The sequence below is a fragment of the Marmota monax genome, unplaced genomic scaffold, assembly GCF_021218885.2.
Source record: "Marmota monax isolate L192 unplaced genomic scaffold, Marmota_monax_Labrador192_F-V1.1 WCK01_AAM20220418_F8-fsc00029, whole genome shotgun sequence".
Lineage (NCBI taxonomy): Eukaryota > Metazoa > Chordata > Mammalia > Rodentia > Sciuridae > Marmota > Marmota monax.
In genome coordinates, this window is record NW_026693024.1 from 2,916,566 (window position 1) to 2,988,654 (window position 72,089).

Below are 72,089 nucleotides of genomic sequence, written 5' to 3' on the forward strand. Positions count from 1 at the left end.
CAGAGGCCAGTACAACATGCTCAGCTGACCATCTTAATGACGTGGTTTGTCCTGTAGGGTCTGGGATGCATGCAAAGGTCACCTGACAAGCAAAATGGTGGTTATAACCAGGTGACTACAGTCAAGTGAAGCTAGAGCCCTATAACACATATGCATGTATATGCACATAAAATGCAAAAATGTAGAGCAGAGGTGAGGTATAGGGAGGAGGCCTCAACCTGGATGGTGTCAGTGGAATGGCAAAGAAGGAGTGAGCCAGAGAGATTGTAAGAGCAGCTTTGTTGAACTGTACTAGCATAGAAGAAATCACACATGTTTAATGTATACTATTTGCTGAGTTTTTATTATTTATACACCTGAGAAATCAATGTTACAGTCAAGATAGTGAATTTACCCACAAGCCCCCAAATTTCTTCATTTCCCTTTATAATCCCTCCACCCTTCTCTCCAGCCTGATCCTCAAGCAGTTACTGACATTTCTGTCCTTGTAGATTGGTTTGCAATTTTTTAAATTTTATGTAATTAAATCATACAATATTACTTTTGGGGGAGGGGGGCATTCTGGCTTCTTTAACTCAGCATGTGCTATCATTTGAATGTCTCTTCCAAAACTCATATTGATTTTTGTTTTTTCATCAGAATTGAACCCAGGGGTATTTTATCACTAAGCCACATCCCAGCCCTTTTTATTTTTCATTTTGAGACAGGATCTCACTAAATTGCTTAGGGCCTCACTAACTGGCTGAGGCTGCCTTGAATTTATGATCCTCCTGCCTCAGCCTTCAGAGCCACTGGGATTCCAGGCCTGCACCAACAACCCTGCTGTCATATTGAAATTTAACTGCCATTGTAACTGTGTTAAGAGGTGGGGCCTTTAAGAGGCCATGGCTGTGCTCTCATGAATAGATTGATGCTATCAGTGTGAGAGGAGGCTCCTGATAAAAGGGTAAATTCAGGATCCTTCCTGTCTGCTGTGTTCACTTGCCCTTGGTTATATTATGATGCAGCATGAAGGCCCTCACCAGAAGCCAGCACCATGCTCTTGGACCTCCCACTCCCAGAACTGTGAGCCAAGTAGACTGGTATTGTTTAGCAATTACCCAATGTGTGTTGCCATGATATAGCGACAGAAAATGGACTAAGATATTCTAGTTTGAGACTCATCCTTGTTACTAAATGTATCAATAATCAACTTTTTTGTTGAGTACTATTCCACTGTATGGGTATTGTTTATTCCTTTGCTTGCTGATTGACATTCACTCACATATTGAGCGATTCTGTTCATTTTTTTTTTGCTCTTGCAAGTAAAACTGTTATGAACTATTGTCCACAAATCTTTGTAGAGGTATATGCTTTATTTCCTGGTAAATAGCTAAAAGTTAAATGGCTGGGTCATATGTCAGGTGTATTATTTATTTATTGGTACTGAGTATTGAACCCAACTGAGGGTGCTTAACCACTGAGTCTCATCTCCAGCCCTTTTTTTATATTTTAGTTAGAGACAGGGTCCTGCTAAGCGCCTCACTAAGTTGCTGAGGCTGGCTTTGAACTCATGATCCTCCTGTCTCAGTCTCCCAAGCTTTTGATTACAGGCATGAGCTACTGTGCCCAACAGTCAGGTGTATTTTTAACACTTTAGGAAATTGTTTTCCAAAGTAGTTAGTTTACATTTCCAACAGATGTGTGTCAATCTTTTTCATTTTAATCATTGGTTTTAATGACTAACCATGTCGATTATTTTTTAGTTTATTTGTCATTTCCTTGTTGTAGGGCCTGTTTACATCTTTTTGACCACTTTACAAATTTTGGTTGTTTGTCTTCTTACTATGTAATATATTTTGTACACTAGAAAAAAATGTCCATTGTCAAATATATGTCTTACAAGTATTTTGCCCTGGCCTATGGCTTGCTTTTGAAAAGCAAAGTGTTTTTGTTTTGTTTTGATTTGTTTTAATAAAATCCAATGTATTGTGTTTTTATTTGAAATATGATCCTTTTGTTTTTTATGCCATATTAAAAATATCTCTGACAAATTAATGTTCCTTACGTTTTTTTCTTGTATTTTATTTTAAAAATCAGGCAATGTTTTTAGCTCCAATATTTGGATCTATGCTTTCTTTTCTAGTTAATTTTTTAAAATATTTATTTTTAGTTGTAGTTGAGCACAATATCTTTATTTTATTTATTTATTTTTATGTGGTTCTGATGATTGAATCCAGGGCCTCACACATGCTAGGTGAGTGCTCTACCTCTGAGCCACAACCCCAGCCCTGTAGTTAATTTTTAATATTAAAATTGCACAAAAGGAATAAACATTGAGATTCACATTTTTTTGCATATTTGGGTTCAATTGGCCCATGGCTACTTGTTGAAGAGATTGTACTTTTCCCATAGACTTGCCTTGGCACATTTGTTTTAAAGTAATTCATTGTCATGAATGGGTCTATATCTGGACTCTCTATTCTGTTCCACATGTCTGTATGATATAGACACATTCATTAGATATCTAAATATATCCTTAATTTCAGTAACACATGTTCTTGATTACTGGAGCTTTAAAATGTCTTAAAATAAGGTAGTTTAAAGATTTCAATTTTTAACTTATTTTCTAAGTTGCTTAAATAAAAATTATCCTAGGTCCTTTGCATTTCCATGTAAATTTTAGAATGAGCTTTTAGGTTTCTATAAAGAAGACTGCTGAGATTTTGGTTGGAATTGCATTCATCAATAGATGCATAATTAACATTTTAACAATATTGAATCTTCTGATCCTTGGGTACTTTCTCACCTTTTATTTTGGTTTGTTTCCTTTCTCTGAGCTCTGATTGTAATTTTCAGTGTACAGGTCTTTCACATATTTCAACAAATTTGATCTCTAAGTATTTCATATAAATTTTAGTGCAAGTGATTTAAACATTTTTTTTCAGTTTCTGATTGTTCATTGTACATATATAGATATATAACTGGTGTTTTTGCATACTATAGCCTTTATTGAAATTTTGCTAAATGTTAGTTTCAATAGCTTCTTGCATATTTCTTAGAATTTTCTACATGGATGGTCATGTTGTCCATGAATAAAGGAAATTTTATTTAGTGCTGCACAAATTGGATGCCTTTAATTCTTTTTCTTGCTTCATTGCATTGGTTAAAACTTCCAGTACAATACTGAATAAAAGTTATGAGAACAGAAATTCTTGCTTTGGTCTTAGTTATAGAGTGAAACTATTCAACCTTTCAACATTAAGTATGTGGGGTTTTTATTTTCTTTTGCTTTGTTTTTTGTAGATGTCCTTTATTAGGTTGAGAAAATCCTCTTCCTTTTCTAATTTGCTGAAGGTTGTGCATTATTACAAATAGATGTTTAATATTTTTATGTTTTTCTGTATCTATTGAGATCATCATATTGAATTGACCATGAACATAGTATTTTCAGGTTAGAATTAAATTGATCATTTTTAAAATTGTGCCCATCATGATGGCACATGCCTATGACCCCAGCTCCTCAGGAGGTTTAAGCAAGAGGATCAAAAGTTGGAGGCCAGCCTGAACAACTTAACAAAACTTATCTTAATGTAAAATAAAAACTGCTCAGTGGTAAGTGCTTTCCTAACATTCCTGAGGTCGTAGTTTCAATCCTCAATGTCACAAAAATTAAATAAATAAATTGTGCTTTCATGGATTTTTGAATGTTGAATTAACCTTATATTCCTGATATAAACCCCTTTTGATCATGAGGTATTATCTTTTTGTATATTGCAGGATTTGATTTGCTAAACTTTAATAAATAATTTTTGCATCAATGTCATGAGTTATCTTGGTGTCTAGTTTTCTTTTACTGTCTTTGACTGGTCCTGGTATCAGGACAATAAAATCTCATGTGATTATGAGAAGTGTTTTGTTCCTTTCAAGTTTCCTAGAGAGTTTGTAGAGATTTAGTATTATTTAATTTTTAAATTTTTATAGAACTTTTAAAGACATCTGTACCTAGAGTTTCCTTGGTGGGAAGGTGTTTAATTATAGATTGGATTATTTTAATTGATAGGTAACTCAATCTTGGTGAGACTTGGTAGTGTTTATATTCCAACAAATGTACTCATTTCATTAAAGTTGTAGAATATTAGTAGAAACCTTTTCATTGTATATTCTCATTGTCTGTGGAATCTGTTGTATGTCCTTTGTCTCATTTCTGATATTTATAATTTATATCTTCTTTCTCTTTTTCTTGATAAGTCTGGCTAGAAGTTTGCCACTTTTTTTTTATATTCTTAGAAAACCAGCTTTTTGTTGTACCAATTTTCTCTTTTTTGCTCTGTTTTCTATTTTATTCATTCCAGCTTTCTTCTGCTCACTTTGATTTTATTCTACTTTTCTAATTCCTTAGGATAGAAGCTTAGGTCATTGATTTGATGTCACTCTTATTTTCTCTTATAGATGTTATTGATTTCCCTCCAATCTCTAGCTGCAGATCACACATTTTAATGTCATTTTTTTCATTTTCAAAATGAAACTTGGTTTCAAAATGCTTTTTAAGTTCTGTTTTTATTTCCTCTCTGATTCAAGGATTACTTTAGAGTACATTCTTTTAGTTTCTAATTATATGGAGATTTTTTCAGATATATTCCTATTATTGATTTCCAATTTTACTATTGTGGAAAGAGAAACAATTTTGTATGATTTATTATCATTTAAATGTACTGAGGCTTGCTTTATGGCTCCAAATATGGTCTATCACGGTCAATGTTCCAAGTGGTTTGAGAAGAATGTGCATTATGCTGTGGTTGGATACAATATTTTGTAACTATCAATTAGATCAATTTGGTTGATAATATTGTGTAAGTTTCTGTATCTTTACTCATTTTCTGTCTGCTTGTTCTATCACTTATCAGGAGCGATGTACTAAAGCTCTCTAACTATAATTGTGGGTTTGTGTATTTATTCTTTTAGTTCTGCTGGTTGATGTTCAGTGCACTTCGATCTCTGTTATGTGCATAAACCAGAATAGAAGTTTTGCGGGGAGGATCTATAATTCTGTACAGATCTTTGACTGATGAAGGTGGGAGTGCTGGTGAGGAAGGAGGCTGCATCAAAATAAATCACATCTGAAGAATATACTTGTCTGGTATCTGCGCTTTCAGGTATTTATGTAAGTCATGGGACAACAAGGATCTCCCAAGTCAAGACCAGCCTTACGACAATGTTTTGTTTTGTTCTCACAGTTAGTGCTTAGGGATCATTATTTTATTTTATTATTCTATTTTTTTTATTAGCTACACATGACATTACAATGATCTTGGCAATTCATTATTTTTGCTTTTTCTCCTGAACTTGGGGACCTCAGGATCCTTCTCTCACTTGAATTTTGTACTGAGAACCTTCATTCTTACAAAAATATAAATGATTGATGTTCACTAAGATATAAACGGTAGCTAAAGATCATTATTCCTGTAGTAAGCATTTCTATTTTAAAGAGTAATTAAGTTTTTAAGATGATGGGGTATAGATTAGCCATGGAATTTCAGGCATTAGAGGATAAGCAAAATCTCTGGGTGTGGAGGACCTGGAATCCTCAGGAACAGCTGTCAGGGTTTCTTTTTGGCTTAGATGAGCCTGGTTTCAGGTACAATGATCATATACAATCATCCCTCAAGTTTGAATTTCAGCTAGTTAAGTATCTTGCAGCATTTTTACCACTAGAAAAAAGAACCATGCTTTGTTGCTTTGTGTTGAAAACTCAGAGCATACCAGACAACCCCTCACCCCACTGCTCTGCTGTCCAGGCAAATCCAGTTCGGACCAAATCACTCACAGCACATGAACTGGAATCCTGAAATTTCACATTCTACATTTTCCCAGGGTAACTGCATTCTATACCATAGGCCTCACGGGTGGCATTTTAAAAAATTAATATGAATTTTGTCTCAGTGTTTTAAACTCAAACCAAATTTGAGACTGCAATAATGAAACATCCAGCCTCTTATCTTACAATTAAGTCTGATAAATCTATCACTTTTCCTCTGCTGCCTGGTAATTCAGGAATGTAAAGGGACTTCAATTTGTGTGGGAGGGAACAGAATAGGGATAGATTTACTGAAATTACAGAAACAATGATAAGAGGAGATATGAAATCAACAAGGAAATTGTTGCTAGGCAACGTGCTTGGTTGTCAAAGAGATAGAGCAGTATTCACTAATAACCCATGAGCAATCTTTGACAATAGGCCATAAATCCCTGAGCTAGAAAATGTCTATGTCACAACTGGATTAGGGCCAATACTTCTCCAGTGAACCGAAGAATCCAGCTCTCCCAGTCCATTCCATAAATATGAACCATGCTTCCTGCAAACAGAAGGTTCCTGAGTTCTGCACATTTGAAGAATGTAGTCTCTTTGCTAGCTGGGACATTGAGTGGCTTCTGTTTTTTATAGTTGTATGTAATATTTGAACTGTGGTCAAATGATGAACCCAAAATGTGCCAGATGATCTTATTTTATCAGTCCAGCAAAGCTCTGATAAACCAGTGAGTCTCATTCATTAAAAGGACCATGACTCTTGTGAAAACTGCAGAGTTTGAGGGACTTTACAAAATGTTAAATCCACTTTATTTTCACAGATAGGGAACGTGGCTTCCATGATTGATACATTCACAATCTTCTTCCCTTGCTCTTTGAGTTTACATTCCAAATACAGCCCAGCTTTCATGTATGGAATCTTCTGCAGCTGAACTCAATCTATCTTTTTCCTCTGTTAAAAGACTTCTTGAGGGCTGGGGTTGTAGCTCAGTGATAGTGTGCTTTCCTAGAACATGTGAGGCACTGGGTTTGATCCTCAGCACCACACTTAAAAAATAATAAATAAATAAGATAAAGGTATTGTGTCCTATTAACTAACTATTAAAAAACAAAAAAGACTCCTTTCCTGCAAAGCCTCTGCTATCCACACCCTTGTTTCCTAGAAGCTAGCACAGTTTCCAATATTCAGAAATATTAATGCATGGATCTGAACAATGATATTCATATAGTACTTCTTAGTGAGCCAGAGAATGCCCTGAACACATTAGGAAGTGCTCCTCGCCCTCCCTATTTCTGCAGGATGCTGGGTGCAATATGAGGGGTAAGAAAACACTCTGGGGTCAGGCTCTGCAGTTTGAGCCCTAGCTCTTTGTGACCGTTGATAACTTGCTTAACATCTGAGTTTCATCATCTGGAAAATGAAGACACTGATCATATACAATCATCAGATGACTGAGAGCATGAAACAAACTCCTAGAGAGCTTAGAAAGCTCCCTGGCACCTAAGCACTATACTGTATGAGATAGCATCCTCCTTTTAGAGTTTGATCTATATCAATACCATTCTTGATCACCGCAGAGCAGAAACTCTCCAGGGTTACAGATTAGAACTTGAAAGAATTGTGCTCAGAACTGAAGACAAAGTGAACGAACGGGAAGGGGCCAGGATGGAGGAAGTGGTGGTGGGAAGACAAGCACCCTTCCTATTGGGGAGGAGGTGTTGGCTTTTCTTATAAATCAACCCACTTGATTGCTGGGCTGGTGATTCTTCGCAATATAAATTAAGTAGCCATTTAGCATTTCTTCACCGGTATTTTTCCATTTCAGTGTTGATTTTTGTTTACTTCATTTCTTTCAAAAAATAGTAGAGATGCCCTCCCAAGAGTTTGATTCATCACTGTAACAAACTGTGGTTGAACTGTTCAGGAAGACAATGGTTTCCTGCTGAATGAGAGGCAGGATTGCTCATATCTACAGCAAATATTTCTTAACATCCAAGAGAAAAAGAGCAAGAAAAAGAAAACATGTGAGAATTCTCTGTGACCTTATATACACATGAAAGCCAAACCCATCACTTCAATCTCAAAGGACGTTGCTTTCCACACAAGGAGAGTTGGTCATTCAAAATGGACTGATTGTGGAAACCCTGCATGTATGTACACACAAACTATAACATTAAGAAAATTCAGATAGTACCTAGACAAAACTCCTTTGTGGTCTCTAGAAGAGATGTTTTGGCCTTTGGGGTGCTGGAAGAATTCCGCTTCTGGGTCTGGGTGCAGAATTCATGAGTTTATTAATCTTGTGAACCATAGTGGATAAAGGTTTTGAAGGTAGCATATAAAACATGAGTTGATTTATAGTAAATATCATTTATCAAAATATAGATGGTGTTTTTAAAGACTTTCCATCCAACACTTTCTAAGTGTTTCCAAATGACTTTCATCAAGTCAGATAAAGGCAATCCCTAGCTAGGAAAAGGAATGGTTGCAATGATGAATAAAAATTGTTGAAGGTACAGTAATGCTTAGAACAGAGTCCCAGGGTTAAATGACCTCCCAGGCAAAATGAGTCCCTTCTCCATTGTGCTGCAGAATGACATGTATGTCCCTGCTGCTACTTTGGGCTTCTTTTATCTTATCATTATCATTGCTTATGATATTTGCTTATTCAAAATAGCCACTTCCTGAGGAATTGCTTGGTCTTATTTCAATCTTCAGCATCTAGGGTGAGGAGAGACACATATTAGATTTTCATTTTTAAACTGCTGAATGGATGTGAGAATAGAGGACTCTCCATTTGGATCCTGGTCAGGGATATTCCTGGACCTCATAGAATCACAGGACCACAGGGACAAAGGTGGCTGAGAGGTCATCCAATCAACCTACCGCTGATGGCTGGGCACCATAATCATCTCTCCTGGTGCATGTCTAGGCTTTTGTTATATATTTTGCAAGTGTTTTCTACTGGTAAGTAAAAAAAAAAATGAATGGAATCAAATCTGTAAATTTCTACCTTATGTCTACATTTCTACTTCCTGCATCTTTTGTCATGTTTAAGGAGTTCTTTCTCACTTAAGGATTTTAAGTATTTCTTTCAGCATTTTATTCCAGTACTTTTATAACTTGGTCTTTTAAATGTATTAATTTGGCTTTTAAAATTAGGCTTTTAATCAACCTAAGATTTGTTCAGAGTATGAAGTAGAGACCTATTTCTTCCCAGAAGTCAGCCAACTGACCCAGTATTTCCTTACTTCATCCTTCCCCTGGATTTGAGGTGCCACATTAATCACCCAATGAACTCCCATGTTTTTGCAGATTTATTACCCAACTCTCCATTTTACTTTATTAATTTGTTTCTGAGACAAATTCATGCTGTTTTTAAATAATCTAGGACTAATTCTCTCATTTTTTTTCCTATTTTCAAAAATATTTTTTTCCTAGTTCTACTCATCTACACTTCCAGAAAAGCCTTAGAATCAAAACTCCAGTTGACAAAAGCCATAAAATCCCCTGTCAAAGTGGGATTTTGATTAGGATAACATTAGAATCATGGATTAATTGAGGGAATTGGTGTCTACACACTTAATCTGTCTTCTAATAGTGGTCCATGATCGTGATATTCTTTCATGTTTTTTTCACTAAATTTTGGTAATTTTCTTCCTACTCTTGTGCCTCTACTAATTTCTAGGTATCTTAAATTTTTGTTATTATATTAAAGGGGATTAATATAATTTTAATTAGCTATTATTAACAATAAAAAACTTATTGATTTTTTAATATTTACCTTGATCTTGTTGATTATTCTTCTTTATTGGTTATGATGGTTGGTTAGTTTTTTCTCTAGTTATGCAAATTTTTTGAGGTTGATACCAGGGATTGAACTCAGGGGCACTGGACCATGTAGCCACATCCCCAGCACTGTTTTGTATTTTATTTAGAGATAGGGTCTCACTGGGTTGCTTAGCACCTTCCTTTTGCTGAGGCTGGCTTTGAACTTGTGATCCTCCTGCCTCAGCCTCCTGAGCCTCTGGAATTCAGACGTACATTACAATTGCACCCAGCCTTGTTTATTATTTATAATATTCATACTTGAGTTATCTTTCTTGACTCACTTCTTGTGATATCTAAAAAAATGTATTAGAGCATTAGTGAAAGCAGGAAAGTTTGTCTTGGTTTTAATTTTGAGGGAGATTCTGACACTACTTCACCACTAAGTAGGATGAGTCTAGCAGAAACTCCTTGGCAAATTCGGGTGCAAATGGTTTCCAAATGTCTTTTCATTATTTATCAAAATGATTATACATTTTTCTTCCTGGAATTACTTTCACTTTTTTCCTTCTATGTTTCTTCTTAATTCATATTAGTTCTTATTATATTGTTTTTCTTATTACTGGACTATTGCTGTCATTATCATAATGGCAACATTTTCTAATGTGAATTGTTCTTGGTTTCATAGCATTGATGCAATTTAATTATGTCCATTAAAAATGAAAGGATAATTAAATTATAATATGTACTTAAATGTTATGTTCTAAACCACAAGACTGGGATCCCAATTAGAATGTTATACTCCATGTTGGTATAAAAATATGTCAAAATATATTGTACTGTCATGTATATTTAAAAAAAAAACAAATAGAATTTTTTTATTTTATTTTTTTGGTACTGGAGATTGAAATCAGGGGTACTCAACCACTGAGTCACATCCCCAGCCCTATTTTGTATTTTATTTACAGACAGCGTCTCACTGTGTTTCTTAACACCTTGCCATTACTGAGGCTGGTTTTGAACTTGCAATCTTCTTGCCTCAGCCTTCTGAGCCGCTGGGTTTCAGAGCCATCCGTGGATTGTGGACATCAAGCCTAGTGAATAGGAATATCTGATGTCTGGGAATGACCCAGTGGACATTTCCTCTGGTTAATTGCCCTGACACATTGTGAATCCTGACCCTGCTCTTCCATGTCCTACACAGCACCTGAGATGGATGTGACCTGTCAAGATCTCACAAAGACAGACTCTGCCCTTGAAACCTTACCCCTGCCTTTGATGTACCCCCTTAAATAAACCACTGGAGGCATCTTTCCTATGTCAAGTTCCAGCACCCATGTGGACTAAACCTCTCTGGGGCTCTGCTTTTAAACATATATTTCTGAATCTTTGTCTTGTGTTCTTCACTAATTATTCTAGACTTTAATTTCTCAGGTGGCTTACATCCTCCTCAGCAGGAAGAAGAACCCACCAGTGAGATGCTGGCCGTTCCTCCCTATAGCTGAGATTACAGGTGTGTACCACCACGCTCAGCCTAGAATTTATATTTTTAAAGAAAATATCTGCATTTCCCTGAAAATGGGGACAAACATCTTAGTGATTGCCTAAATATTTCAACTAATGTATTATATCTTGCTCAGAAAACTAAACCTTGCTATGCATCTTCATTCTTTAAAAACTTCTTTTAAAATTACTGTGCAATGATAAAATATTTACAGTTTCATATACAGGGAAATATTTATCTGCTGGAGTGATATCTCAACAGAATTTGTTGTATCACTCTGTACAAAATGAAGGAAGGGTTGGTGCAGGATGTCTTTGAAAACCACTTTCAGTAATATCCGATTGCTCTTGCGACAGCATAGCTTTTTATTTTTATTTACAAATATATTTTTAATGGTTTGTCCTGTGCCCTAGATGTTATATTCTTAAGTTGCCCTTGAGCTGAGTCATCTTGGGCTGATTCATTCACTCCACACCATTTTCTCCATTGATTTAGCTGCTGTCACAGCTGACTAGGATTTTAGATCAGAAAGTTTTCCTGGTATCTGCTGGGAGCCATTAGCCAAGTAGGTATGACAATTTCCTTGCCTATAATATTAGAGTCTGTAAACAAGTCAAAAATAACACCTGGCATTTTGCCAGGGGAATGTTAGAGTTCGTAAACAAGTCTGGATGGTGCCTGGCAAAATGCCAGAGGGAGTGGTTTGAGAAGTAACAAAAGCGAGCCATTAAGTGTAGAGATTCCTTATTGGTTGACTGATGTATCTAGTTTATGCTAATTAGATAAGCTCTGTGGAATTTTGTATAAATACTGCTCCTGTCCTGCAATAAAGGGCTCCCACTCCTGCTGTATCAACGTACACAAGTTATTCGTCACCCCCCGGTTATTTTGCTGCAGCCAGACAGACTGCGGCACTTGCCAGCGTACCCCATGTTGCTTAGTGGAAGGACTCGTGGAAATAGGGCATTTTGCAGTGACATTGCAGTTAGGTGACCTTGCTCAAGGACCAGGGCGGATCCGGGATTAGGGTGTTCCCGGTTTAGGATAATCGGGAACATTAAGATTATTCCTGCTGGGAATAGGGCGTATCCTGCTGCCTGAGTTCCCCTTGAGTTCTCACGGGATTGAGACAGTATTTTTTTGGGAGACAGAAGCCCAGTGGAGGTGGATTTGGGCAGAGAACGTGGATTTCCCCAGAATGTGATTGTAGACGGCTGGTGTGAGTTCGGGAATAAAGAGTTGCTGTTTGAATCTACAAGCTGTGTGTGGCTTGTGATTGTGTGCCCAGCCAGACTGCGGCAGGTATCCAGTTCTGTAGTTTTAAAAGTATGTAATTAGAGCCTTGAGAGTTTAGTTGTAGAAATGTTTCTATACTTTATAATCTGTAGATGTTATTGGGGCATCAGTCTCTCCAAAGTTGAAACAAAACAGCTCCTTCCTTAGTCTGAATTTTTATATTTTATTTTCTTTGACTTGATTGCTTTTTTTTATTATTATTATATTAAGTATAGAGTTGAGGACTAAACCCCAGGCCCGGATGTACAATTTTTGGTACATCTGATCTCAGTTCTTGGCAGTGACATTGGAGATGGGGGCTTCTGAATTAGCACCATACATTTTTATAATTTAGCAGGTTCTACTAAAATGCTATTTACCTGCTATTTTTAATCAAGTCCAGATCTGCCTTGGTGAGAGAAAGTTTATTGGAATTTGTAAAAATATGGTTTTTCATTTTAATTGACTGAGATGCACAACCATGAAAGTACAATATGAATATTGACAAGTCAAAAGCTCCTACAATAGCTTAGATTATGTTTTTCCTCCTTCCAAACAAGATTCTATGGTGAAATGCAGGGGCTCTGACTCATAATGTGAGGTTCCTATTTCCATCCAAGTACTAACCAGCTCTGACTCTGTTTAGCTTCTAGGATCAGATGAGATCCAAGTCTGGTTATTTTTGCACTTGAGAACTTTGAGATACAAATCCCTATTCTTATAGCTATGAGATCATCTTTAGAATAATGACTGCCACATTCACATCATAAGATTGGTGTTAATATTCAGTGAAAATGTCAGGTACCACACACCAGGGCTGGCCCCAAGTTATTCCTCATTAAATATGAGGAACTTTCCCTGCCCTAAAGACAGGATAGTAATCTGACAAAAGAAATAGACCAATGTAGAAATTGAATTAAACGTTTCTCTTAATTTTGATGATTTTAGAAGCACCTTTGAAAAAGAAATAGATAAATAAAAATGAATGAATAAATAAAAGCAGCCTCAACTTTGTGATGTTCAACCAAATTTCCCTTCTTTCCTCTTTCTGGTATTAGCTGCAACTTTTTTGGGGGACACATAAGGTAGTGTTCCTGGTATATAAAAACTCTGAACGTATTCGGAAACCAGTTCTCACCAGCTGTGACTTCACAAAGCTGCATGGTTGCTTTCACTACATTTTGATTTTTAATTAATTAATTTTCTTTATGTTCTAGTGTTAGCTTAGGAATAACAGGGTAAGGTGGGAAAGGCTCTGGAATTGGTAACCTGCTCAGGAAGTTTCTCTTAGACCTTGTTAAACGTTACCTCTCCTTGGGGCAGTGGCCTGCACAACTGTCCCCAGGCTTGTGGCTTTGCTTTTAATTGTGTTTTGCAAAACTGAAGTTCTTAACTGTAAGTTAATCCAATTTAGTATTAAAACTGTCCAAACACATAGGACTAAATTTAACAAAAAATACATGTGTGTTGTGCGTGTGTTTTGGGTATGTTGTATGTGGGTGTCCTGTTAAGAAGTCCTTCTCTCCACAAGTTCATTCTTAAATTACTTTCTAAAAACTTTATGATTTTGCTTTCACAATTAAGTCTACAGTCCATCTGTTGTTAATTTTTGTAGAGGTTGTAAGGGAAAACTTTTTTTTTTTGCATACATGTTCCCAAATGTCCCAGAACAACTTCTGAAAAACTTCCTTCACTCACCCCAACTCTGGAGTGCTGCATCTGTTGTAAATATGATGCCCACATGACTTATTATTCAAACTGATTTAATTTTGAGAGTTAAAAAGACCATTGCTAATACAGATGTCCCTTGGTATCTGCAGGGGCTTGGTTCCAAAGCTATCCCTTACCACCATTCTCCATCCTCTCATGCCTTTTTGGATACCAAAAGCTGAGGTTGCTCACGTCCCTGACATGAAATGGTGTAGAGTTTGCATAACATAACACTATCCTCCTGTGTACTTTACATCATCTATAAATTACCTATACCCGATACAATGCAAATGCAAATATAAGTAGTTGTTATACTGTATTGTTTAGGGAATGGTGACAAGGACTGAAACCCTGTACATGTTCACTACAGATATCATTTAAAAATATTTTCCATCTGTGGGTTGGTTGAATCTGCAGTTGCAGAACCCAAGGATCCAGAGAGGCAACTCAATTGCATTAGAGTAAGGGGCATATGTAGGTAGTTCTTGGCAAACTGGAGTGATGGTCCTCTTCAGAAAGCTGGGTGCATATTGTTTGGGACTATTCCTAGGCTCCCTGTTCTACTCCGTTTCTGACTGTCCCTGCATGGAAACTCCTCTTTGTTATTTTGGCAGTGTTAGAATAAATCTTGATGCAATTACGTTCTCTTACCTGATTCTTCTTCCAGATTTTCTTGGACATCCCTGGACTTTTATACAAAGTTATTTAACTATTGGAACCACAAGAAGACCACAAAATGAATTTGAAACCACAAAATAAAATTGTTGCATTTTTGATTGGGATTGTATTAAGTCTATAGATAAATTGAAATATTTAAAATATTGAATCACCACCATGGTTTAGCTCTCCAGATAAATTAAAATATTTAAAATATTGAATCACCACCATGGTTTAGCTCTCCATTTATTCAGATCTTCTTTATATTCCCTCAGAAGTGCTTATAATTTTCTGTATAGAGTCCTGAGCATCTTTCTGTTATATTTATTCCTAAGCATTTTTTGATGTTATTATAAATGGTATTTAAATGGTTTTAACTTTTGATGTTACATAGAAATGCAAATTAGCTCTATAAAGTGACCTCGTGACCAGCTACCTTTCTTAACTCTTAAATTCTAATAATTTAGATTTCCTATAAATATATTCCAAAATATCAAGGTTTGTTCATCCCTTCAAATCATCATATATTTTATTTATTGTTCTTGAGTTAGCTAGGATCTTATTACATCATAAAGTAGTGACAGTATTCACTCTTGTCTTGTTCTCACATTGCAGACTAATTTATCCTTTAATTTCTTTCTATTGTTGTTTCACTTTGAAGACGTGTCATTGGGTGCATGCAAATTTAGATTTGCTACCTTTGCTTAGTGAATAGGATCCTTTTACTGTTATAAAAGGTCTTTTATATCTCTAGGAAGGGAAAACTACTTTGCTTAATATTAACATAGCTACACTTTTATGGTTAGTGTTTCTATGATTAAGTAGATCTTCTTTTCCTTTCAAACTTTCTCTAATCTTACGTGTTAAGATATATTTCCTGTAAACAGAGTACAATACTTTTTTAATCTAGCCTGACCATCTTTGTCACTTAACAGAAACACTTAAGTCCTTACTGAAAACATTTACCTAATGTAAGTTATTACTTAAATATTTAATTTCCTATAACATCTTGCTATTTGCCAAGCCTATCCTGTGTGCTTTCCTCTTCTTTTGAATTGATTGTATATTCTTTATTATTCTTTGTTTTCTCTTTGATTTAGTTTAGAGGTCATAAGCCCTTTCATTACTTTTCCATTCTTTCCACCTGAGACATCACAGCGTGCATCTTTGACTTACCAAAATCTAGTTGTACTTTATTTTCTTCTCAGTGTGAAGACTCTAGAACCTTTGCAGAGGTGAGTGTTCTGGGGATGGAACCCAGAGCCCTGTCCATGCTAAGCACACAGTTTATGACAGAGCTATAACCCCAGCCCAAGGCCCTCAGAATGTTTAACTTCATTTCCTTCCCCTACTTTTAAAATTTTATCACTTTATTTTATTTTGTGACTTTTTTTTTTTTTTATTTTGTGACTTTTTTGAGTTTGGAGTTTTCCTCTGTTGCGCAGGCTGGCCTCAGTCTCCCAAGAGGGTTCGAACCATCCCTGTGCCTGGCTTATCATCTTATTTGAATCTGTATATTTGAAACTATTTAGACAGTGTTACTAACTTTATCTGGTCAATATCCACCAAAATTACCACGCTTACAAAGGTTTCTTGATCTTTACTTCCTTCTTATAACTCTGACATTCCTTGTAGTTAAAGAATATTTTTTAGAATATTTTTATTAGTCTGGTGATACTGTTCATTCTCTCTCTCTCTCTCTCTCTCTCTCTCTGAAAATATCTCAAAAGATATTTTTCCCAGATAGGGAATAATTCTAGGTTGGCAGGGTGTTTTTTTTGTTGTTTGTTTGTTTGTTTGTTTGTTTTGTTGTTTTTTTTCTAGCAGTTCCAAGGAATCATTTTATGTTCTTCTGGCTTTCATCTGATTTTTTTTTCATGATCTTTTTATCTTTGCAGATTCACTAGGATGTGTCTAGAGATTTTCTTTTTCTCTCATTTTAGTTTTTCTGCTTGGGGTTTGAGTAGGGTTTCTAGACTCTGTGGATGGCTGTCTTTTGCCAGATTTAGGAAAAAAATTCTGAGTGTTAGTTCTTTACATATTACTCTTCTCCATACTGCCTCTTTTTGTCTCTTATCCTCCCTTTTGTGTTTTTCCAAACTCTTGACTTTGGGGGTTTTATGCATTATATCTGTCTCTCTAGAAGATGGCTAAGATAGGTGATTATTAAATTATTTTAATGGAACCATTTTGGACCTGAAAATTCACCATTTTCCTCTCTAGCTATCTAAGTTCCTATTAAATTTGATCTACTCAGTTTTTTTTAAATGTTCTATTATTCTGCTCTAAAATTTATTCAAATAGGCATTGTCTCTTTTAAAATTGCAATCATCTGCTGAAAGGTTTAACCTTGTCTTTTTATCATTTTGATTCTAGAAAACAGTTGTTTTATAATTTGTGTGGGAGATTTGGAGCCTTTCTGCTGTTGCTTCTACTATCTATTTTTTGTGTGCGCTGGTTTTAGTTTAGGTTGCCCTGAGTCCTCCACCTGGGTATCTTTGCTTATGTGCAATTACATTTAAAGTGAATCAAAAATAATTTCAGGTTTAAGGGTCGTTTCACCCTCGCCCCCGCCCAGGATGACTTGTTTGCTTCTGCCATTGCCCAGGGTAGGAGCAGACCAAGAAGGATGTAATGCAGTTCTAGGACTGGAACCTTCTGGGCTGCATTTGAGCTGTTTCATACTCTTCGAGCACAGCTTTGAAGCTGCTCCAAAGCAGAGGAGGTAGATGGGTCTCCCACTCCTGACAGACCCAGTGCTCTTTGTCTACCTAGCCTTGAACATGATTAATATCCATGATTCAATTCCCACTGATTTCTTTCAGACTGCAAATGTCACTAGGGTGCAAGTGGACTTGCTTTCCAGTTTTGCCCCCCTCCCCTAGATTTCCAATTTCACTTGGATCATGGTCCAGTAACTCTTCACCATCCTGTTGGCTCTCCCTTGGCCTTGGGCTGATCCTTATTTTGTTTGGTGGCTTTTTAGTTGTCTCCAGGGGCCTGCATTAACCAGTTCACCACATTAAGAATTAGATTTTTGTTACATAAAATATGAATTGGATTTTAGTCTCTGCTCTGGAACTTAAAAATTATTTCAACCTTGAACAATTTACTTATAGTCTATGGATCTGTTCCCTCATATGTCAACAGAGGGATTTGAGCAGGGTTACATGGGCCTCTGGAATTCAGTTTCTACATGATTAACACTATTTAGGGGGAAATTGCAGAGTGGATTTTAGCATGGGGAATGTGTTAGTCAGCTTTTGTCACTGTAATAGATATTGAAGATCACAACTTATAAAGAGAAAAGGTTATTTTGGCTCAATTTTAGAAGTTCTGGTTCATGATCAGATAGAGCCATTTCTTTTCTGCCATTAGAGGAGCAGATGCTGGACAGCAGTGGCAAGGTGTGGCATAACAGAACCATTCACCTATAGCTGGGAGCAAAAGAGAGAGAAAAAAAAAAAACAGAGACAGGCTCCCACTCTCCCCTTTGAGGGCACTTCTCCAATAATCCCTCTAGGTCCCATCTCTTGAAGTTTCAATCACCTCCCAAGAACACTATCCTGGGCACCAAGCCCAGACATGAACCTTTGGGACATTCCAGATCTAAATTATAGCAAGGATGCAAAGAGAGAAGAGTCATAAAAGACAGTAACCATTGCTATTTTCCCCCTAGTGCTAAGAAAACATGGAATATGGTAGCACTGATAAGTATTTTAGGGGGAAGAAAAAAGAGAAGAGGAAAGGAAAGAAAACTTACTGGCAAGTGATTTGCTAACATTTTTTTAAAAATCTGTGAAGCCCCCCACTAGCATCAATGTTGTCAGGCCAAGAACTCCCTGTGTAGCCTTACTTGTCTGATCGAAGGAGAAACAAGAAGAGGAATGGGATCTGGTGGGCTTGTAGGACCTGAGGGAACTATTAACTCACGATGTCCACAAGCCTTGTTCAGCAAGAAAATGTAGCAATTCAGGCCTCATTCTAAGCAGTACACTTGATAAAGGGTCATGTTAACCCCAAAGTTCACATCCCATCTCCCTAGTTTGCTTAAAGTTTCTCTCACTAGGTTTTCTTTTGGTAGTCTCTCATCATCTTTGAACATAAGACACCCACTTCTTGACTAGATGTGAATCCACATGAACTAAAATCATCCATAGGGAGAACAAAAACGGGGTGCATGTTATGACCAAGTGGCCCTTTAATTGAAGAGCTTAAACACTAGATGGCTGTAACAGAACACTCATTCTATGGAATAAAAGGACAGAAACATGAGGGAAGGCCAGTTAGTCTTCATAACCTGTGTCCTTAATTGAGGTGTCCAATAGGAATAGAAACCTATGTTTCTGTTCCTCCTTTCTGCAGTCAGGGGAGCTGTCTGGCATAGATTCTAAAATTCTAAAAATAAATGACATGTTTTCATGTCACGACACATAAAAAAATATCTAATCGGTTATTGTGGGTCTATGTTTTTAAATAATGCTGTATTACTTCACTTATAATAAAAATGATTTCTTTTTTTTGCCTTATTCTAATGGCAGATTGAGAAATGATTGACTTTGAAAAAGTCATGTTTTCCCATGGAGAGTATGACAATTACATAGATTACAACTTTGTTAAGAATCTATCTACCCATCTGATGTATTTCCTTTTTTTTTCTTAAACTTGCTGCATTTTAAAGTAATTAATGGATTTTTCTCAATGTAAAAAAAAAAAAAAAAAAAAACAGATACCCAGGCCAACATGTCATGGATATAAAAACGTCAACAGGGCTGAAGTTAACAAACTAAAGATTTGTTTCTGAATAGCTTTATTGGTAAGGTTAAATGAAATTTGTCACCATCAAAATCTCAGGGAATAAAGCTCTAAAGTTAACCTTATATTTCCAAAGTGTCTTTCTTCTAAGGGGAAGAAAATCTGCCAAGGAACATAATGCTAAGTGTGGGGTTGTGCCGAATAAAGAAAAGGAATGGGTGGTCGGCTGTGAAATCTTCCTCCGGCATCAACATGCAGAAGGTGGCAACTCCTGCTGTGGCCGCCGCAGCCTCCGTACCCTCCTCATTCACTTCCACAAAGGACTTGTGGACAATTTTTGATATAAAAAGATCTCTGGCTCCTGACATGCCAGAGAGATCAGCTTTGCTACTACTAAAGAGATCCTGCACACCCAGGCGGGTGAGGTCAGAGTTGAGAATGTAGCTCTCTTCCAGTTTGAACCTGGGCAACTTGACATTGACCTCAATGATATCCAGATTCTCAGGTTTGGTCCACTCCTGCAGTTTTTCCAAAGTCAATTGTTTCTCAATCTGGAATTAGAGTAAGGAGAAAAGAAAGAAGAGGTAAAGTTGATTTTATGGAAGTAATAAATTATTATTTAAATAAATGGGTTCATAATAATGATTGCTAATAGGTTTCCTTCACATTTTGTGCCAAAAAAGATTCCATTTAGAGAATTTAATTTTTGTCTGGCATTGGTGAAACAGAACAGAGCTATGCTCTAAGTCATCAAGGGTCCAAGTAAAGGACTTTGGATATCGGGGCCATCATCTATCCATCACATACCCCCTCTACAAACCCACTCATCCACTCTCCTCCATCCTCCTATCCCTCCCTCCCTCCCTCCCTCCATCTATCCATCCATCCATCCCATTCATTTCTCCATCCTCCCATCCCTCCCTCCTCAGGGCGTACTAAACCCCTACCACACTGGATTACTATGATAGGCCATGACAGTTTTTATTACCCTAATTAGTTAAGTGATACAAGGAAAATTTCTAAAGGTCCCTACTATTTACTCTGAAAGCTACTGGACCTGTAGCAATCTGTAAATCAAGTGTTGAATAACTTTAGCTTCTAGGTAAAAATTAAAAAGTTAGATGATGTGTTAGACCTAGTTCTTAATTGAAAATGGGGGTAATAATTGCACCCATCTTATAGCATTGTTTTGAACACTGAGGTGATATCTACAAAGTGCTTGGCACATGATAGTGCTATATAATGTTAAGTATTATCATTACTACTACTATTACTACTACTACTAGTCTAGAATAGAATCATCATTCCATCTGTATTAGTGATGTGATAATTCCTTTCATGAAATTGGAGACTTACACTTTGAAATCAGAAAAGACTGATTTGGAAACACAACTAAAAGAAGGAACACATTGATTTTGCAAATGATTAACCCTTCCTGATAACAAGTTTTAGTTGGGTAGAGGCAAACCACACAGTTAGCTAAGGACACTGAAGAAAAACTGTAATCCTCACAATTTTGCATATTTCTAACTCTGGAAAGAGAGGCCTTGTCCTTTAAATTATACACAACGAAAACATTATGCCAAGTTCATATTAGTTGAAATCAACATGGCACATGAATCTTCTCTTTCATGAAGAATTTTAATTGATGAGTTATGTGAACTGTGATGAAAGTGGATAGTGTACTAATAGGATAAAGCTATAAAGTAAAATGTTTGGGTTTTAAAATCTTTTTCCTCATCTTACTATAATTTCCTTTAAGGTTAAGTCAAGAGACTTCCCATGAGTTGCCACTAACCAAAGTGATATTTAGTATAAATTTCTAGATGTTCCCCATCACAACTATTTGCTGAAAGTTGGGCATCTTGAAATTTAAACTTAGGGCTTCTGGGCTAGGAAGGTAGCACACAGTAGAATGCTTGCTTAGCATGCATAGGGCCCTGAGTTTGATCTCTAGCACTGCAAATTAATAACAATAACAATAACAATGATGATGATGATGATAAATTCAAGGCTTTATAACAGTAATTGCTGATGGGTTATATTTACAAAGAAATGGCAAAGCAGTGGACAGGAATGTTCAGGTAAAGCCAGTGAACACATAACAAGTACCCACCATGCAACATCGATACAGGAAGAATCAATGTAGCAAAAGGAAACACAAATTACGAGGAGCCAGTTACCTTCTTCAGACCTGTGGAATCGTCCTCAATATCATCTGGCAGCAGAATAATCATGCTGAGCTCCCTGCCTTGGTAAGGCAGTTCCAGCACCCGACACTTAAGGTCCTGGATGTAGCCATATGGAAATTTTTTCTTCTGATACATCATCTTCACTGTTTTTGTGTCTTTCTAAATAGTTAAGAAAAAAATCACTTAAATTGTTCTCTGTTATTTTAGAGTAGAGGAACTTGGGGTCTGGGTGTGTAGCTGTGGGCTGGGGGGAGAATGTGTGCTTAGGAAGGCCATGAATTCAACACTCTCTCAATAAAAGAATAATTTGGGGACCGTTTCATCACCTGACCTTATTCAGTCTGAATGGTGCATCGGTTGTGGACTTCTTCATGAATTTCTCCTGCCAGTTTCCCTTGAAGTAGATGGCATTCACCAGCACGAGTTTAGTCATATTATCAACCACACCTGGAGCCAACAGTTCTGGAATTTTCCCTGAAAAAATAAAGTGAGCTTTTTGAAAGCTCTATATTGGAATTGCAAATTTGAACTGACAATTTAAATGCAATTCAAACGTGCGCTTTGTACTTAATTTCCTTTTAACATAGTGTTGGTTAAGAAAGCCTGACTGGAGTGTTCCTAATTTTAATAAACCAACTTGTAAGGCAGACCAGGATGGCATACAAAACATCTCAAAGGAGCCAATACTTTTAAACAATTCAAATGTGGGGGCTGGGGGCGTAGCTCAGTGGTTTAACACATGATTAGCATGCATGAGCTCTGGGTTCTATCTCCAGCACCTCAAAAAATAATTTGTTTTTAGAAGTCGTTAAAGCAAGTCAAATGTGCTCAAAACCTAAAAACAAGAAAACTCCTTTCCTGGATTGTATGTAAGCAATCAGTGTTATTTTATAAATGGCTATGTTTTTACAGTAAAAAAAAAAAATCCTTCACAGAAGTGTTTTTGGTTACTCGTTCCTTCTTCAAATCTGCCAAGCAAAAGCCTACTCTGGCCAAAAAAAGATTTTAACAAATATGCAAACAGTAGATGAATCAGTCCACTCAAACAAAGGCTCCACCCGGAGGAGCCAGGCACTGCCCAGAACAACTGTAATATAAGACAGCTGTTCTCAGGGTTCCTGGACACACAGTATGTTAGAAGAGAGGCATAGTAAGATATATAAATTGAGCCCTGACCCACCACCACAGTCCTCACTCATCATACCTGATTTACTGGATTAGATGACTGCAGTGGTTTGTGAATACTGATTCCATGTATTCTTACATTAAATAACTTTGGGCAGGCATTTTATTCCTTTTATTCTGCATCAATGTTGGTTTTAATTTTAAAATGTAATTTGGGAAACCTTATGGGAAGAAGCTCTTTCTTCATTAGTTCTGCATCTGTTAAATTATGTCTACATTTCTTCTTTGATGAATTTCTGACATCTAAGAGCTTCCCAGCTAAGGGGCACTGAAAAATTCACACATGGGGTATATAGTTCAGGATTTAGGAGGTAGTGGGAAGAAGAGGAAATAAGATGCAGACGAGGAAGGTGGATGGAGGGAAAGAACCTATACATAATGATTCTGCCACAGTTTGGATAAGTATCCCCCAAAGGCCTATGTGTGGAAGGCGTGGTCCCAAGCCTGTGCTGTTGTTGGGAAGTGGTGGAACACTTAAGAGGTAGGGCCTAGTGGAAGGTCTTTAAGTCATTAGGAGTGTCCCCTCGAAACTCAAAGTAGGGGCTGGGGTTATAGCTCAGTGGTAGAGTGCTTCCCTAGCACAGATGAGGCAAAAAAACTCTAAGGATTGTGGAAGGCCTGTGGAATGCCAGGATGCAATCCATCCTTCTTCTTCTTTTTTTTTTTTTTTTGTCAAACTGGGGCCTTGCACAATCTAGGTAAGTGCTCTGGGACTGAAGGGCAACCGCAGTTCTTCTTCCTCTTTCTTTTAATACCTGCCCATGTGACCTCCTGTGCCATACTCCGTACCATGATGTACTGTGCTGCCACAGGCCCCAAAGCTACAGAGCTAATCAGCCAGGGATTGAAACCTCCAAAAATATGAGCCAAAATCAACCCTTTCTTTCTACAAGCTGTTTCTCTCTCCGGTATTTGTTATTGTAACAAATAAAGCTAACACAGATTCCATGCTGCAGATCTCTTACCTTCTGTCTGACCTTTGACCCACTGGTTTATGGCCTTTCTCGAGTCCTCATAGGCATTCTGAAAATCAACACTGGCCAAGTCAGCACCATACTTTTCCTGAGTTGAAGCCAAGAACTCCTATTCAAAAAAAAACAAAAAACAAAAAACATGAATAACTCCTACTACATACCGAAAGTGGTTTTTTAAAATCTTGAAAAGCAACAGAAATTATCCTAAAAGACTATAATTCATTGCAACATGAAAGTTCTAATCCTTATGATTTTTTTTTTATAGTCAAAAACACAACCCCATCTTAACAATTTGTAAGGGTAGAGCAGTTTGGTAGTAGTAAGTTTGACTCTTGTAATATTTTTTCAGTATTAGGGATTCCACCCAGGGTCTCACAAGTGCTAGACAAATGCTCTCCCACTGAGTTACACCCCCAATCATTTTGTGAAATTTTAATTTTGAGTCAGTGTCTCACTAAGTTGCCCAGGGTGGCCTCACACTTAACAATCCTGCTGCCTCAGCCTCCCAGAGAGCTGAGATTACAGGCATGAGCCACTGACCCTCACACTTTTGGTGTTACATAAAGCATAACGATTCTTTTCAAACGCTAGACTAATGTCATAAATAAGCGAATACTGATTGTTCTAAGAAGTGAATCATGGGATTTGCTCCTGCTTTAATCAAACATCCAGAGTGATCTCTTCATTGCAAAGGCTATAATACAAAACCACCACGTTAGTTAATTCGAGTGCCGTTTGTTGTGTTTTCATTCTGTATTGTTTATATAAATGTGAGTAAATATTAAAACCAACTTGATTGTGCTGGAAAAAAAATCTGCACCTTCTGGTGGAGTTTTAGAATATAAAGTACAAAATACTTACAGGGAGGAAGTTATAGGTTTTCTCTCCATATAACCTATTTGCAAGTTTCAGAATATAGAAGGCTCCATGTTTGTTCATTTCCGAGTTCAGACTCTGAAATCTTGAATGAATGTCCTCAACCATATCGAAATGGAAAGTCTAAAATAGAGAAAACATTCTTTTGCCACCATTTGTTTTGAAATTATAAAGTGATTCTTTGGTGTTTGCTTCCATCAAATCGAATTACTGTCTTTATTATCCCCAATTATTGATGATACCCAACCCGATACTTTATTAATTTGTGATAGGAGAACAAAAAAAAAATAGGGAATCCAAAATTTATGACTTGGTGAGGCATAACAATTGCATTAAAAACTGCTTTTACACATTTTTTTTTTGTTACAATTATGGTGCCACAAATGTGAGTGGTTGATACATTAAATATTTACATGTCTGCTTCTTCCCCACACCCCCCGTCCAAAGAAAGTCCCAAAAGGCATGTGTCTAGTCTTGATATTTTATTTTACTGAAAGTTCTCAGGAATAACAGTAAAAATAAGAATCATGCTTTATATCATACTACAAAAATATTACAAATCGAGGCCTTTTCCTTTGATGAACCTATTCGCATCCACAATTCACTTATTTAAAAAGTACTTTTTAAAAGTTAACATTATGGCAGAAGTTTAATTTTTCATGTGTCAGTTAGAAATCAAGAAGCCGTTATAGTTTTATGAGTCCTGGGCTGGTTCCTCGATTCGAAGACACAAAGAACAAAACCACTCAGCATCCAAAGTCCACATTACTCTCTGAGATCTGCAGTGTTTGTGTTGTTACTAAGATCAACCTGTTTCAATAAAACTGGGGAGAGAAAACCTTAAGACTATTCTTTGCTGAGGTTATAAAGTCCCTGGAAGTTCTCAAAAATAGGAGCCGATAGAACCCTGCAAAAAAAAAAAAAAAAAAAAAAGCAACTATTGGCATTAGAGGCTTTGTAAAAAGGTGGAGCTTTCGGATCTGCGTGGATGCATATCAAAGCACTGCACTTGAAGCATTGAACTTCAGCCCAGGGCTACACCTTTGTGAAAATAGGTACAGCGTGATGTGTGGCAGGTGTCTTAGAAAACCCTCCACGTTTATACTCCTCTCTAAGTCTTGAGAGGACATCAAGCACGAATGTCCCCTGCGTGTCCAATAAGAAAAGCAAGGAAGAGAAATACCCCTGCCTCTTTTCTTGCTGAAAAAAGTGATCTGCCATATCACCAGAGGTTTGGTCCTGCTCCCAAGCTCCTGGGCTTCCCAGTTCCCCATCTGCTTCAGGGCCCTTCTACTATGCCACCAGCCCACAGAGAAAGGCACAGGGGTGAGCCGTGGGAATACAAGATCACACAGTTGTTTTTTTCCCTGTCCCTACAAAAAGACAACTTCTTCATTGTAGTGCATTCCCCATGTGAAAATTAATCTCATGCTCAAAGTACTAGCAAAGCAAAAACTGGAAACTGCTAGCTCTGGGGAGGTAAAAGGACTTACAGAAAATGTGTCAAAGATGTACTCCCTGGTATAAAAGTACCACCCACCAGGGACTGTGTTGGCTTTGTTCACTGCTGTATCCTTAGCAAAACAAAAAAACATAGTGTCTGGCACATAATAGGTGCTCAGTAAAGATAATGAATAAAAGCTTGCAGGCAGATGGACTGTTTTGAGGGCTTTTCTCAGAGTCTAAATTTCAACATGGACAGCTGTTGAACACAGTTCAACATACAGTTTTAAAAATACACTGCAAGAGCTCAAAGATGCAACTATTCAGCACAGACTTTAGCTGGGAGAGGGCAGGGAGAGCAAGCCATTTTTGTTTCTGCTGACCTTGGAAAGCTGTGCTGCAGTATTGCCTCTGGTTCCCAGAAACACCATGCCCATCGCAGATGAAATGCTGAAGGGAGAGATGAAGATGTTTCCTGTAGGATTATTTTCACTCAGGGCGAGGAACAGGTCCAAGGCAAAAAGAGTGTTTGCTGTGCTCAGCTTCTCCATGGTGAAGGCTTTAAGACAGAACAAAGGTCCCACATTGTTCCCAGCCCACACACCAGCAAATAAGGCCACCCTCCTTCCCTAGCATCTTCCTCAATTTGTGTCCACCACCCTCAATACTCTGGAACCTGGACTTTGCCCACCCAGGCCTCCAGCCCCTTTTTTTGATCTTTCCTTTCCCCAGGAGGCTCAAACCCTCTCCCATGCACATGAAGGTGGAGTCTGACTTCAGGAGAAACCCAGGATCAGGACCTAGGGTGTCCTAACCTGCTCTCACTTTGCAGACTGGTGAGCCTGACAAGGGGCCCAGGTCCATTCAGTGGCCTTGGCCTGACCCCCAGCCCTGGGTCCATCCCACCTACTAAGAACACATACATTTGAGAACACATACATTTCTGTCCCTTTGTTTCAAATACCTTGTTCATTTGGGCAATAAATCATTGCCTACATTTTCCGCAAGAATATTTCTAATAGAAAAAAAAATCATAGCAACCTACCATGCATTAAAAAAAATTCTGGCAAAGATATCATTACTAAAATAATTATTCTCATTTTGGAGATTCAGGAGCAAATGTTTAAGAGGTCAAGGGCCCAAAGTCTCAGAGCTGTTGTAGGATATGAGGATTTGAAAGCCCAACACAGTCCAGGGTCAGGTGGGCAGGGCAGGGGAGTGGGGACAAGTGTCCTCCATTCTTTTCACAGAAGAGATGCTATCTGCTATGGGGAGGTCCTGATGGGCGATTCCAGCTTGTCTGCCCATCTATCCATCTGGATCTTAACTCTCAGAGCTTTAGTTTCCCCCAAGTACAGACCAAAGAGAACCCTGCTGGCTGCTCAGCGTGAGTGCCAAGCTGAATTCTCACTGGGATCACAAGGCCCCCTCCTTTCCCTGCCTTTCCCTCTCTGCGACTAGCTACCAGGTCCTGGAATTGCCTGGAAACCATCACACACAGCGCCGCCGCCGAGGGATAGAAACATTCCGATCTCAGCTTTCCCTGGCGCATTTTGGCTGGGAAAACGGGTGTCCTCCCTCCCTTCTTTTCAGGCCATTCGGGCAGTGCATCCCATGGCGATCGCTGCGTGGCGCTGGGGACCCAGTGTGGTCTCCACGGTGGGAAGCCCAGCGGGCAGCGGACGCCATGGTGGGCGACGCTGGGAAGTGTAGGAGCCGATGGGCAGGGAGGGCACAGGTGGGCCTGGGTGGGGCTGAGTGGGAAGCTGGCAGCACCGCCCACCCACCCACCTACCTACCTGCTGCGCCACCCGCCTGGCCTTACCAGCTGCGCGGCGCCCCGGCTCCGGGCAGGGTGAGTGGTGTGGGAGGGGAGTGCCAAGCCCGCTGCAGCCCTTATAGAATGCGGAAGGGGAGTGTCAGTGTGGACCCGGGCAGGCGGAGCAGCGGCCCTTTCCGTTGGTGTCTGCCTGGAGTCCAGGCTTCCAGGATTTGATAAAAGCAGAAATCTGCCTGGGATGACGCACTGCCTCTGCAGGGACTCAGCACTTTTCTCAGATCGAGGCCTGTCCCAAACCTCTGACAGCCCCATAAATTATTATTAATAATATTTTTACTAAAGTGTGAATGACTGGGATGATATAATGTGTCAGTTCTTACCGGGCAAACGATTCCCTTTTGAATCCCATCTGTGGACTCCAAATGCCAGAGATTGTTTGGAGGGTGAAAGAAGAGGAGAAAGGGAATTGTTTGGGAGAAAAAGAGGCCTCCATGGTAAGATTAAAAGATTAGTTCTAAACAATGTCTTCCACCTCACTGTTGTTTCAGGTGCCCAAAGTAGGTTCAGCCTCTGAATCACCCCTGGCAAGGATGACTACACTGCCTTCTCATGGCTGTTTGAATAACATAACAATAAATTTTTGAATACCGTTCCTCTGTCAAATTATAATGACTGAGGCTGGATTGCTTTTTAACTTTTTGTGGGGGAGTCTGTTTCCCCTTTAAATGTCTGGGTATGTTACTTCACCAAAATCACAGTGCTTAAGGGTATGAAATGACTCTGTGCTCATGAAACCTCTCTGTTTTCTTACAAATCTCATCATGAAGAAAAGTCCTATTTGCTTTGTTAGCATGGATCATACCATGTGAATGGGCTGGTGGACTTTTTCAACTCTGAGAATTATTTCTAATGAAGGGACAAAGACGATTCCTGAAAAAGGTGATTTTAAAAGTACTGTGGTTTGAAAAAAAAAGCAGCAAGAATCTAATAATCAAGATTGTATGTCATTTTACAATTTGTTTTACAATTTTTTAGAGTAGAAATGGTGCTTGTTGTAACTGGTCATAATTATGCTCGCATGGCTGGTAGCCTTGCCATCATTTCCCATAGAACTGGAGAACCACCTCAATGTCAGAAAGTCAGGAATGAAAGGATTTATTTATTTATTTATTTATTTATTTAAACTAAGGAAAACATTGCTTCAAATTTTTCTTTTTTTTTCTTTTTACATTGTATTTGTGCCGTCTATATCAAATAAAAAGGAAACATTTTCCTAAATCAATACAGGCATTTATGTTGGAGTTAAAATTGATCTTCATACATCAATTAATACATGTACTGTTATTGTTTGGATCTGGAATGTCCCCAAAGGCTCCTGTGTTGAAGCCTTTGTGCCCAGAGCAGCAATGTCCAGGGGAGGGGCTTGCAAGAAGTGGTTGGATCATGAGGGCTCTGACCTTATCAGTGGATAAAACCCTTGACAGATTAATAATTTGATGACATTAGTGGGAAGTGGTGCAAACTGTAGGAGGTTCAACCTAATTAGAGGGTATAAGTGCTCTGGGGGTGTGCTCTTGGAGATATATCTTGTCTTTTTGTCCTGGGTCCCTTCCTCTTTCTCTGCTTCCTGGCTCAGGATGTGCTCTCTCTCTAAAGAAGAAAAGAGAGAGTGGCTGGGAACACTGAGGTCTCATAGTCACAGCCTCATCCGGAGGCTGTCCCACCCACCTCCACAAGCTCTGTGTTTCTCAGCAGGTTCTTCAGGGCTGGGTTTTCCTTGTTGTGGAGTGCTGGGTTCAGTGTCCACACTGTCCTAGTCAGACAGTACCACCCTCTAGCAAGCCTTCATGTGTGTCCCTATATGTGTGAAACATATGACCCTTGACCTTTTGAGTTTGATTTATTGTCCATTTTCCTGCAAGTGACATAATTTCATTTTTCTTATTGACCGAATAAAACTCCATTTTTTGATTATATTCCACATTTTCTTTACCTCTTCATCAGTTGATGCCTCTTTCATAGGGTTTTAATCCCATTTACAAGGGAGGTGCCACAGTCTGGCTGGGCACAATTCAGGAGCCACTTGTCAAAAGAAACGAACTTTAGTTTTAGAACACACACACCCCGCACGCACCAGACAGCTCTTCAGGAAAAACCCTCAGAGCCCAACTGCCACCACCGGCTTCCCACAAGCCTCTCCACCCCCCCCCCCCACCCCTAGTGCTCTTGAGGCTGATTGGCTGGGTCACAAAAAAGTCCCCCAATGAGCAGCTCCGTGGTCTGAAAGGGTGGGGAAACAGCCCAATGAGCATCACCACAGAGGAGCCAATCAGTTGGCAGCTAGAAGTTTGCTGGGGCCGTTGTGAGCCAATCATCAGCTGGCAGCTGGAAGTTTGCTGGCAGCTGGAAGTTTGCTGGGGCCCCTTCGGCTGTGGCTCTCAACATCTCCCCCTCTCTGTTTAAACAACAAGCATGGGTTAGGGACCGTGCCTGCCTTAGGTTGTCCAATAGTACATATGGTCCTTACCTGTCATCGGATGAGCTGACCTCAAGGCGTCAGCCTCCTGTCTTAGGTTGGTACCATTGCAATTGGATCTCACCCGTCATTGACTACCGGTCCAGCATACAGCCACACCTGTGGATAGGTCTTTGTACCAGTGAGGGGGTGAGGTTCTTTGCCTCACCTCTGTTGGCCCCCAAATTTTAGCTGAACGACCATCACAAGCAGAATGGAGGAAGATACACCAAGCCAATTGACGGCTCCTTTTGAAAAATTGTACCACCAATGACACCACCAGCAAAAATACCCCAACACCACCACAACTCACTGAACCAACAGATAGTTCACAATACATACAAGTGAGTTCACATTCACAATGCATACAAGTGATACATAGTCCAGGCAAGTTCTGCAAGCAGTTCAGTGATAGATATTGCAGAAGCTGTAGATTGGTTTTATCTTTGTCTTCACCGGCACTGGGATGAACATAGGGATTCTGGCAATAATGGTTAAAGAAAAAATTATGTAACATTCCAGAAGGCACTAAAAGAAAACAATTTTCTGAACAATTTACATTATCTTGAACAGAATTATTAAATATAATGAAAAGGAAAGGTGAAAGTAAACAAAAGATCTGTTATCCTCCTTTTTTGTTAACATATTAAAACAATCCTCAACAGCTGTTTACCCAATTTAAATTAAACCATTTAAATCACGTGAATAAAAAAAAATATTTGGATCCATTTTTTCATGAGCGCTCATCATATATGATATATGGACATACATACATACAAACATACAACATAAAACACAAGTGTGCACACATAATATAATACATACAACACATAACATAATAGTAAAGGCCTTATAACTTTTTACAGGTGAAATCTCCATTGCAATGTTTAAAAACTCTATAGTCAAAAAATAGAACTGATCAGCAAAACAATAACCTAGGTCTGTATGAGCTCAAAAAACAAAATAGAACTTCATGATGTGGGAAAGGGTAATAATAAAATAGATATTGAAAAAAGCATCCTGGTTCTGTCGCAGATGTAAGGATAGCCAAACTAGAGTTTTGGATATCAGCTGTTATGGATTTGAGCCAAATCATCTTCTTTTTGGTCTGTAGAAATCGCTCTTAGTTAATCTCTCTGGAATCCAAATTGGCTGCTGTTCTCCCTGTGGAAACACACAAACAGACCCCCGATTCCAGACAATCACTGGGTCAGGACCTTTCCATTGTCCTGTTAGAATATCCTTCCAAAGTATCTTGGGCTTATGTACATTTTTTGGACACATATGCCTTTCCGCAGCACTAAGCCCTGATGAATCCAAATTTAAACAGTTTAGAGTAAAAAGGGTTATTTTAAGTTTATCTTTGGGGGATATATACCCCTTCCCAATTCCCTCTTTTTGTTTTAATAAGTACATTTTAATAGTTTGATGAGCTCTTTCAACTATGCCTTGTCCCTGTGGATTGTATGGGATTCCTGTAATATGAGTAATGCCAAATGATGAGCAAAATTGTTTAAAAGAGGTAGAAGTATAACCAGGGGCATTATCTGTTTTTAACTGTTTTGGAACGCCCACAGTGGCAAAATTTTGTAAGCAATGAGCTATAATATCTTTAGTTTTTTAGGGATCCCATCAAAAATCCGGAAGAAGTATCAACTGTAACATGCAAATATTTTAATTTTCCAAATTCTGGCAAGTGTGTGATGTCCATCTGCCAAATATGGTTAGGTATCAGTCCTCTAGGATTGACTCCAAGATTAACTTATGGTAAAAAGGTCACACAATTTTGACATTGTTTTATTATTTGTCTAGCTTGTTCCTTAGTTATTTTAAAATGCTTTTGTAAAGTATTAGCATTGACATGGAACTTTTTATGAAAATTTGTAGCTTCTTCTAGTGTAGAGAAAATATGTATGTCATGTGTAGTTTTATCTGCTAAATCATTGCCCAAACTAAGGGCTCCAGGCAATCCTGTATGTGCCCTGATATGTTCTTATAAATAATGGATCTTTTCTGTCCCAGATTAGACTTTGTATAGTGGAAGCAAAGAGAAAACAGTAGAGGAAGGGGAAATCCTACCAGCATCTTCAAGGGATACTATAGCATTAACTATATACTGACTATCAGAAAATAAATTAAATACAGAATCTTTAAACATCACAAAAGCTTGTAATACTGCATTAAGCTCTACCTTTTGAGCTGATTGTTTGGGTACTAAAAATGTAAAAGTTTGATCAGGGGTAACTATTGCTGCTGTACCATTATTTGACCCATCAGTGAATATATTTGGAGCATTCATGATAGGTGTTTTTCTTGTCATTTTTGGGAAAATTACAGGATGCAATGACCAAAAAGACAATAAAGGATTAGATGGTAAGTGGTTATCAAATGAAACATTAGATTTGCACATGATTATTGTCCAAGTATTTAACTCATTAGCTAACTCATCAATTTGATCCAGAGTATATGGAGTAATAATTTTATTGGGAGAAATTCCAAACACTCCCTTTGCTGCTTTTATTCCTTTGAGTATTAATTGTCCTACAGCCTCAGGATCCCTAGTAAGAATAGTGTTAGGAGAATAAGATAAATGTATCCATAATAATGGAGCTTCTTGCCAAAATACTCCTGTAGGAATATTTTTTGTTGGTAGTACAATAAATAATAAAGGCAAACTTATATCAATTCTATCCAAATGCATATTTTCCATATATGTTTCAATGATTTTTAATGCCTTTCTTGCTTCAGGCGTTAACATTCGGGGTGAATTTGGATCTGATGGACCTTTTAGGATATCAAATAAAGGTCCCAACTCTCCTGTTGGTATACCTAGATAAGGCCTTATCCAATTTATGTCTCCTAATAACTTTTGAAAGTCGTTAAGTGATTTGAGTTGATCTACTCGTATTTGAATTTTTGGTGGATGGACCATGGTTGAGGATAATAGAACTCCTAAATAATTAATTGGAAAATTTAATTGTACTTTATCTATTGCTATCTCTAGATTACAATTTTTTAATAAGTTTGTAAGTGTGGCATAACATTCTAGCAATATGTTTTTATCTTTGTGTACTAATAATACATCATCCATATAGTGAAATATTTGTAGTTCAGGATTTTGATTTCTAAGTGGCTGGATTACTTTGCTAACATAAATTTGACACATAGTTGGGCTGTTAGCCATCCCTTGAGGGAGTACTTTCCATTCATATCTCTGATCAGGACCTTCATGATTCAGTGCAGGGATAGCAAATGCAAAACGTGGACTATCCTCAGGATGAATTGGAATTGAAAAAAAAAACAATCTTTAATATCTATAACTAAAACATACCAGGTTTTTGGCAAAGCAGACAATTGAGGAATCCCCGATTGAGTAGGTCCCATAATAACCATCTCATTATTAATGGCTCTTAAATCTCTCAATAATCTCCATTTACCAGATTTCTTTTTGATGACAAAAATGGGAGTATTATGGGGAGATACAGAAGGTTGTATATGTCCTTCCGCTAATTGTTGTTTGACCAGGTCATGGGCTGCTTGTATCTTTTCTTTAGTCAGGGGCCACTGAGGAACCCATACTGGTCTTTCTGATTTCCAAGTAATTTTTATTGTCTCAGTGGCCCCTTCTGAAAATCCAACCCATGTCTGTCTGTTCCTTGATCTATTTGTATTGGTGCTGCTATACCTTGTTCTTGTTCTTCTAATCTTTTTCCTTTCCTAAAACCTTATCTAGCCATAATAGTGGGTGCATTTTGATTGATGTTATTTGTTAATGTCAAACCTAATTGATCTAGGACATCTTTACAGGAAGAAGATCCAATACATATGGCTGCACATCCTTCAGGATCCTTCCAATCTAATACCATTGCACTTCTATGGGGATTAGTCGCCACTCCTAGGCCTCCAAGCATTTGAGTGGCTTGTTGTAATGGCCAATGTTTTGGCCATTCTTGACGAGAGATGATGCTAAGGTCTGCACCTGTATCCAGTAGTCCATTAAATTCATGTCCTTGAATATTTAGTTTTAGCATGGGGTGAGAATCTAAATTTAAAGAAAGCATAGCCCAATCTACACCTGTGGAGCCTAATCCCTTGGAACCTCTTTCTACAGTACGACTGGAAAATTTATCATGTAGGCTGGGTATTATTAGTAACTGTGCTATTCTATCTCCTGGTGAAATTACTGATATACCCTTTGGAGAACTGGCTATAATTTTTATTTCACCTTCATAATCGGGATCAATTACCCCAGGACTTATCATAAGTCCTTTTAGAGTAGAAGAGCTGTGTCCCAATAATAAACCTACTGTTCCTTTGGGAAGAGGTCCTTTTACCCCGTGGGAATGATTTGAACTCCCATCTCTGGAGTTAGTACTGTTCTGGCAGAGGCGCAGATGTCCAATCCTGCGCTTCCTCTGGTTTGTCTAGTGAGGGATTTAATGGACAATGTGTCCTGGGCACTACACTGATGGGGTTGCTGGGTTCCTCCAGTGTTCCGTATAGTTGTGGTGTTGGGCCCCAGAGCATTGGGCCCCCCTGTCCATTTTTTGGCAATGGAGCCCGATGCCTTTCTCCACAATATCGTGGATAGACACCTGGTCCTTGTTTGTTTTTTGATAATGGAGTACCCTCTATGGTGGTTTGAGAATGGCATTCATTAGCCCAATGTCTCCCTCTACGGCATCGTGGGCAAATACCCGGTATTCTACTCCTTTGATACCTAGTTTTGTTAAACCCTCCTCCTATGGGGCAATTCCTTTTAAAATGTCCTGTTTGTTCACAATTGTAGCATGTTTTTGGCCTGGCATCTAAAACCTGTTGTACTGCAGCTGCCACGATTTGCCCTTCCTCGATCTTGTGGATGGAGGCATAGAGGAGAACAACTACAAGCCCCACCACTGCAGCCCTCAGAACCCGGGCTTGAGTCATATTCATCCTTGTTCCTCTGGGGCCCCTTCGGCTGTGGCTCTCAACAGGGAGGAGCTCAGGATACAATCACTCCCTAAACCCCACCTCTTAGTACTGTTACATTGGGGATTAAGTTTTAACATGGGTTTTGGAGGGAACACATTCAACAATAGCATCCCACCCTGATACCCACCCCCATTCATGTCTGATTTAATATGGATTAAGTATGTCCTCCAAAAATCCAGGTGTTCAAATATAATCCCCATTGTGAGGTATGAAGATAATAGAAACTTCGTTCAATTATGGTGTTTAGAGGTGGGGGCCTTTGGGATGTGATTAGGATTAGAAAAAGTCATCTGGGAGCCACCAGGATTGAATACTGGTGACTTTATAGGACAAGGGAGAGCAACTAGAAGAGACACATCAGTCCCTGTCTCTCGCTATGTGATCACTATCTGTGAAGGGACTCTGCCAGCATGAGGCTATCATTAGATGCAGAACTTTCAACCTCAAGAACTGTGAGCTAAATAAACCTCATTTCTTCATAAAGTTACCCAGCTCCAGGTATTTTGTTATAGTACCACAAAACAGACCAATACAATGTCCTTCTCACATATAAAATCATTTTCTCTACCCCAACAGCCCTCAAAGCCTGAATTTGTTCTAGTATCATCTAAATCATATATGGATGAGACTCAAAAGTATAATTCATACAGAGGCAAATTCCCATACCACTGTGAACTTTGAAACCAAACAAACTATGTGCTTTCAAAATACAGACTTAGGATAGACATTCCCATTCAAAATGGGAGCAACAGGCAAGAAGAAAGGAGCAGCAGGTTACACATTAAACCAAAGCCCAACATCACACACAGAGACACAAATTAAACCTTGAGGCTTGAGAATTATCTCCTATGAGCCCACATTCCACTGCCTGGACATATTAGCATAGTGATTGGGTGCCCGAGGCTCCAGGGGTTTCCACCCCCATAGCTTGGCTTGGTGCAGTCCATACAGCAGCCCCTATGGGGTGGAATCTGGTGTCTGTGGCTTTCCCAGGATGCCATTGTATGTTGGTTGTTCTGCATTTCTGGGGTCTTGGGGGTGGCCCTGTCTCTCAGCTTCACTAAACATTACCCTAGTGGGGATTCTTTTTCTGTGGTCCCAATTCCATGCTCCAGTAGGCTTCAGTGGAGACTCTGTGGTAGCCCCACCTCTATGGCAGTTTGTCGTGTAGGACTCAAGGCTCTCCAAGTATCCTTTGAAAAGCAGGTGGAATTAGCCAGGCCTCTATAGCTCATGCCCTCTGCTTTCCTGCAGAGGTTGAACCACATGGATGCTCCCAAGGTTACAGGAAGGGCTGCCTGAGCCAACCAGGGCTGCACAGGAATTCGGGGAGCAGAGAGGAGGCTGCCCTGAGTACCTCCCTTGAAACCATTATGCCCTCCACGCCCTGGCAGTCTGGGCCTGTGATGGGAGTGGCCGCACCCACAACCTGAGATGCCTTTGGGGTGGGTGAGTCTAGTACTATCTTGATGCGTGGCATCTGGGCTTTCTTCCAGTTACATTAATCTGTATCAAATGTTATTTTTGGCCAAACCCTTAGTGTTCTGTCCCAACCACGTCTTTTTATTCTTTACATGGCCAAGCTGAGAATTTTCCAAATTTTTAAGTTTTGCTTTGCTTTCGATTATAAATTCTATCTTTAATTTTTTTTTTTTTGCCCTCATCTTACATTTTACTACAAGAAATCAAGGGCTTTCAGCATTTTGCTCAGCAAATTCTTCTAGAGAATATCCCAGTTCATTGCTCTTAAGTTCTGCCATCCACAAAAGCACTAGGGTGTGGACATAATTCTGCCAAGTTCTTTGTCACTTATATAGCAAGGATGGCCTTTCCCCCAGTTTGCAATACTTTTTTCTTCATTTCCATCTAAGATAGGATTGGAATTGCCTTTATGGTCCATATTTCTACCAATGCTCTGATCATGACCACTTAAGTAACCACTCGAGAGACTTAGGCTCTCGCTTCAGGTTTCTCTTCGGAGCCCTTCCCAGAATCATCCTTAATGCTCCGTTCACTGTAGCCTGATTTCTTCAAGCATGTACAGCCGAACTCTTTCGGCCTCTGCCCATTACTCAGCTCGAAAGCTGCTTCCACATCTTCAGATGTGTGTTGTATAGCAAGGATCCACTTTTGATTCCAAGTTTCTTAGATTATTTGTGCTGCTATAAGCAAATACAAGGCAAATGGGTAATTTGTAAATTTAGAATATTTAGTTCTCAAAGTCCTGGAGGCTGAAAGTCCCAAGATTAAGGTGCCAGCAGGATTGGTACCTGGTGGAAAGCAGGGTTGTTCTCTGTTTCCAAGATGGCACCTTGTTGCTGCATCCTCTGGAGGGAGGAACATGGGGTCCTCATGTGGCAGAAGAGACAAAGAGACCCATCACACTCCTTCAGGACCTTTTTAAAGAGCCATAATCCCACCCATGCTAAATGACCTCGTTAAAGGTCCCACCTCTGCCATCACACTGTTGATAAATTTCAGCACATGAATTTCAAAGGGACATATTTAAATCATGGTGCATCTCTTTTGCCACATAAGGATACAGCATTCATTACTTTTGACTTTTCTCATTTTGCCATGAGAAAGCATCCTCACCAAATAGTGAATCTTCTAAGGCTCTTCTTAAGAAGACAATTTTCTCTATATCCCTCTTATCCAGGAGAAATGTTTGATCACTGCCAAGCTACTCCCCCTACCCCACCACACCTCAGAGTCTCCCTGGCCCATCTTGGTTTATAGTAATATGAATAAGTATCCATCTCTAAGGGGTTTTCTTTATTATCCTCTGCCTGGAATTGCAGTGGTCTCCCTTATCCATGAAAAAAAAAATCCAAGACCCCCCATGGGAGTATGCCTGAAACTGCAGACAACGCCAAACCCTATATAAGCACTGTGATACCATGATAGTGGGTCTGATGACTGAGATGGCTGTAAAGTGACTAAAAAGTGAGCAGTGTATACATCATGGGGACACTGAACAAGGGGTGATTCATGTCCTGGGCTGGGCAGAGTGGAATGGTGGGTCCACACAACACTCAGCATGGCACACAATTTACCACTTATGACTGGTTTAGTTCTGGGATTTCCTGTTTTCAGACCACAACTGACCATAGGTAACTGAAACCAGATAAAGGCGGGGAAACTATGGTCTTTCTGAATTATTTTTCCTACCCCCAGAAATCTTACAAACATTTTGAAGTGTTTCTCTTTGTTCTTCAAAGCCATTTTGAGTTAGCTAGTAACAGAAATAGATAAAATACTGTCTCAGGGTTATTTTACAACTTTTACTTTCTGCCAAACAGTGCAACAAATCCAGCATTCGTATTTCAGGTGTGCAACATAGTTTTGTCCTTTAGGGGGCAGAATTTCACCATATAATTGCAACCATACAAATTTCACTGTACAATAGAAACCACCCACTTCTGGTGAGATGTCTGAATGCCAGGACTTTCAGGAGATTTTTGTCATCTTTGATCAAGCTCAGCTCCATTTCTTACTAGGATAGCCGAGATTCTATAATTTAATTTTCTCTTACAAATATGCAGGTAAATCGCCAGGGCTTTGCTCTGACCTCATTTCTCCTTCCTCTCTCACCTCGTAGACTCAAATCAGAATGCTTACTTTCCTTGGAGTCTCTGTTTCTGCTCTTTTTTCTTTCTGGAAACTAACTCCTTCTTCTAATTTTGTGCCTCTTCTTTGAGTCCTTCCCTGGCCCTTGGGCTTCCCTTAGCCCAAGTTACTTCCTGTTAGCTCTGTAAAGTGTTCACCATCAGAAACTGTCAATCTCCTTCCACAGGACATGACATCAAGAGAATAGGGCTCTGACCCAATCGTCACTGCCACATCCCAGTATCTAGAACACCGCTTGGAACCTAGACGACGTTTAATAAATTTTGTTGAACAAGTTAAGTGAAGATTTTACCCCAGGACAAACTGAGTTATATGGACAGATAATGTGATGTTGCTCAGAAAAGTTTCTTGACAAAGCATAAGAGGGAGAGAAAGTTTCTCAAACTCAATAACTAGAGTAACTCTATCTTTTTTAAATTGGTGCATTATATATAAATCACATATAATAATAGGGTTCATTGTGTCCTTCACATATGTACATAACATAATTTGTTCCATTTTATTTCCCAGTATTTCTCTTTGCCTTCTCTTTTTCCTCTCCCTGATCTACTCTCCTGTTCTCCTTTCTATTTTCATAAGATCCTCTTTTTAAAATTCCTATTTCTCTCCAGCTTCCATGTATGAGAGAAAATATTTAAAAATGAAACTGAAGTTCAAGGAGGAAGGAGTTCAGATCTCAGTACAATGAACTATAATGCACTATAAAAATGATATCCGTGGCTTAACCATGGTGTAAAAATCTGCCTTTGGAATTCATAACTGAGAAAGGGGCACTTATAAAAGCCTTTTAGGACAAAATAAATAAGTGTAAGATTAATTCATAGTAAAGAGTGTCAGCCTGTGATAGAAATGACCCAAGTATGATCCATTTGGCGGGTCTTTGGCATGGTCCTGTCTTACCTTGGAATAAACAAGTTCAATAGAGGAATAGAAAGGCACAAAGAATACATCTGCAAATGGCACAAGCCTATGCCAGAATCAAGATTTAAAAGAACTCCTTTAGCTAATGTGTGAAGAGATACAATAAAGAGAATGTGGATATTTTAAACTTAGGTTTAAAATCAGTTTTGCAAATGCCAGAACTGGAAGGCTTATTTTAGTAGGGGTTCATGTGAAAAAAAAAACAAAACTAAGATTTTAGCTGACCACAAACTTAATATTCACCAACACAATCCTTTTTAAATTGGTATAGGATAGTTATGCATAATGATGAGATTTGCTGTGATGCATTCATACATGCACACAATATAACAATATGATGTTGTTCAATATCACTCTTCAATGCTTCCTTGCTCTCTCCCCACTTCCCTCCCTGTCCTTTCCTCTGATGATCTTACTTTGATTTTCATGAGATTTCCGCATGCCCCTACACACACCTTTGTTAGGGTCTGTAAACAAGTCAAAATGGCGCCTGGCATTTTGCCAGAGGGAGTGGTTTGTGAAGTAATGCCAGCGAGCCATTAAGTGTGGAAATTCCTTATTGGTTGACTACTGTATCTAGTTTATGTTAATTAAGATAAGCTGTGTGGAATGTATAAATACCCCTCCTGTCCTACAATAAACGGCTCCCACTCCTGCTGTATCAATGTCCACAAGTTGCTCGTCACCCCCCCCCCCCCCCCCCCCCCCCCCCCGGTTATTTTGCTGCAGCTGGACTGTGGCACACCTTTTTTTCACTTTTTTCCTCTCCAGCTTCCACATATGAGAGAAAACATGACCCTTGACTTTCTGGATTTGGCTTATTTCACTTAACCTAATGGTCTCTAGTTCCATCTATTTTCCTGTGAATGTTATAATTTCATTTTTCTTTATGGGTGAATAAAACTCCAGTATGATAAATACAGCACATTTTCTTTACCCATTCATCTATTGATGGACACCTAGGCTAGTTCCATAGTTTGGTTATTGTGAATTGTGCTGCTGTAAACATGAATATTCATGTATTCCTCTAGCATGATGACTTCAATTTTTTGGATGAATGCTGAGTGGTATGGCTGGGTCATATGGTGTTTCCATGTCTAGTCTTTTGAAGAAACTCCATACTAATTTTCACAGTGGTTGTACTAATGTACAATCCCACCAATGGTGTAAAAAGTGTCCCTTTTCCTCCACATTCTCTCCAGCCTTTATTATTGTTTGTATTCTTGATGGCTGCCATTCTGACAGGTATGAGATACAATCTTAGAGTAGATTTGATTTGCATTTTCCAAATTGCTGATGATGTTGAATATTTTTTCCCGTATTTGTTGACCATTTGTATTTCTTCTTTTGAGAAGTGTCTGTTTAATTCATTTGCCAGTTTATTAATTTCACCAATATAATTCTGAGGATCTTAGTATCGACAGAAGCATATCATACGCATACCCCCCACACAAGGGTGGAGTTGGAATCTCATTGCCCTGTGCTCTGACACAGACAGTTTAGAGGATGGCTTTCAGACGTGCACCCCAAAGTCAGAGAAAGAGAAGGATGATATTCTGTGAAGAATTTTAGAAGGAATTGGATTGGTTTAATTCAAAGAGGATAAGATGCTCACTTGAGTAGACAGGAAATCAGTAGGGGGACCTACCATGATTAAATACAGGAATTCAAAACCAACACCAACCTGAATAACAATCAGAGACAATCTCCAAAGAGGTTTTTTGTTTGTTTGTTTCCAATACTATGGATTGAACCTAGAACCCAATGCATGCTAGGCAAGCACTCTACCACTGAGCTACCTGACCCAACCCTAAGAATATTTATTTGGGTCTAGTAGAGGATTGCAATGGGAATACACAATGACATAGTAATTATGAACATGTTACTATGAGTTTGAGGCAAGGGGAAGTTTTGAGAGACAAAAATGAGGGGGATTATATGAGATATTATGAAACAATAATCCTTGGCCACAATGATTAATAACCAAGGTAACATCCATCTGAGTTTGAACAGTTTCTGGGCAAAAGTACTTTTTGTATAAGGTTACAGTGAACTTTTTGGTCTGGCAGTCTTTTGTGAATAGTTACTATAGGTTGTCATGTGTGGGAACCCTTCCATCATAACTTCACACATTTATTTATTTATTTATTTATTTAGGGTTGGCACCAGTGACTCCATGTTGTTACTGATGACTTTCCCAGATGCCTCTTTGGCAAGAGGACCTAGTCTGAATTCCCAGTACTGCTTCTGACTGGTTGATCCTTGAGGCAGACTTCTCATAGCCTCAAAGCTGCATCAACCCAGATAAAGCGTGGAGCTGTGGCTAGAGCTCTGGCTAGCATATGCATATACATATGCACATACACATACACATCATCATCAGTGGCAGTTAGGGGACCTCAGACGGCCTAGGTGTGTTTCAAGTAGGGCAGCAAGAAGCTTGACATGAATGAGAGCATAAGTCCCTGGAGCCATGACTTCTAATCCCACCCTCGAGTGACACTGAACAACTAATGACAGACACTCACCAATGGAACCAGCAAGTCTCTGCCCTCTGGATGAGAGGCAGAGAGGAAGTGTTTATTCTAGCACCACCTGGGTGGGAGTGGTGGGGACACGGATTCAACCCTCCTTAAAGATGAATGCTGATGCTTAGAATGTTGTCTCCTGGAGAGCAGGCTCTTTCTTCATAGCTCGGGGGACTGACGCACAGATGAGACAGAATCAGTGCAACATAGGATCTTTCTCAGCCGTAAGCAGAGAGTCCTTTACAGAAAAGTATCGTTTAAACCAACTTGATAAAGTATTCAGAGAGAGTGAAGAGGAAACTTCCACCTTGGATCTAGGTATGAATGAGTTAAGATCAAAGTTCTGATTGTTGTTCTTAATTCTAAAGTTCTTTACCATTGAACTACATTCTCTGCCCCCAAACTCCCCCTTTTTAATGACCAGGGCAAACACTCAGTGACCTCAATATAGGCCTCAGAGTAAGAGCTTGGAAGGGATAGTTGAGATCTGAGCCCAACACCATTTCTCACCCTGAAACACGCCAGGGAGACAGCCCTTTAGACCCGTGCCCCACCCACTGCTGACATTTCCTTCACAGGAAAAGCTGAACAGGGTGTGTACCTCTTTTCATTTCCTTAAGCATCGTCTTCAGCATATTTCTATATTTTCCAATCATGCTCAGAAAAATATCATTTTTTTATATTTTTGCATCCCACAAGTCATCTGTGTCGAAGTAACTTCCTCCATTGCAAAGGACATCTTGTCATCTGCCACTTCCTAAACTCAACTCAATTCTGACACTAACTACCCAGAATTAGTACAAACCCACAGGTGAAGGGCTGGGTTTTCCACCAGACAGCCTCCATGTCAGACACCAGCAGCAAGCCCCATGGACTCACGCTACCCCATTTGGAGTTCACATGACCTCCCTTCAGGTTTAAGAGTTTGCTAGAATAACTCAAGAACTCAGTAATGCTCTGCTTAATAGTACCCTTTTATTATAAAGCATACAGCTCAGGAACAGTCAAGTGTAAGAGATGCATAGGAAAGGTTGGGGAGCTGAGCGGGGAGACTTGAGGTTTACCCTCTCTGGGCATGCTGCTCTCCCAGTACCTTGATGTAGTCACCAATCTAAAAGTTCCTGTTAAAGAAAAATTATACCAGAGCCCACAGTTTTTAACTGAGCTTCTACACAGGGTCCCAACACACCAGACTAAAAAAATCAAAATCAAGTCACTTATGCTAAAATTCCACATCACCAAATCAAAACTATTATCTGGCTTTCTGAGAAATTAGGAGAGAATTAACAACCAAATTTCCCAACCAGTCCAGTTTTAGTTGGTGTGAGACTAAACTTCCCTCTGTTTTAAGGTTATTAGGAGTCATATGTTTTATAAAAAGTAACCAGTTTTCTTTAATTGATCTGTCTCCTTGTCCCATCTTACCAGAAAACTAACTTCGAAATGATTGATCCACACTTTATAATGTTTTTTTTTTCCTACTTTCTTCAGCCCTTTTCTGTCTATAAAATCCAACTCTGCTTAGCTTATCAGAACACTTGCTCTATTTAGTGGAATGACGTGTTGTCAGATTCTAGAATCATAGATAAAGCCAATTAAGATATTTATGCTAAATTTGTTATCATGTTGTCCTTTGACACTTCCTAAACTTCTTGGTGTTTTTTTAATTTAAAAAAAATTTTTTTTTGTACCAGGGATTGAGCCACAACCCCAGCCCTTGATATATTTTATTTAGAGATAGGCTCTGGCTCAGTTGCTAAGGGCCTTGCTAAATTGCTGAGGCTAGCTTTGAACTCGCGTTCCTCCTGCTTTAGCCTCCTTAGTGCTGGGATAACAGGCCTGCGCCACTGCACCCAGTACCTTCTTGTTTTGACACTCCCTAGCCTCATTTCTATCAGCCTGAATTGATCAAATATTGACCATGTGACTATACCTGATCACCAGCTTCTTTTTTCTCCCCTGAGCCCAAGAGTGAGGCTCAAAGTTCTAACTCTGTAAATTTGATCTTAATCTTTCTGAAATAGCCAGTTTTTCCCCTGAAACTACATCAGGGCCCACCACGAGTCACCTCATTAACAATACTTTCCCATCACTTAGGAAACCCCAGAAGTTTTTAAAGCTGTGTCCCAGGAACCAGGGGAAAAGACCAGCGCTATTTTTTATTCTGCCATGCCTACACTGAAGGCTAGCTCAGTTCTTACCGGCACCTTCATGGGTCAGACTGTCAGTCCTATCTGGAGCAGTGGAGAAATCCTGACATGCAGATTTGAAATCAGAACATTTGAGGTCCTCAGAGGTCCTCTGCCATTCTCCAGTTTAGCCCATTTCATTTTCCAGATACTTAAGTGAACGGAGAAATTCAGAGACTCTTGCCCAGATTTTCCCAGTTGGTTAATATAAACTCCCTCTGCAGTGGACCTTAGTTTCACAGTACGCAGTTCGGTGTCGATCCTCTGTGGTAAAGTTGCCGTGATTTGAATGCCACCCCACCCAAAACGTGTGTCTGAAATTTCATCCCCAACCCAACAGTATTGGGAGGTGTTGAGGATGTGAGGAGGGCTGAGATGTCCAGCACGGTGAGACAGTAGGGAATGTGAAGCTGAAGGGCGGGCGGAGAATACAGAGGAGAAAAAGAAATCAGAGAGGCCATGACCTAAATAAATAAATAAATCCCAAAGCACAACTGCTGGTGTGGCCAAGAGGTTTTTAAAGATTAGGGATGACTGAGCTGGGGTTCCAGTTGTTGCCTGTGGGGGTGTCCTCTGACTCTCTTCTGTAGCCCCATCCCATTCTCTGAGGCTCTCTCCTGCAGCTCTCTCCTCTCTGCCTGGCTTTCTTTTTGGTATGAGGGTTTGAACCCAGGAGCACTTAACCTCTGAGCCATATTCCCAGTCCTTTTAAACAATTTTTTTATTTTGAGAAAGGGTCTCACTAAGATGCCGAGGCTGGCTTTGAACTTGCAGTCCTCCTGCCTCAGCCTCCTGAGTCTCTGGGATTACAGGTGTGCATCACTGCGCCCGGCTACTGCCTGGCATTTTTCTCATGGACAGATGGGAGTTTGGGGCCACTGGGAGAAGACCACACAAGTGAAATGCCATCTCTTCACACCATGTCAAAGCACATGCAGGCAACATGCCTAATCGCTCTTGGCATTGACCTTTCTCTTGTCTGAGTTAAGTGCTTTCAAGGTTTCTCCTTGTAACTCACTCCGTGGCTCCTTCCCCTTGGCTCCCCAGCTTAATTTTGATCACTGATATCACTTTTAGTCAAGGTTCCCGGCATACAAGAGGGTCCTGAGAACAGCTTGACCCTGACACCAGATAAGAAATGTCATTTAGTTACAATTTCTCCAGTGAAAGCCCCACAAATACTCCACAGTTTCATTTCCTCCTCTCAGTCTAGCTCATTAGTGACCGTGGGCGTAAACCTGCTTTCTAATGCTAAGGAATTGGGAGGTTTTTGTGAAAAGTCAACATTAAATTATCTCTCGGCATTTCCAAGTCATTCAGAAAATTTCCTGTTCAGTTTTAGAAGTGAATCTGAACCTTACTCTACAGAAAACTTCCAAATTAATGATTATTTTAATTGTACAAATTTAGGGGTATGGGGTGATGATTTGATACATGCATGCAGTATGTAATGATAAAATTATGGTAGTTCATATTTCCATCTCCTTTAATATTAAAAAATGTATTAATACATAACTGTAAATATTTATGGGGTATGGTGTTATTTTTTTTAAAACATGTATATACATACTGATCAAATCAGTAATTAATGTTTTCATATCCATGTTATTACTTTGTGTTTGGAGACTTCATGCTCCTCTTGTCTAGTTATTCATAAAGTAGAATACACTATTGTGAAATCTAGTCATCCAACTGAGCTATGAGATACTAGAACTTATTACCTCTGTGTTTTGGCACCCATGAGCCATGTTCCTCTGACCCCTCACCTCCATTCACCCTCACCAGCCTCTAGTAATCATTAGTCAACATTCAGATTGATTTTTTAAACATCCACATATGAAAGATGGCATACAGTATTTGTTGTCATTCTGTGTCTGACTTATTTCACTTAACATAGTGTCCTCCAGTTCCATCCATTTTGCTGCCAATGATGAGACATCATCCTTTTTATGACTGAATAATATTTCATCATGTGTACATATATTTACCCCATTTTCCTTATCTGTTCACCAGCCGATTAGCATCTATGTTGATTCTACATCTCAGCTATTGTGAGTAGCGCCATGGCATTCAGATATCTCTTCAGTGGGTTGATATCATTTCCTTTGGATATATATACCCAGAAGTAGGATAGCTAGATCACATAGTAGGTCTATTTTTAGTTTTGTGAGGTTTCTCTCCACACCATTCTCCATAATGACAATACTAACTTACATTCCTACAAATGATATGTAGGTTTCTTTTTCTCCACATCCTCACCAGCATTTAGTATATTATATATCTAATAAACCAAATGATATTTTTGATAATAGCAATTTTTAACTATGGTGAGATGATACAGGATGAATATCCAGAATATTAATATCCAGAATATTAAGCTTCATTTATGAAGCTTATGGAAGCTTAAAAATCTCAACAACAACAAACACACACACACACACACAAAATTAAAAATGAGCAAAGGATGGAAATAGACACAAATCAAGAAAAGAAATTCAAATGACCAAGAAATTTACCAAGAAAATGCTCAACATCATTCACCACCAGGGGAATCCAAATCAAAACCCCAAGAAGATATCAACTGTACAGAAATTAAACTGTTACCTTCCCTGAGTAAAATAAACTTTGAATTTCTTCTTATAACCAATGATCTATTGTGTTTTTTTGTGTGTGTTCAAGAGGCCTAAAATTGCCTTGCTCTTTATTTTACATTAAGCTCTGTCTGAAGATCCTGTGCCTTAAAAGAAACCAGAACTCAACCAAAACCAAGCAGAAGTCTTGACCAACTCTTCTCTCCCAGCAATGTATCATGACATGAGCACACTGTGGGCCAGTTTTTGTTGTAGTCAGCTTTACATCCCTGTGACAAAATACCTGGGATAAGCAACTTAACAGGAGAAAAGATTTATTTTAGTTCAGGATGTCGGAGATTTCAGTTCACCGGCACTTGGCTCCATTGTTTCTGTGGCAAGGCAGAATATCTCAATGGAGGAGAGCAGAGGGGACTGCTCACTTCATGGTGGCCAGGAATCTGAGAGAGAGAGAGAGGGGAAAGAAGTCCCACAGTCCCCTTTAAGGACACATCTCCATGACCTACTTCCTCTTACGAGGCCCTACCACTGGTAATACCCTCACCTGGGGACTAAGACTTCAACACAAAAGCTTCTGGGAAATCTTCAAGATCCAAACCATAACAGCCACATGTGTCCAAATAAGGACATGCACCCATGCTAAAGGAGATCTGAGAGGAGACACACCACCCAGCCGCGAGAACCCAGAGTTCAGGGAGTTCTGTCTGCTCTGATTGTTCTCACTGAGGTCAGCTTTTTAGAAGCTTCTGAACCCCTTTATTGTCCCACATCTTCTCTACTTCCTTTCTTTCTGTTGTCAAAATGCTTCAACTGTATTTAAAAGGGTTGGACATCAGAGGCATCTTAGTTTGGGATCTTTATCCAGACAGCCAAGTGAACAGAGGGAAGACCTGAATAAAACCCTCTGGACTTGCCACACTTGCTTTTAGTTGACTTTAAAAATCACGAGTTTTAAAGGTCCCTCAGGAGCTATATATTCTCCGTCTCCCACTATCTTCGTCATAGATAACACCTCTGATGTATGGGTCATGATGATAATAGTTGACTTGGTTACTTGTCAGGGACTTGAAGGCCACTTCTGTTGAAACCACTGACTCTTCACTTGTGCCTGAACAGGTTTCTGATGAGTGACTTTCTGACATGGAGGACTGAAAGCGCCACCCTCAGATCATGCTAGTGCCACTACATGCACCCCACGAGGAGCCATGAAGATTGGCTGTGCATGCTCAGACCACTGATTACCTGACCTCTGATCACCCTTCACCATGCCTTACATCACCCTGATTCTTTATCCTACAAATGCTCCTAAGCCCTGTCCTGGGGAAGGCAGAATTCAGACTTGCTGTCCTGGCTTCAAGCCTGGCCTCCTCACAGACTCTTTTGAAAAGCTCATGATTTTTGTGATTGGCCTACTGCACAGTGGGCAGGACAGGCCTGCCTTGCTGATGACCGAAGTTGCATTACAGATGGAAGTGTATGGGGTTTGATCCACTGGAGGACTTCATAAAGGTCAAGCTGAGGATGATAAAAATAGGACATCCAGGAGTGGGAGATGTACTCATGGGAGAGGAAGATTAGAACAGCCACCGGAACTTCCAAATCTAGAATAGGCATTATTTTTCTAAACCCAAATGAACACTCCAACCCTGCTCTAATTTCCAATGTACCCCAGAGCATCCTAAAGTTTCCTAAGGTTGTTTGAGAAGTCACAGCAAACATGAAGTAAATATACACACATCATTAACTTCTGAGCTCAGAATTTCAAATGCAACTCCTTTATTTGATGTTTCTCCCTGCTATGGGGTTAGGGCTGCTCCATAATTAATGTGAAGGAAAACAGCAAAGGCACAAGCAAAGCAGTTAGAGAGAATCAGCTCATGAAGAGGAAAGGTCTCTGACTTGTTGTGCTGGATACACAATAGGAAGGGGTGAGGGTGATCTGCATTAAACTTTTCCATGTGGTTTGTACATTTAGGTATCATGACAGCAGAGGTCACAACAGTCATTTTGCACCTAATCTTTGAGTAATTTCAAAGTGCTAGAAGGCTTTGTTTTTGGTACATTTTCTTCTACCTCAAAAATAGGGATAAAACTTGGCCCCCAAAATTTGAGCTCTGACCAAATGACCCAAACAATTCTTTGAAAAGAAGGGACTAACTGCATCTTATGAGATTTTCAGACAAATAGTTGCTAATCTTTATGGAGAATGAAATCCATAAGGCATTTCCATGGAAGGTAGGGGCAAGAGCTCTACTTTCAACTTACTTACACAGATGCCTCTCTTGGGGAGAGCAGGTTGGTGTGGATAAAACACGCAATGGGGTTATCTTTGCCTTCTGCCAACCCGGGGCACAAAACAAGAAATTCCTTGGAGCATAGAGGCCCTGCTACCAATTCTGACAGAGGCTGGGGCAGAAGACAATGGAAAGGCAGTAGGCAGTCCCAGGATATTATATAAAGAAAACAGAACTGAAAAATTCTGGGTGTCTGGGTGTTTCAGCCACGGGGAGAGGATTGCAGGTTCCAGGCTCGGGCTGTGGGAGCAGAAGAGAGGAGTTGGAACCTAGAGGAGGGCAGGCAGGAATGTGGGAGGAGGATCAGCTGAGGATAGTCAGAGCCAGGCTGGGAGACTCCCCGCCCCATCGTGAAAAAATTAGCAAGGAAAGGGCACAAATACTTTTTCAAATAGCGTTCCCAAAGTTGACCTCAGTCAGTGTCTGCCAAAGCAACCCTGCTTCTTGTACCTAAATATGTGGGTAAAGTCAAGGTGGGCTGTGTGTCATTGCTTCTGATCTTTACCCACTTGAGTCCTCTGCAAAGGGCACAGGGAAGGAGTGAGAAGCCAAAGTGACTATACGTATGTGAACCCCACCCTCACCCCCTCTTCCTCCTTGGATGAAGGATGATGGCTGCCCTTCCCCCCACTTTACCACATTCAAGTTTGTGGCCTGCTTACTGAAACAGTACTTTTGGGTGGGAAAGCACCTTTCCATATAGAAATAAAAGTAAGTGGCTACAGTTTAAAAACTCTTAGGCAAGAGAATGGAATGTCCCTGCTCTTGAAGAATGTGTTACTCGAGTGGATAGGAATTCATGTCAACATGGAAATAAAACAGCACAATTTATGTGAATGGAAGGTGCAGGGTTACCAGGATATGTGGTCAAGGCCCAATGTGGGCAGATTGTAGGTGGGCCTTCCTGAGGAAAGGGTCTTTAAAACACGAACAACACATATAAACCAATAAGTGGCTAGAAACTGTTTTCCTGTTTTCACAATGGAGAGGGAGAGAGATTGAAAAGAGCACAGAGTTAAACTTCACAGGTGGGAGGAGAGGTTTCTACTGAGCAGGAGAAGGGAATTGGGGAAAGGTCCCTTTTTGTAGGGTTCAGGTGTGTTTATGGTCCACAAGACAAAAGTAATAGGTAACAGGCCTTAAGAGTTTCTATCTATCCTTCCTTTCTGTTGCAATGGGCAGAGGTGCAACTTATGGAGTCAAGGGGGAGAGATAAAAAATTTTCACGCACTTCTGCCCTTTACAATGCTTTATTCACTCAAATCACTCAATACAATTTCACTGTATAGGTTCTTAATCAAGAAAATGACAATCCTTAATGCTAGGCACTGCAATAGACATAATCAACTCACAGCAAACAATTCTAGATTAATTCTAAGCACTGCAAACATACTTAATCATGACAGGCTCATGACAGACATTCCCTCTTGCTAAGCTCAAGTGCCAGATCTAAAGTCTCAAGGCTTAGGTTCTAAGTCCAGCAGATGCACGCTCACTCAGACTACGTGATCAGGTCAGGGACTGAGGCAGGCTTCTCCTGGGGTGGAGCTGACAGCCAATTGAGGAGAGGGTGGCAGGGAGAAGTTGCAGTTCTCGCCAGGGTGAAGATGTGGCTGTAGAGTTTGAGAGTGGTGAGGAAAATGCAGAGGATCAGGCAAAACAATGGGAAGAGTTGGGATGTTAGTCCAGGTCCTCATCAGGCTCTCCGGCATGCGGGCATCAGTGTCGCTGGCTGAATGTCTGCTCATTTGCTCCATCGTTTATACTAATTTTGGGGGCTTCTGACCACCCTTTCAATCCCTATCAGCTGCTACCAGATTTATCAATGTCGTCATTTACCCTGAGGTTAAAGCATCTGGTCTGGTGGTCCCCACCCTGATTTTCTTGCCTTATGGGGGCTGAGGGCAACATGACAGAGACTTCACTCTGAGTTTGTCAGGGTGGGGAGAAGCGACTTGTTTAGGTCAGGGCTATGGCCGATGATCATATTGGAGGGCTCCATAGGCGTGCCTGGTGAGACTGCAGGTTTCAAATAGAGTTTTAAAATGGAGTTGCTTAGGCTAAGGCCTAAGGCCATCCTTACACTTTCCCTCCTGCCTCCCCTCCCACCCCCACACTTTCTTTCTTTTATCATACAACCAGAAAAAGAAACAATTCTCTCTCAAGGTCTGCAAAAAAAAAAAATAATAATAATAATAATAATAATTGTGTTTCCTTTCGTTTTCTCCAGTTTACTGCAGATGACTTTCTTGTCAAAATCCAGAATCTGTTCCCAACAGAACAGTATATGTTCTGACCTGAGTTTCCCTTTCCTGTGGCCTCAGTTCTGTTTCAGATCCGTCCAGGCCCCACCAGCCTCTTGGCAGCTTCCTGTTCTTTCCCTGAATTAAAGCTTCATTTGTTTGCTCTATAAACATTCAGAGTGTACTTTCAATTAAAATGCCAGGAATCGGGATAGATTCTGGGACATCAAGAGAGATCGAGCTGGGTGCAGGAGTGCATGCCTATAATCCCAGTGGCTCCGGAGGCTGAGGCAGGAGGACTGTGAATTCGAAACCAGCCTCAGCAAAAGCAAGAGTCTAAGCAATTCAGTGAGACCCTGTCTCTAAATAAAATACAAAACAGGGCTCGGGATGTGGCTCAGTGGTCAAGTGCCCCTGAGTTCAATCTCCAGTAGAAAGATCGAAACACTGTCCCAGCCTTCAAGGCGGTTATATGACTCCTCTGATCATAGACAATGGCCCTGGAATTAAGTACAAACGCAGCCTCAACCTTCTCTCTGTAGGCAGCTGGTCCCTTCTGACCATTTTATGGGTTTTCTGTCTACAGCCATAGTTGCTTGGGCTTGTATTTTTGTGTTTGTTATCAAATACCTGAACTATGTCCCAGCTCTGTTGCTTACAATCTGTGTGATTTTAGACAAATGTCTGGTTTGATCTTAGGCAAATTATTGACTCAGTTCCTCATTTATGGTGGGCCCTGTCTTGTCTGTGGCTTCAAGTTATAAAAAAAAGTATACAAAAAGTGTAACTAAGTAAAAATTAAATAATCAAGATAATAGGCATCGGAGGAGAGAATGTGGAGAAAAGAAACCACACTCCTACACTGTTGGTGGGAATGTAAAATGGTACAGACATTACGGAATAGTATGGAGGTTCCTCCAAAAGTTAAAACTAGAGCTATCATATGGTCCAGCAACCCAATTTCTTGGTATATATCTGAGGAAATGAAATCAGTATGTCAAAGCGACATCTGCATGCCTATGTTCACTGTAGCCATTTCCATAATAGCCAACATATGGAATCAACCCATGTCCATCAACTGATGAGTGGATAAAGAAATTGCTGAGTATATACACAACAGAATACTATTCAGCCTTAAAAACAGAAGGAAATCTGCATTCACAACAATGTGGATGAACTTGGAGGACATTATGCTAAGTCAAATGAGCCAGGCACAGAAAGACAAAGAGTGCATGATCTCACTTACATGTGAACTCTAAAGTCGTTAAAGTCAAAGAAGCCGCAGTAAAATGGTGATGGCCAGGAACTGAGAATTGGGAGAGAAATGGGAATATGTTGGTCAAAGCGTACAAAGTTTCAGTGATGCAGGATAAATAAGTTTTAGAGGTCTAATGCATGGCTTGATGACTATGGTTAATAATACTGTACTTGAGATTTGCTGAGAGAGTAGATCTTTAGTATTCTCACCACACACACACACACACACACACACACACACACACACACACACACACACACTTCTATTTGTCAATTGTACCTCAATAAAGCTAGAAAAAAATCAATAAATGGATTTCTAAATTGGAAATGTTCTCTACACAACTATTTTATTATCATGCTCTATCTTGTATTAAAGATAGATTTCTTTTCTTTCAAAATAGATTGTGTGAAGTCCTTGAGGAAGGCAACAGTGTTCTAATTATTTTCAGGGTTCCCATGGTACCCAGCACCTGGGAATACCCATGATATTTGTGTAGAGTTCTTCTGAATTAAAGTCTGCATTATGGTTTTGTTCTGATGTGTCCCCAAAAGCTCATGTAGAAGACAGTGCAAGAAAGTTTAGAGGTAAAATGATTGAGTTATAAGAGCTTTAACCTAATCAGTGCTTTAACCTAATTCACTTGAATGGATTAATTATGTGGTTAACTGTAGGCAGATAGGGTATGACTGGAGGAGGTAGGTCATAGGAGCTGTGCCTTTGGGGTATATATTTTGTCCCTGGTGAGCAGAGCTCTCTCTGCTTCCTGATTGCTGCGCCCTGAGCTGCTTCCCTCCACCACCCCATTCCACCATAATGTTCTGCCTCAGGCCCAGAGCAGTGGAACTGGCCCTCTATGGACTGAGACCTCTGAAACTGTGAGCATCAAATAAAATTTTCCTCCTGTACGTCGTTATTGTCAGGTCTTTTGGTCACAGCCACACAAAGCTGACTAAAACAGCCTTGAACAATGTCCAGGTCCAGACAAAGGAAGTGGGCCCCAGGACAGATCAGGAAATGAGTGTGACTAGTTTGGCCACAATTTAGGAGACCATTAGACTGGGCTGACTGTGGTTCTTTAAATTTCTATGTGAATAAACCAAAGCCCAATGTCACAGGAATGGAGAGTAGAAACCATACTCGTCAGAAACCACTGTCAAAAAACAAAACTACACCCAACTGAGTTTAAAAATCTTAATCAACTTTATTTTCTGTTGTAGAACCTGACAATTCTTCATTCCATAAAATAGAATAAGTGTTTTCTCATGAACTGAGCGGAGGGGCTGACAAATGCAGAAACAAAATGAAAAGCAGACTGGTCATTTCAAAGTTACTTGTCTTGTAAGGTGGGGACCCGGGAGACAGAACAATAGAAAAATAACTGATTGGTTATCATCAGTGCTATAGTTTGGATCTGAAATGCTCCCAAAGGCCCATGTGTTAAAGGTTTGGTTGTCAGCCTGTGAGCTATTGGGAGGGATGTATCCCTTAGGAGGTGGGGTCCCCTAGAAGGAAACTGGGTCATTGAGGAGTGCCTTTGAAAGGAATATTGGGATCCCAGTCCCTTCCTTTCTTTCTTTGCTTTCTTGCTGCCACAAGGTGGGCAGGTTTGCCCATTATGCACTCCTACCATGATTTTCTGCTTTGGCACAGGCCCTAAAGCAACTGAGCCAAACAACTGTGGACTGCAACATCTGAAAGCATGAGCTAAAACAATCTTTTCCTTCTATTAAGTTGATTCTCTCAGGTATTTTATCACAGTGACAGAAAGCTGACTAAAAAAAATCAGGTTACTTTTTGTAAGAATCAAAGCAGAGGAAATTTCATTATTTTGCAGATTGAAACTGACCTATTTGAGAAATTTGGATGTTTTCTCTCCTGGTTTGTCAGAAAATCAGATAACATCTTAGCTTTGATTGATTTGGTTACTTGGAACTTTAGCATTAGTGATTCCATTTTGATTTTTCTTTTTTTTGTAACAGGAATTGAATTCAGGGGCACTTGACCACTGAGCCACATCCCCCAGCCCTATTTTGTACTTTATTTAGAGACAGAGTATCACTGAGTTGCTTAGTTTCTTGCTTTTGCTGAGGCTGGCTTTGAACCTATGATCCTCCTGCCTCAGCCTCTGGAGCCACTGGGATTACAGGCATGTGTCATCGTGCCTGGCCCCTTTTGATTTTTTAATCTGGTTTGTTGGAGCCCAGGGCAGGAACCTAATCTCAAACAATGAGCTCCTATAATTTTATTTACTACCAACTAACCTCTAAGTAGGAACTTTCCACTCCAGCCAGTCAAAACTGTTTTCTTTGACTTGCTTCTGCAAATACTTTCTAAGTTTACCTTCTGATCCTACCTAGGGAGTGCTAACCCAAATTCATGAATCAATGAATAATTACATAAGCTCTTTAAAATTTAAATGTGGTTAAGTTTTTCTTTTATGAAAATTATCTCTAACCCCAAGAACAGGTGCTAGGAAGGATGTGTTTTAGATGTGAGCAGACAGTAAAAACCAGACAGTGTCTCTGTGTTTAGCACAAGAGAATCGGAACCTGCAGGTACATCATATGTACTACTGAGTTCTCCTTCTAAAAGGAAGCAGATGTCACTGAAACCAGATGACTATAACCAGGGGATGCTAAGGAGACGGCCTGAAGTTGAACTCATTAAAAAATATAAACTTGACTGAAAATACTCACATGATGCAGCTGAAGAGAAAATCAGCTCTGGTGTTTAGGCACCATGTGCATTTAAAAAACCCAAAGGAATAATTGTGATTCTTGACCTCTGTATCAGTTATCCAGGGCTGCTGTAACAAAGTAGCACAATAGGAATTATTGACTCACAATTCTGGGAGCCAGAGATCCAAGATCAAGGTGTTGTCAGGGTTGGTTCCTTCTGAGGGCCAAGAGGGAAGATTTGTTTTAGGCCTCTCTTGTCGACTTGCAAATGGTCATCTCCCTATATCTTTAAATTGTCCTCCTTCTGTATGTGTTTATGTCAAATTCCTCACCCTCCACTCCCCTGACCCCACGTGCCACAGGCGATCCAACCCAGGACTTCCTGCATGCTACTCTTCAAGCACTGTACCACTGAGCTATACCCCTAAACCTCTCCTTTCTATAAGGACACTGGTCAGACTGGATCAGGGATCCTGATATCCTCATTTTTCCCTACTTACTTTTATAAGGTCCTGTCTCCAAATATAGTCATGTTGGGTGGTACTGGGAGTTGGGGCTTCAACTTGTGCATTGAGGATGGGGATGAACTTACCCAATTCAGCCCATAACAATCCATCTCCCAATGTTTTAAGATGGATTTTTGCACAGATAGACATAGCTTCTCCTTGCTAATTTAAAAATATTTTTGTCTCTACTTATTTTTTTTTTTTAAAAATCAAATTGCTTAGATCACTTTCCTTCAAAGCATTGATAAGTGCAAGTTTTGTCCATGGATCAATCCAGTTGCCAGTCAATACATCTAAAATATTGTCTTTTAAGAGAAAGAAAGATAACAGATCTAAGTAATACTTAGACACATCTGCACAGTTCAAAAAGGATGTATTATGGACCAAGGATCAACTTTTCAAATTGTACCAAGGTGGTCATGTTTAGAAGTCAAATTAATATAATTTTGCGATTGCCATCAAACAGTAATTGGTGAGTTTTCACAGGGTGTTTGAAATTATTTCAATATGGAGTTTAAAGAGAGTTTGTGCTGGGTGTTGCTCCTGCAAGAAGGGCAAATTATAATTCTTTCAAAAAGTGATTAGGAATAAACAGAAAAACAATATTAAAAAGTTTGATAAAATTGAGAAATGCTTACAATGTAGATAAACAGGTTGGATATATTGAAATTGTAGCAACATCTGGCTTTATAGAAAAATCTTTTCAGGGATGAAATAACAAAAGAAAGTAAAGGACCCTGACTCTCTAGGTGTGAGAAATCGGAGGTGGGGTCAGAAAGTCTACAGGAGGAAAACATGCCCACATCTGATTGTCATGGCTGTTGGATACTGGGGAGGTGGGTGATCTGGGATCCTGTATCCATATCCAGCTTCACAGGTTTCTGTCAGGTCCTTGGCATTGCACCAAGGACCTGAGATACATTCATTTATTTAATCCTCAAAACACACTCCCCAGAAGGAAGCCACAAAGTGATTTCTATAGCTTGAGCTTCTTGAAGCTTCCCCAGGGGAGGTGGGCTTGATGCCCTGAATTCTGGAATCACTCCCAGTTGTAAGGTAAACCATCGATCTTTTAGGGCAGTACAATTTTTTCTTTTTTTCTCTTTCCCCATCTTGGTGTCCCTGACATTTAAGTCAAAGTCAACATTCACATGTGTGTCTATTAAACAAAACTGAACCAGACAAATATACCCCAAATACCAGGTGGTTCTGTGGCTGCTATGCCCTGAGCTAAGTCATGGTGCTGCTCTATTGAAAAGTATAGAGAAAATGAAAGGAAAATTCTTTTGTTGATGACTATTGCTATAAAGTTTTTTTTCTTCTTGCTTTCTTTTGATGCCGGGTACTGAACCCCGGGCCATGTGCATGCTAAGCACCTTAAGCACATGCTAAGCACTGAGCTAAACCCCATCCCCTAACGCTATGTGTGTTTCTAGGGCTTGAACCCAGAGCCTTATGCATGCTAGGCAGGTACTCTATCAGAGCTGTTCCTGCAGCCTAAAGCTTTTGTTTTTTCCTCTCTCAAAAAATAGAAAATAGTTAAAAATAGAATAGTTTTCCTTGTCTAATAATTTTTTACATGTGGTAGAAATATTCATGGGATTCCTGGTAGCAATACAAAACAACATAAAAGCTAAAAACATGTTTTTTTTCTGCCACATGAGAATTTGAGTATTATCTGGACACCTCCATACCCTCCAGACAGCTTTTTTGAGTAAAAATTCCTGGCAAAATTCTTTAAACTTCTGGAGGAGAGAACATGTTACAGCAATACTTCTCATTCCTACATAGTCAACATATTTTCAAGACATGAAATCACTGAAAGTTGTCCTGACAAGATAGTCAGCTTCCTACCAGCAATTGCAAATTGCTGTAACCTGTATGACTACAGCCCAAGCAGACCAGAGAGAAATGGTGGCTGGTGACCGGCCATCAACAAACGGAGATGGGCAGCCCACTGTGTTGAGGACCAATCCCCAATCAACAAATCCATCTTGTTCCTCTGAAAATAAAATGAAAATTCCCATAAACATAACACCAAAAGAGCTTTCTAAATGGAGTCAGGAGGCCATTAGGGAGGACTTACACAAGATCCATGTCGCGACCCCTTGCCCGCAAGGAAGACGCAACTCGGGAATCTTCTTTCAACAGTTTATTCAGGCCCTGGATATTTCTTCTTCTCTCTCTCGGATGCCCCTCCCAGCCTTAATAAAGCATCCCAAGCCCCAATGCAAAGCTGCCGCGTGGAGCTTTCTCACAGGGTGGTGAAAAATCATGTGCCAACTTTCCCAGATAAGAAGTTGTTTGTCACAGACCACAGCGGAGCCAGCGTCATCTTGTAATGGCGACCATAGTCTGCAGAAACAGCAGAAGCGGCTCACCACAGTTCCCCCTTTCTGTTTTCTTAAAACAATACAGGCGAGAGTAGAGGTCCTATCCCACTGTGCAGAAGTGGCTGCATAGTATGACTCAGTCCTAAGGAGGGCCCTTCCCCAGATCTGAGGCCATATCAGCCGACGCCTTTTTTCGTGGGGCGGGGCGTGGACGCGTCTAACCCGCATGCAATAGGACATGCTCTCCTTGAGGTCCACGTCAAGGATCACTCAAGTGCAGTGCCTTGCCTCGCATCCTGTATCGTGACGATGGTGGACGAAGGGGGATAGCTGAGGCTGAACTGTGGCTGCTTATAAGGACAAACAAGTTGACAGCACCCTGAAAGAAAGGCACAGACTTCAAGGCGATAGAAAAGTACTAGTGTGGAAACCCATCTGCGTGCAATGGCAGTAAGACCGGCAGAGTGCAAGGGCTTTCCAACACTAAGAGAATAACAAGGAAAGTCATGTCGATCCCAGTGCAATGTTATAATAACTTGGGGTGTAACGACCATGACAAAGGTTTACTGCTTAAGATGCGCAAGCCAGACTTGAGGCGAGTTGCAATTTTCTAAAGCTGCAAGAGCTTGTATGATCATAGCCTTATCGTGAGCACTGCGGGCCTTAAGGCGACAGAGAAGCCACAAACAGAGTACAACACTGAAGCAACACATTGCCCCAAAAATGCCTACCCCCACCCACTCTTTGAAGAAGGAAAAAGCAGAAGATATCCAATCGGTGAATTGACCCAAAGTCACAGGATCGACACGGGTACTGTTCAAGACAGCTATCTGGGTTAGTTGAGACTGGATCATGTTTTCTGCTTCCATGGACCAGGTTTCGGATGGATACTCCCCGATGATGTGGGAGGCATTTCTGGAATCAAAAAATCTGACAGAGGTTATACATAAATGTGCACGTTGATCAACACAACCCAAAAGCACCAAGTCGGCCAATTCTTCTACCTGAGCTTGGAGTAAATCTATTCTTTGGTTGGCAGCTAAAATCCCTGACAAAATATGTTGATTAATTGAATTTTGAGATTCAAGTATGGTGGATGTTTGTTGAATAACCTGATTAATAGTGGCAGCAGTTTGAACCTGGCTGGCCATGGCTACTCCAGCTGTAACTGCTGCAGCAGCAGACACCACCACAGCTGTCACTATAGCTGCCGTAATTCCAAAATCTCTACGGGCTCTAATCAGTTCAACAATAGGAAAGGATTCTGGATCTGCAGTAACTGGGATTGGGACAAAGGTTGGAAATTTCATAACCATTGCCATAGTCCAGGAGCCATTCCAACACTCAGACAAATAACAGGTAATATTAGAGCAATTAAGCATCCCCTGTAATGTAACATTAGCCAAAAGAAACAGGAACGGAGATTGGAGACAGACTGCTGCGGAGGGTAATGTAGCATTAGATAATTGTGAATTATTTGCAGAAATTTTAAGCCTCCTATCTCGCTCCGAGTCTTGGGTACTGCCAGAAACATTAAACAGCCAACTTTGGACTCCTAATATTTCCCTGGGGAAACACAAGCGCGGACTAGACTAGCCCAATCTGAGGGAGTCATGCAAAATCTAGTAAGTCCCTCCACCTGAGTGAGAGTGAAAGCGGCATCTATGCCATAAGTGCGGACAGATTCTGCCAAGGTTTTAATTATCTTAAAGTCTAAAGGCTCATGATATCTTCCCCTGTTATTGTCCTGAAATACAGGGTATGCAAGTCCCATATCTGTATTAACTGTCCTCCAAAGTTGTGCATGAAAAGATCTCCCGGAACCTTGGCTCCCCCCCACATACGGAGGTGGGGCAATCGGCACCATATCTTCTTCTAGATATTCTACCTCCTCCTCCTCAGAGTTTTGTTGACCAATGTTAACTCCCTTCCCCTTCTTACAGTAGGCCTGTGTGCCCTGTGTCTCCTTTTTCTTCTTTTTCATTTTTATCTTATGTAGTTGTTGTAACAATATATCAAGGTCCTCAGAACTCTCTGAGTCGCTTGTGTTCTCAGGCGTTTTTAATTCGGTCAAGTCTGGGTAGAGCCTTCTCCTATTTTTATCTTCAGGCTCTTTTGCCTTCTCACTACTGTTACTTTTAATACTCTCTGCCACTTCACTACATGATCCTTCAGATTTTTCCTCATGCAGTTGCTCAAGAATAGCTTGACCCTCACTCACAGCTTCCTGGCATTTACCATCTGTTATACATCCTCTAACTAACTTCCAAAGTGGTATAATGCCACCCTGCAAGGTACCTTGCTCATGAGCGAAATCTAGATCTTTCCCTAATTTGTCCCAGCTGGGAACCGTAAGACTCCCTGAAAAAGCAAACCAAGGAGCCGCTATATCAGCTTCTCTTAAAAACATCTGCAAAGTACTCTGCTTTATCTTAAGTCCTTTTGAATGTAACAACCCATCTAGGGCCAACAAAATTGGGCTTGAAGAAGCAACGCCCATAATGTTTTTAGAGCTATAAAGAAAGTGAAAGTACAAAAGTCCCCGCTCTCTTCCTTTTACAGGGGAGCGTTCAGTTCTATGAATTCCCCGCTCTCTTCCTTTTACAGGGGAGCGTCCCTGTCGTCACAACAACAAAAGAAGCACAAAAAACAAAAGCGAAATGACACAACAAAAGAAACACAGAAAACAAAAGCGAAAGTACACAGTGCAGCTGCAATAAAATGTAAGGCTCTCTCTGTGTTTACAGAGGAGCTACCCCGCTTTGGTCGCGGATCCCACTTACCAGGGACTAACCCCGCTTTGATCGCGGATCCCACTTATTGGGACTAACCCCGCTTTAGTCGCGGATCCCACTTACCTGGGACTAACCGGTGCACCACCCCTGACTGCTGAAAGTTCTGGTTCCCGGGTTTCGGCACCACTTGTCGCGACCCCTTGCCCGCAAGGAAGACGCAACTCGGGAATCTTCTTTCAACAGTTTATTCAGGCCCTGGATATTTCTTCTTCTCTCTCTCGGATGCCCCTCCCAGCCTTAATAAAGCATCCCAAGCCCCAATGCAAAGCTGCCGCGTGGAGCTTTCTCACAGGGTGGTGAAAAATCATGTGCCAACTTTCCCAGATAAGAAGTTGTTTGTCACAGACCACAGTGGAGCCAGCGTCATCTTGTAATGGCGACCATAGTCTGCAGAAACAGCAGAAGCGGCTCACCACAGATCCAGCTGCTTTTAGGAATGTGATCTTTGTTGCCTTCTGGCTACAAGCCTCTAGAGCAGTTCATGACACTGAGCCCAGGGACTTTAGATGCAGATCAAGAAGTCACCAGACTCGTTTCATGGACATTTTTGCTAAGTATCTTTATCTTCTGTTGGTCACGTAGTGCCCGCACCTATTCTCAATATCCACAGATGGTTTCCCACAAAAGAATTTTTACTACTTGGCAGTAAATCATATATGAACTTCCACCTTCCCTGTCTTTTTTGGAACACTGGTTCAGAGCTATCTGAACCTGTGTCTCCAGAATTGCAAATCCTAAGATCACAAATGAAGTCTCTTTTACTCTTGCAGTTTCTGAGTTTGGATTGTTTGACTTTATGTGATTCAGATTTTAAGGTTCTTAAAGACAGAAGTCTTGTAAATTTTTGTGACTTCTCCCTGTTTCCTTCCAACCCTCACCCACTCAACACCTAGCACAGAGCCTGCTGAGCATTGACTTCTTTTTATTTTTGGTACCAGGGATTGAACTCAGGAGCACGCCACCACTAAGCCACATTCCCCAGCCCTATTTTGTATTTTTTATTTAGAGTCAGGGTCTTGCTGAATTGCTTAGTGCCTTGCTTTTTTTCTGAGGCTGGTTTTGAACTAAGGATCCTCCTATCTCAGCCTCCGGAGCCACTGGGATTACAGGAGTTCTCCACCAAGGCACCTGGATACCATTGACTTCTGACCAGTAATTTCCATCCCCTTTTCAGGTTTCTTAATAGGGTACTTTCATTCATGGTTGTGGAATAATAAAAAAAAAATATGCTTGATCTTTGTCCCCAGTTCCTGTCACAGAGTTCATAAAACTCTTGGAATTTCCTGAGTGATAAGAGTATCTTTTGTAATAGATAAGACCCTTTAGCCATACCAGAGTTTATGCTAATGAGGTGACTCTTGGTGGGTCATCTTTAGTTGGCTTCAGGCTGAGGACTGGTTGACAGAGAAATATTGTGATTCCCAGGGAGGAGAGAGGAGCTAGAAATTGAGTTCAATCACAAGTACTTTATTGTGGCTATATAATAGAACTTCCATAAAAACCCTTAAGATGGAGAAGCGTAGCTTCTGGGCTGATGAAGAGATGGAGGTGTGGGGAGGGTGTTATGCCCAGAAAGGCATTGGAAGCTCCCACCCAATATCTTGCCCTATGCATCTTTTCCATTGTCTGTTCCTGAGTTGTAGCCTTTAAAATAAGTTGATAATAGTAAGTTAAAGTGATTTGTTTTCAGTCCTATGACTCATACTGAGATAGGAATTTCAGGATAAAGGGAGAACACTGAGTCTCAAAAGAAAAATGCCCATAAATCATTGGGATGCAGAACAAATAACCTGTGACTAACCCAAGTCATATCCTAGCCCACAGCGGGGGGATGAAAAATGAAGCAAACTGTAGGATAATGCCACAAGGCATTTGGAGGAAAAACTCCTTTAGGGAGCATGTGCATTAAAAGCTTCAGTGACTGAGAAACCACCTAGCCTCATTATGATAGTAAGACGCACACCACTGGATGGAAATTTAAGATGCAATGTAAGAAGCAGCATGCTCAGAACACAGGAGGGCAATGTGTAAGCTCAAGGAAAACTGGTGCAAAATTGCATAACCCCACCCTAACTCCACTTCTGGTTCAGCCCCCTAAATATTGTCCCTCTACAAAAGCTACAAACCCAGATCAAGATGAGGCAACTCACTCTCATTCTTTGAAATCATCTACACTCCCAGTCTTGAGAAGGTACTTTCCCTTTATAATAAATCTCTTGTTCTGCTACTCATTCCTGACACATCCTTAAATTTTTTTCCATGACATGATCAGGAACCTGGAATATCCATGTAGACATCTTCTTCTCTCCTAGAGACCTGAGAAGATTCAGATTCTGGCAGGTGAAAGATGCGAGGCACAAGTGCTTTATTCAAAAGTGGCAGCAGCCCCTCAGCCCCAGCCCCAGAGTCTTTACATAGGCCTTTTTAATGTACAGGCAAACAAAGAAGGACCAGTGCCAACAAACTGCATAAGTGAGCACATGCTCACAAGCAGGTATTTATGACCTTGAATCATATGCTGACTCAGGACCTATAGACATTGACTACATACTAAAACTTAGCTGGCTGGAAATCTTGGCCAGATAGACTAACTCTAGCCATGTTGGCCTGCTCTACACCATTTGTTCTTATTTGTTATGACCTCATTAGGCATGACTTGAGGGGAAATCATATTTCTTCTCTCCAAGGAACCTACTGACCATACCAAACAAGAACTCAGCTCCTGACTTGCTACCATCTGTGACAAGTGACTGAAAGCCCTAACGAATGTCTTCACACAATTTAAAGAAAGCACCCTCTAAAAAAAAAAAGAGAAAGAAAGAAAACTAGAGCCTCTTAAATGTTCCCTCCAGTTTCCCAAATAACAATAAGCATTCACTAAGTAAAATCTTTCTCTGAAGCCCTATTGGGTCTTTCCTATGTGAACAGTGAGGTAGGTTGACTTTGTTTTTTTATTTTTTTTTTAAATTTTTTATTGTGGGTTGTTCAAAACATTACAAATTTCTTGACATATCATATTCCAAACTTTGATTCAAGTGGGTAGAGGTAGGTTGACTTTGCCTGTGAGCTTCCAATATTCCGGAAAAGATCACGAGATAAAATCAGAGAGAGGCCATGTAGCAGCGTTAACCTTTGGTAGACCCAAACTTTCTCCATTCACAAGAAGTCGACAATGAATAAAAAGTGCCAATTATAACACCTGATCGGAACGCTGCCTTGAAAATAAGCTATCATTAAAGATGTTCTGTTCAAGAGATCACATGGTGAGACAGGAAACCAGGGTTATAGGGCTGGGGTTATAGCTCAGTGGCAGAGTACTTGTCCAGCGTGTGTGAGGCACTATGTTTGATCCTCAGTACCACATAAAAAAATAAATAAAAATTATTGAAAAAAATAAGTTTGTGTTAATCAGTTTTGGTTAGTTAACAAAAGACATATGGAGTTCATTGTGTCCTCTCTGCTCTAGTCATGAAAGTTGATTTGTTCCTCAAGGCACAGTTACATATACAGGGTATTTTAGGGGAATTCTACCATGTCTTTGTCCAATAAAACCAGATTCCCTAATATATTCAGTATTTTTAATAAGCACAGAAAAAAATCCTATTAGCTTAGATGTTTGGTTTCTCATATGTTAGTATGGAAAAATTTCAAATGGATTAATTAAAAAAACCTGGCAGTTAAATATTCCTGTTGGAATCACTGTTAAATATATCAGTCAAATATTCCTGTTGGAATCACTCAATGATCAGAACTGATCACACGGCCCTAAAAGAGAGCCAAAAAGAACAATCCTTTATATTAGTTTGTTTTGGGTTGCTATAATAAAATACCTAAGGCTGGGTAATGTATGTAGAAAAGAATTCTTTTAGTTTTAGTTTGAGACTGAAGGTCCAAACAACAAGGCAGTGGTTCTGGTGAGGACACCCTGGTGATGTCAAAAATCATGGCAGATGGTATGGTGTGAGTGTGTGTAAGAGGAAGAGATCACATGGTGAGATAGGAAGCCAGAAATCAGGGAGGGGACCAGCTTGTTCTTATATAACAACTTTCTTGCAAGGGCTAATCGGAGTCCCATAAAAACTACATCAATTCCTTCTGCATGTCCCCCAATGACCAAATGATCTCCCATGAGTCTCAACCTCTTAAATGTCCCCCTAACCTCTTAACATTGCCACAATGGGGACCCAGTTTCCAACACACAAGCCCTTGGAGGACAAACCCCATTCAAGAGATAACACCTATAATGTGCTAGAAGGGAAAAAAAAATTGGCAAACAGCACTAAAGACTTCACAATTCCTCTACCTTTTCCAGTGGAGGCTTCCTTGCCTGGGCTATTTGGGCAGTGGTGTTTTCTTTTGCTTCCCAAAAGAGTATAGACAGGCAGAGGAGACACTCAAGGTAGATAAAAAAGCAGGTTGCATGTAAGGTTCTCCTCATACACCTTCTTTAAAAAATGAATGGCAATGTCACTCATTTATTTCGACCCCTTACTATGTTCCACGTATTATCCCAAGTGTATCCTTCTGAGTGAGGAAAGTCAGCATGGAAAACTGTAGTCACTTCTTTAGGATTCAAAAATGGCGGAGCAAGGGTCAAAATCAGGCCATCTGGCTACAGAATTCATGCCCCGAAATTGCTATACTGCCTCTCAGCCATGCTGATATATATATATAACTGATATCTCCTATCAGGGGAGACATTCCAGAGGAGAGATTTTTTTCAGCCAATGACCACAGCACTCAGACTAGGATCTCTGGCAGACCCTAGAGAACTTTTGCCGTGCCCTGGTTTCTCTTCTGTTTGCCCTAGGTAAACCCAAAACTTTCTCCTAATTCTTGACATTTTAGGACTTGTGTTCCTCCAAGCCCTTGCCCCTATCTTGGTCCTCCCAGATGGGCATTGACAAATTGGATGCCCAGCTGGGGGGCTCTGCTTCCCCCAGTCTTTAGTGGAGAGAGCTACAGGGTCTTCCTTGGGGATCCAACCCTGGGCTGCTTGTCTTTAGCTCAGTGGGGACCATATCTCATATAGCTCATATCCTGGGAAGCCCCACCGACTCAGGAAACAATATCATTTAGGAGGTAGAAAGAAGTCTTAGAGTCCACCTGTCAGAAGGGCAAGCCCCCCGGTGATAATAAAAATATTCTGAGTGCTGACCAATTGGAATAAACGTTGATGATATCAGAACAGGGACTTAGAGGCTCTTCACTGGGGCCTGTAGATATCCAATGGATAACTAAGAGCAAGATAAAGCTTGTCTTCTCAATCTTCATTTTGTATCTGTATTCTTTATGACATTAAACTCTGGGTCAGATTCCTGCTTGCCTCTTCAGGTAGGCATGTTAATTATTTAAGGAGTGCTCACCTAAAGCTGATAATTCTTTACAGGTTTTAGAGGGGCTGAGTTCTGGCAGGACATGTGTTGGTTTCAGCTGGAGGGAGACCTTGGGCAGTCAGGGGAATGACTGTAAATGAGGAAAAATGCAACAAGTTCAGAGCCCATTACTTTCCCTTTCTCTTTGGGGGTTGTTATTTTCCATGTCCTTCAAAGGGTGTGGATAGACATTATGGGGGCGCAGTACTGGGGCCAGTTCAGCTCTAGATGGGGGCCAAGTGTGAGTTCCTTCTGTGCACTCCCCATTTTCCCTTCCTACCTTTCCTCCGGCTGAGGCTGGGGCTTCTATTTTATCCTGCTGCAATGATGAAAGGCTCCAATTTACCACAGACATCTCCCCACACACATGGCAAGAGGGCGGGTAGGTGAACAGTTGTAGATGAGGGAAGTTCCATGGGGCCTATCTTCCAGATCCTTCAACCATTTCTCCAGGACCTGGAAGAACCAGACTTGAAATAATGATGAATCAGACTTCCGTTGACCAAGACTGCTTCAGTAGGCATACCGGATTCTTCCTCTTTTTAAACCTAAAGCCTTGTGTCAGCAAACCCCAAAGTCAGAACTGCAAATACTCGAACTCTTTGCCTTCCTGGTATAGTTGTACTGATTAAAGTTTCTTTCCTGCTTTTCACCATTACTTTTTTCATTTGCTGTTTGAGATGAGTAGAAGGACCTCATTTGCTGGGACCCCTAGAGTCAGACCTCTGGCCTAGGACTCAACTAGCAATCACACAATCAAGGGGGCCATATCAGGGCATACTTGTGAAATATTAGCCCATCAGATTCTTCCCTAAATAGTTGACTAATTCCAGGGCCCATATATTTAGTATCTAAAACAAGTGCTCTTACAGGGACACCATTATTGCAGAGTTCACTGTTTTCCCTTCTGACCCTTACCAGCTTCTACTTCATGGTGGCTCTCTCTGGCACCCCAAGTTTAAAAAAATAGGAATCAAGGAGCCATGCCCTTAAAGCAATGGACACTGTGTTAGTCAGTTGTGACCAAAGCACAAGAACAACTTAGAAAAGGAAAAGCTAGTTTTGGCTCATGGTTCCAGAAGTTCCCTCCATGGTCACAGACTCCATTGCTCAGGGCCTTAGGTGAGGCAAAATATCATAGTGGAAGTGCATAGTGGAAGGGCATGACAGGAAAGCTCTCAGTTCATGGCATTGGGCAGCAGGGACAGAGAAGAGCCAGGGATAAATATAATCCCCAAGGGCACCCCCCCACACACTCACACACCTACTTTCTCCAGCCATGCCCTGTCTGCTTATGTTGTAGGGACAAACGAGGCCAGGCACTGAAGATAGCAGGAAACAGTTTTATTTGGCTGCAGCCAGGTTCAGAGGGCACAGCCTTTGCTGTCATCAATCAATCCCCTGAACCCCGAGTTCAGGGAGTTTCAGAGTTTTATACCCAGTGTGTAAGGGGAGGTGCTCAGAAGTTCCCAGTCTGTAGAAGTTCACATAAAAGCAGCTTTTTCTTTCACTGTTCTGGACAAGTTAACCCTTCGAGGACAACACCTGAGAAGGGGAGAGCTTCTTCTCCCCTTTCTTTCCTCCCCTTGCCAGCTGTTACCATGCAGCCCATTTGTAACTTATCTTAAAAATGTAGACATCTCTGTGAAGCCCAGTTCAAGGCCAGAGGCCTTGTTTGCACATTTCTTCAAAGTACTGTGCTGGATATGTTTGTGAAAAACTAGTAAGGGGGTGTCCAGCACCTGGAGTGCTGGTATCTTCTCGGCCAGTGGCCAAGTAAACAGGGTGACACGAAAATAGGAAGTTTATCTACAGTGAACTCTTTTGCTGACAGTCCTAAAATCAGCCATGGGGAAGAGGGCTTTTCTGTGGAAAAGGGGTGCCACTTCACTTACAGTTACCATTCAGTACAGTAGTCCTTTCAAATCACTAGCCCATCAAATGGATTAGTACACGGATTGGATTACAGTTCTCGTAATCTAATCATTTCACCTCTGAACATTCATTAACACATGAGCTTTTCAAGGAACACTTCATATCCAAACCATAACACACACCAAGATGTTGTTTCTGTTTGTACAACCAGCTCTCTCTTAATCCTACACCCTAGGATTTAGGATGGTTTTTCTTTTCTCTCCCTGGAAAGCCTAAAACTCTCCTTAAGACCCTAAAGATGTCCAGGGAGAGGTGACAAGTAAAAGAAGGCCAGCGAAGCCCAAAGTTTTACTGCCTCCTAAAGTTCCTCCTCTCTTCCATTCCCAGGCCCGCAGGCATCTGAGCAGGCAGGAGGCTCCAGTAGGTTGGCTTCCACCTGGGAACGCACTGTCTGGATCTGCAGCTGGATCCTGGCGGACTCCCGCAGGGCCTCAGGCTGGAGGCTGGGAATTGTCCAGAGGAGTGAATCTTTCCTTCCTCCCTGGTCCCCTTCCCCAACAGCTTCCCTTTCTAGTGTGGAGGCTGCTGCCAGCTCTGGCCTGGCCACTGCTATCTCCAAAGCGGCACCGGACTCATTGGAGAGCTTGTCCTTACCGCAGAGCAGCTCTGCCTCCTCTATCTCATCGCGTGAGGTCCGGAAATAAATCAGTCAGCCAAACTCGGCTCCTCTCTGGGTTATTTCCCTACACCCACTACAGCCTCGACCGTGCTGGTCCAGCTGGCACCACGATCCATTCCCCCCTGAAAGATGCTGCTTCAGCGATCACTGCTTACCCTGGCTCTTGAAACCTCAGGCTATAGGGAGTTGTTGAAGAGAAAATGTTTAAAGGGGAAAGACCTCAGCACATTTCCATTATCAGGACAGCTTCTTGTCATGGGGGCTAAGTGCATGGGCCTTGGGCAGGTGCTTGGTTAGAGCAGCGCTGAGACCAGCTGGTGAGGAGGGCTCAGCTGGGCTTTGTGGAAAAGCTGTGCTGTCTTTAGTCCATGTACATGGGTGGGGGCGGGAACCAGTGGACATTAGCAGTACAATAGCTCTCTCAGGGAAAGGCTCTTTGCCAGTATTCTGTGAAAAGCTTTGTTATCTGTGAAGGCTCCAGAGGTCTGAGTCCCTTTCCAAATACATAGGAGGGGAGGAAGATCAACCACACAGTCCCCTTCCTGCAGCACTTGCCAGAACCATCAATTGTCACGATGGCACCGTCAGCCAAGACTATAGAAAACCATGAGCTTTGATTTACTTTTAGATGTCAGGCCCCTATGAGATCTGACCTCAAACATTTCTAACAGAGATCTTACGCAGACATTGGACTCACCCTGTCCTGACCAGAGCGCTGGATTACACTATTGTATTAACACAGTCATGCATGAGGTCTCCCTGTAGAGCCTTTAAAACATTCCAGACTTTTCCCTCTCAGCAAACCACTCAGAGAATTGCTGATGGTGCCCTTGCACAACAAGTGAATAGCCTCAGTTTTGTGGTTGGTTTACTCTTAACCTCTGTGTATAGGCAAAACTGAGACAGAAAGTTTAGCATTTTGACATCCTGTTGAAAAACTAATCAGAAAAAAAAATGTGGCTTCTCTTTCGCCTTTCAACCAAGGATTAGAAAATTACAATGTTATCTCAAATATCAGTAGGTCTTTATTTACTGTGATAAAATCCACAGTGGGCATTCTTTGCATGATTAACATTTCTAGGTGCAGCCTGCTTCCAACATTTGTGGTCCCCTTGATTTGACACTCTGCTGTCCACATTCTGAAATCTGAACAAGAGCCTTTTATTTGCATTTTGCACTGGGCCTCATGGATGACACAGCCTGATCTGGAGCTAGGTGTAGGAAATCCTGTATATTTCCTAGCTATAAGAAATCCCACCCTCAGGAAGTTTCCAAACTAGTGCAGGCAGATGGGGAGCAGCTCATATTAATCCAGTGCACTAAATGCTTCTGCTGCAAAGTATTTAATCACACAGGTGGAGTCTTCAACCTTGGCAATGAATAGTGAAGGTTAGCTGGGGATAGGGTGGGAGAGTAAGAATGTTGGTAGGAAGGGGAAGAGTAGAAGGGAAGGGGTTTCTAGGGAGGAGATGGTGCTGTATTTTGAATCTGGGATGTCGCCCAAAGGCCCATGGGGCTCCTAGTGGAAAGAAGTTAAGCCATTGGTGGTATGTCTTTGAAGGGAATATTTAGGACTCCACCCCTTCCTCTTTTGGAATAGTCAGGAAACTACAAATAATTCTGTAAGGCTAGAGTAAAGGGTACCATTGAGAAAGGGCAAATGGGAGAGAGGAGAATAGGTTAAATCAAGAACTACCTTGTTAGCTCTTCTAAAGGAGCCTAAAACTGTATCCTAAAAGCAATGGAAAACTATCAAAGCTGATCATCAGAGACAGGTCTTCTAACTAGGCTGGACCATATATTTTAAGATCAGTGCAATCAGCTGTGGACATTCTTGTTAGTTTTTCATTGCTATGGCAAAAATATCTGACCAGAATGACAGAGAGGCAATTTTCTTTTGGCTCACAGTTTCACAGTCTCAGTCTATGGTTAGCCAACTCCAGTGCTCCCGACCTGAGATGAAGCAGAGCATTATGGTGGAAGGATACGGCAGAGCAAAGGTGCTCAGGTCATGTTAGCAGAAAGTAACAGAGAGATCTAGGAGCCAGGGGCAACATATACTATGAGGACACTCCCCCTCACCTGACTACAGTATAGTATAACTTTCAAATTATTGATCCATCAAATGACTCAATCCACCAATGAGGATTATAATCTAATCCTTTCACCTTTGATCATTCCTGCATTTTCTAACTTATGAGCTTTTGGGGACACACCATTTCAATGGCCAAAAAGCACAAGAGAAGATGTTCTATATCATTAGTCTTTCAGAAATTGCCAAAGAACTACAAAACAAACAAACAAAACAAAAACAAACAACCCACCATGAGAGACCACTTCATACCTATTAGCATGATCATAATTTTTAAATAAAGGAAAAAAACAGGAAATAAGGTGTTGGTGAGGATATGCAGAGAAATTGAACTCTCATACATTGCTGGTAAGAATGTTACATGGTTCAGCCAATGCAATTGTGTTTGAGGAACCAATGCATGCTTCTTAAAAAAGCTAAAACTACCCTATGACCAACAATTCCATTCCTAGATATGTATATATGCAGATATATGGGAATGATGGGAAACTGGTATTCAAGCAAATTTACATGAATGCATTTTCATAGCAGCACTATTTAAAAATAGCCAAAGGGGTTAAAAATCCAAATTCACATCACTGGATGAGTGAATAAAACAACTGTGTTATACTCGTGTAATAGAATATTATTCAGTAATAAAAAGGAATAAAAGACAGGTATATACTATAACATTAATTAACCTAGAAAACATCACACTAAGTGAAG

The 72,089-nt window shown here is 40.4% G+C and overlaps 1 protein-coding gene across 2 annotated transcripts; it reads right to left on the bottom strand.

Moving 5' to 3' along the window:
• Positions 1 to 19,496: 19,496 nt before the first annotated feature.
• Positions 19,497 to 28,109, bottom strand: Serpinb1 (serpin family B member 1). 2 transcript variants are annotated; one of them, XM_046453561.2, is made up of 7 exons: positions 27,954 to 28,109; positions 26,512 to 26,687; positions 24,671 to 24,808; positions 23,801 to 23,918; positions 21,982 to 22,124; positions 21,642 to 21,809; positions 19,497 to 20,009 (listed from the first exon to the last, which is right to left on the bottom strand). In XM_046453561.2, the coding sequence occupies exons 2-7, from the start codon at positions 26,677 to 26,679 to the stop codon at positions 19,605 to 19,607; spliced, it is 1,140 nt and encodes a 379-aa protein (XP_046309517.1). In that variant the 5' UTR covers positions 26,680 to 26,687; positions 27,954 to 28,109; the 3' UTR covers positions 19,497 to 19,604. The 2 variants fall into 2 exon arrangements, with proteins under 2 accessions (XP_046309517.1, XP_046309516.1); XM_046453560.2 differs by having other exon boundaries at positions 27,928 to 28,076.
• Between the last annotated feature and the right edge of the window lie 43,980 nt (positions 28,110 to 72,089).

What these genes read in the sequence shown, in the direction of transcription:
- Serpinb1 (XM_046453561.2), bottom strand. Translation starts at nt 26,679, where the DNA reads ATGGAGAAGCTGAGCACAGCAAACACTCTTTTTGCCTTGGACCTGTTC. An exon ending in AAACCTATAACTTCCTCCCT is followed by an intron (nt 23,919 to 24,670) that starts GTAAGTATTTTG and finishes TTTTTTGAATAG; the next exon opens with GAGTTCTTGGCTTCAACTCA. An exon ending in ATTCCACAGGTCTGAAGAAG is followed by an intron (nt 20,010 to 21,641) that starts GTAACTGGCTCC and finishes CTCTAATTCCAG; the next exon opens with ATTGAGAAACAATTGACTTT.